Source organism: Pinus tabuliformis, chromosome 9 (genome assembly GCF_031772625.1).
Source record: "Pinus tabuliformis cultivar Carrire ecotype Pingquan chromosome 9, CPIR1, whole genome shotgun sequence".
NCBI classification, from domain to species: domain Eukaryota; kingdom Viridiplantae; phylum Streptophyta; class Pinopsida; order Pinales; family Pinaceae; genus Pinus; species Pinus tabuliformis.
In genome coordinates, this window is record NC_142307.1 from 344,317,941 (window position 1) to 344,390,029 (window position 72,089).

Below are 72,089 nucleotides of genomic sequence, written 5' to 3' on the forward strand. Positions count from 1 at the left end.
GAGCCATCAATGGTTGTAACCTTCTCAGAACCCTGTTACTTCTATCAATAAAGTTTTGCATGTTCTCCTATATACTTGTATTGCATTGATGTATTGTATTTACTTGTATATTTGATTCACTCTAATCCATGCATCAGTTATGAGTACATGTATCTTGTAGTTTCCTCTCTTGTTTTGTGCAGGATCTGTGTGTAGCTGGTCTGGCAAAGAGAGCAAGGAGCTGGGAACAAGAGACAAAGAGAAAGGATAAGGATCGACTAAGCGAAAGACACCAGGTTGGTTAATCTTTTCTTCCTTCTTTCTGTACTTTTGTAAAGGAAAATATCAAAGCTTTACTTTCAATTGTTGCTAAAGACTGTCACCTTTAGAGTAGGGATAGGGTCATCTGAGTCGGATACTTTTCCCCACAACAAGATGTATACGCTAGTTGACTTTGGTAAAAGCGCGTATACATGCAGGTTCGACACATCGAAGTAGCATATACCTTGTAAACTATGATGTTTGAAGTTACAATTGATTCTTGTTGTTGATACAGTGTTTTGGGTTTTCCTTTATGTTCTGGTGACTGCGTTCTGGTAATAGTGTTCAGATTGATGGATTGTGATTTGCTTCAGTGATGATGAGATCTAATAACGGGTCAGGATCATAATGACTTATTGTTATGAGATTTGATGGGCTAGATCTGGTTGCTAGCACATGTATTATCCTTAATATGTGATGATTTGAGTATGTTTGAAGTCGGGAAGTGTAGCAAAGTTATAAGTAAGTATTTACTAATCTATACATTGGTTCGCTTTGATGAAGTTGTGTATACATGCTGGTTCGGCTCTTCCAAGTTGCGTATACACTCCAATGCATGGTTTAGACATTACAGTTGGTTATGAATGATGACGCAGTGTTCTGGGTATAGATCTGTATACTAGTTACAATGATCTCTCTGTTCCGGTTAATTTGTAGAAGTTAATTAAAGTATGAATGAATGGTTGATTCAGTTGTGTTCAGTGACTGATTGAGTTTGGAAAGTATTCATTATGTTTTAGTGATTGGTTGATGCAGATATATTTGATGGTTGTATTAGAGTGGTGACTGATTTTGAGCTTCAATGTTGTTGATGGGTCCAGTATGAAAATTTATGAAACGTGGTCCCTAGAGGAAGAGAGAAGGTTTTAGCTTTCTGTAGGTCAGCGCCTCCATACTAGTAAACATATCAGCTAGTACAAGAGCTAGGGGGTTGTAGCTCCCTTCTAGTAGAAGATGGAGAACGAGAGAATGTAGCAACCTTCTGTAGGTAGAAGCCTGCGTACTGATATGAGTTTGCACTAGTACAATGTTGTAAATAGATTTTCTTATTACTAAAAGAAGATAGAGATGACAACAATAGGTGGTTTTCACCCACATTGGGTTTCCAACTTAAATCTTCATGTTCATGTGTGTTGCTTATGTGTGATGGTTCACTATGTTATTAACTGCATATGGTTATTGTTTAATGTTTAATAAAGTACTGATGCACAAATTAAAGATCAACATATGATGAATTAACTGAATCATTAGGTTGTTGGATATACGCTTGTTTCCTTAAACACAGATGTTTGTACATGCAGGTTGCCCACATGGAAGTAGCGTATATAAATTTGAGTATGAAAAGGAAAAAATTATTGACTTGACTAATACCGATTCACCCCCCTGTCTCAGTATTTCCAACAATTGGTATCAGAGCAGTTCCTTTGGTAGAAGCTTGATCGCTTGAAGGAGATCTGTAGAACAATGGGAAAGAAGCTAAAAAATAAAGCGCCTAAGAAGAAGAAGAAATATGAAAGGAACTATGACAATGGGACAATCAATTGGGGATTATGTGGAAGCAACTCTTATGGACAAAATTAGAGATCAACAAGATCTATTGGACAAAAGGGATTGTGCCTTCAAAGAAGAAGCTACCAAACTAAAAGCTCAACTAGAGGAAGGAAACAAAGTAAGGAAGCAATTCAAGGAAAAGGAAGATCAATGTCAAAATCCATTGGATGAAATGACATCATTAAGAAATGGAGTAAATGAAAGGAGCGCAACGATCAAGAAACTAATAGATAGATCCAGTTACTATGAAAGTCTTGAAACTAATATCCTCTCACTAAAATAAGATCTTGAAAAATCAAATAAGGAGAATGAAGAACTACTCCAAGCTCTTGAAAAACATGAAAACAAAGTTCTTGAATTAAGGCAACGGATGGAAGAAGGAAAAAAAGCTGAAGAAATCATGAAGAACCAGTATCTTGAAAAGGAAGAGCAACATCAGGTTGAGGTAGATATACTAAAAGGTAAATTAGAAGAATAGGATAAGCTCTTACGATTTCAAGATAGTACTAAGATCTTGGATGATATTCTTAGTAGTCAAAGGTCTCCTGCCATCAAAATTGGTCTTGGTTTTCATGAATCTATTGAAGGTGAATCTAGTTCACAAAGTAAGACTATGAACTCTAATGCAAAATCTGAGATGCTCAACATGGAGATGAGAGGTCAACCCCATCGACAACCAAGGAAAGAAATTCTTCAAAGAAAATCTTTGTCTCCTAACCATGGATCTGATAGTCAGTTATTTCCTCAAATGAATAATGTTGAATATTTTATATGTCGTAATCTTGGACATGTTGCAGCAAGATGCGAAAGAAGAATGGTTCAAGACCATCACACAGAAAGATCATCAACTTACAGGTATTTTAAGGGATATTGCATTTTTTGCAATATGTTTGGTCACAAATCCATTGACTGCTATAGAAGAAATATGAACCATGTAAGATGTTATGCATGTAACAAGCTTGGACATGTAGGAAAGGAATGTAGAAGAAAATATCATGAACCATACCAAAAGGAGAAAACGTCATCACGCTCGAAGATATGGAAGAAGAAGGAAGTACAAAAATGTGGCATGGCACAGTGTACAGACATGATAGACTCAGGAGAAGCCAAAAGTATGAAACTTCAATGTTCTAAATCTCATACAAAAGCTTCATGAAGACAGGTCGTGTATATACGCGAGTTCACAGTTGCACAGTCGCATATATGTAATTTGAGAAAAATGTTGTGGGACAGTCTCAGAAAATCTGATGAGATAAGATTAAGAAAATACCAGTTATCTTTTCTGTCATAGAGGACTACAGTCTGTGGATATTATTTAGAAGTGTTTTGATCCTAACAAGTTGTTGATAACTTGATGTATATCTGATTGATGATGATGCCTTGATACTTCTTCAGATCTGACAATGAACAGGTGGAACAGGTTCATGGGGAGAACATGCTATGCTTCTAACAAAGCATTGTTGGCATTATGTTTAGAAGTATTTTCGATGAAGATGATGCTTATGTGGCTAAAGTGTTTAAATTGATACACCTTGCTATGTGACAGTTATAAGTTTCCCATGATGAAATCTCAGATGATACTAATATTGATTGGGGCTACATAGTTGTTATTCAGATCAGATTTATGGATGATTGTGATGTATATATATACTACTTACATGGTGATCTTCATAAGGACAAGAAGAAGTAGAAATCTTGAGTACACAACTTCATTAATTGATGATGAGCTACTCATTTCTTCTATCTTGTAGTTTTCATGCCTTGAAAGATGCATAAAGTTCATATGGTGCAGTTATGATACAGGATTCCTATAGATCTTGGCTCTCACACGATCGAGGATTGTTGTTGTCAATGATATCAAGAAATCTTGACAAATGACCATGAGGTCATGGTTTTCTAGATACATATTGATATCTCTTTGATGGATACATGGATGATTACTTAAGCTGCATATTGTTGGTTGGACAAGAGAATGGTGTTATTGCAGACATAGCTATTTGAAGACATGGAGTTTCGAAGACATGGCTTACTTAACCACATAATGATGATGAGTTATTATCTTATGATGATAGGTTGTTACTCACGTATGTTTATTATCATGGTTGATGCTTATTAGATATGGGATGTTCCTTAGTGATGAGACATGGTTGATATATAGAAGGTCCTTGTGGAAAGATCATGTAGTTCTTGATGATGATGTGAAAGATCATAATGTGATGACTATGGTGTTGTCACATATGATATGATGTGAATGATTTTGTGTTACTACTTGGAGATATGACATATGCTCTTTCTACTAAGGAAACGAAGTAGGTTGATCCTGATGAGATCAAGAGGATGAGTTTATATCTATAGGCAAACATAATTTGTCATAGGTTAATGATATTTACATTGTCATATCGTAATGAACATATACAAGTTGCTAGTTTGGATGCGGATAGATGTTTATGGTGTAGATCATATATGGTGTATGATAGTTGTCGATGACTATCATGGTATTCTTTATACATTTGGTCTCTGTTATATATCATTCGATGTAAAGGGCATATAAAGACCCATGATGTAATAATTTGTCTCTGTCTATTATAGTATTTTTATGAGTCCTTTTTGGTCATATGATGTAATTTTTATCATGTATAAACAATTGGTATATCCCCACTTAGTTGGGAGGATGAGTCAAATTTGGTATATCCCCACTTGGTGGGGAGATGGATGTATGTATGAGTCATTGGTGATAGGAAGGTCAAACTCACATAGTCAAGTGATAGAGTCATGTTATTCTTTTGGAAAATATTTGCAGACTCTACATGTGATCAGGGGGAGCATGGATGATATAGTGCATCTTAGCATGTACAAAGGGGGAGTTTAATCAAAAAATTTAGCATGTTATTAGGGGGAGCATGATCAATGTTTATATTCCGCTTCCCTTTGCCCTTGATACCAAAGGGGGAGAATATCCTAGTCCGCACTTTACCCTTGATGTCAAAGGGGGAGAGTATTTTGGTATTGCTTGTTATCTCTAACAGTTTCTACAGTTTTAAATAATCAAACACCAACATGGTTGCCATCATGTCCAAAGGGAGAGATTATTGGCATTATGATGCATGTGTTGTACTTGATGGCAACCCACTTGTAGCAAAAACAACTCTCTTGTATATGGTAACTAGATGAATCTACAGAAGAGATATCAGATGTGACAGAATGAATGCATAACAATAATCAGATGTGACAAAATGGATGATAGTAGTGTTTAGAGATGTGATGAAACATAGGGCAACTTCAAGGAATCAGTTTAGAAGGAAGCTCACTCAGATGAAAGATCATAGTCCATCATGATAACAATAAAGTATTGCAGTTCAGACTACAAAGAATGAAGAAAGAGAGGTATACGCAAGTTCACCTTGACCAAGCTGCGTATACACACAAGTTAACAGAACGAAAGAAGCATATAACGTACGCACACACCTTCAAAGAAGGAAAGGCACGTATACCTTGGAAAATTAAGTTTTTGGTTCGAAGTATTTTGATCCATGGTATCGCTCCATGGCATTTGGTCTGAGGTATTGACCCTAGGTATTTGATCCAAGGTATTGGTCCTAAGTAGTTTTGGTCCATGGTATTGAGAAAGTTCTAAGACTATATAAGGAGGAGAAGATCATTAGGCCAATGTAGACAAGTATTGAATATATGATAAAGTGTGAGATCCAGTATGTAGGTGTTGGAAATAATACTGAGAGGGGGGGGTGAATCAGTATTATCAGATCAGATAAAACTTTTTAAATTTCATACTCAGATTCATACACGCAGCTTCAGTTAAGTATATCAGCGTATATACGCGACTTCGTTAAGGGCAACTAGCGTACATGCAGTAATCTTATGATTTAGTTAGCTTATCTTTAGTAAATGCATCAGAACATTATTAACCATATTAACAGTAAACAGGTGCAGTATAACAGAACAGATCATCACACATAAGGCACACACATGAACACCATGATATAAGGTGGAAACCCAATGTGGGTGAAAACCACCTGCTGCAATTTGTTTCTATCTTCCTTTAATAAGAAACTTCTTTTACAATGTACTGGTGCAGTCCTTTACTAGCACGCAGGCTACAACCTGCAGAGGGCTACAACCCTCATAGCTCTTGTACTAGCCGATCCATTTACTAGTACGTAGGTGCCAACCCTACAGAAGGCTACAACCTTCACTCGTTTTCCAGCTGCTCCTGGAAGGGAGCTACAACCCCCTGGCTCTTGTACTGGCTGATATGTTTACCAGTACGTAGGTGCCGGCCTACGATCTTCCCGGGACCACGTTTCATACATTTTCATACTGGATCCATAAAACAACCTGCATCATCAATCTCTGAATCACCCAATACTGAATCACTGAAACCCTGTCATCAAGAACACAGAACACAAACCAGAGCCCAGAACTCTGCAACAACCACCAGAATCAACAGCAACCTGAAATATCAAATCTTATTATGCATACGCTACTTGGATGAACCCAAAATGCGTGTATACACTCTTTTACCAAAACCAACCTGCGTACAGATCTGCAAATTCAAGCTTAAAACTCCGCAACTATATCAGACATCAAAACATACCTAGATGATAATAATAATAAACATGCGTCAGTAGATCTAGTCTGTCCATAGTCAAACCATATGAAGATAATTATTCCAAGCCTTGAGATCTCGTTCCATCATCCTCCACATGAGTGAACCTTGGTTTAGATCACCAACCCATAACCAGCATTTGGATCTCACACTTCCTCAGATCTTCATCACTCACACATACTCACTACTTGCACTGGCCTAATGATCTTTCTCCTTATATAGCTTTAGGCCCTTCACAATACCACGGTCCAAAACCATAGTAACCCAATACCATCAACTAAATACTAGGGATCAACACGTTTGTCGAGACTCCATGGTCCAAAACCATAGGCACAAATTCCAAGGACTAACTACCACGGACCAAAAGTAAGCTTTCCGACATGTACGCTCTTTTCCGTTCATGAAACTGCGTGTATACCCTACTTGGTATATAGTGAACCTGCGTACACGCGACTTGGTATATAGTGAACCGGCGTGTATACGCGACTTGGGCTTAATGAACCTGCGTGTATGAACTTTCTTGGCCTGCTGTACTAAGATTTGTCCTCTGATTAAGTTGCCATCACCTGTACCAACCTATGAGTGAGTTTCCATCAAGGACAACACTTGAATCATAATGCCAACAATCTCCCCCTTTGGGCTTGATGGCAACCACCACACCAAGTCACTCTCCCCCTTTGACATCAAGGGCAAAGGGCGGACCAAGATATTCTCCTCTTTGGTATACCTTTTGCTGTACATACTCCCCCTCAGTACCTGCTAAAATCTCCAAATGTGCTCCCCCTTTGTATATGCCAAAGTGTACCAATCTGTCCATGCTCCCCCTGAGTACATGCTGAAGTTTCTGATTTGGCTCCCCTTTGTATTAATCCATCCATGCTCCCCCTGAGCAGATGCAGGTTCTAAGACCAGCAATTCATTCAAGACCATGACTATCATTCATCATATATGATCTGTACCATAAGCATCAGCCTGCAATACCATTCCTTTGATCAAACAACAAGATGTATCATTTAGCTTCATAGACTTTATCAACAACTTGTAATCATAATGCCAACAATGCATTATTTGAAGTATATGATCCCCCTGAGCTTGTGCCATCTATTTTCAGTTAGATCTGATCATGCATACATCAGTAGTAAGCATCAAGATATCATCATCATCAAGTTAGGATTAAAACACTTCTATCATCTTAAGACATTTCTAGACCTCCTCAGCAGACTGTAACTGTTAACCAATAGAGCATATACTGGACTGAAACATATCAGACCCCTTTTCTGAGTCTGTCCCCACTGCTTTTCTTCAGACTGACATATACGCGATTTTGCAGTGTGAAACTCGCGTATATACGCGGCTTCTCTTCATTAAACTTGCGTATGAGAGTTAGAACACTGAAGTTTTACACCTTCAGCTCCCCCTGAGTCTGTTATGTCTGTGCTGTGCTGAGTACCCTGTGATGTGCCACATCTTTCTGACTGAACTTCCTTCTTCTTCCATATCTTCAGGCATGTTGATGATTTCTTCTTATCATGAGCTTTGTTCCTGCAATCCTTTGCTCTATGTCCAAACTTGTTACATGCATAGCATCTTACATGTTTCATATTCCTCCTATAGCAATCAGCAGCTTTGTGGCCAAACATATTGCAAGAAAAGCAATATCCATTAAAGTACCTTGAATGTGATGATCTTCCTGCATGATGGTCTTGAAACCTTCTTCTTCTACATATGGCTGCAACATGTCCAAGATTATGACATACATAACATTCAACATTATTCATGGGAGGAGTAAAAGATTTTCTTTGAGGAGTCTCTTTCCTTGACTGTTGATGGGGTTGTCCTTTCATTTCCTTGTAGAGACTTTCAGATTTTGCATTAGAGATTCTTGTCTTACTTTGTGAACCAGATTCACCTTCAATAGACTCATGAAAACCAAGACCAGTTTTGATAGCAGGGGACCTTTGACTACTAAGAATATCATCTAAGATCTTAGTACTATCTTGAAATCGTAATAGTTTATATTTTTCTTCTAATTTACTTTTCAAGATATTTACCTCAACTTGATGTTGTTCTTATTTTTCCAGACATTGCTTCTTCAAGGTCTCTTCAGCTTTCCTTCCTTCATCCAACTGATGCCTTAGTTCGAGGATCTCGTTTTCTTGTTCTTTATTCAGCGCTAGCAGCATTTGTCGAATTCTGAATGCACATTCCAACTGATCTTTTAATATGATGATTTCTTCTTTGAGGGCATTCTCCCTTTTCCTAGGTAGATCTTGCAGATCTATGATTTGATCTGATGCTTCATTTGCTTGTCCATCTTCAATCTAAGGTGATTCAGGATCTGAATACTTTCTTCCACTCAACGGTAGGTTGACATTGTTCCTTTGAGCTGTCTTCCTCTTCTGACGTGCTTTCTTCCCCATTGTTCTACGAATCTCCTTCAAACGATCAAGCTTCTCTGAAGGACCGGCTCTGATACCAATTGTTGGAAATAATACTGAGGGGGGTGGGGGTGAATCAGTATTATCCGATTAGATAAATTTTTTTAAATTTCATACTCAGATTCATACACGCAGCTTCAGTTAAGTATATCAGCATATATACGCGACTTCGTTAAGGGAAACTAGCGTACATGCAATAATCTTATGATTCAGTTAGCTTATCTTCAGTAAATGCATCAGAACATTATTAACCATATTAACAATAAACAGGTGCAGTATAACAGAACAGATCATCACACATAAGGCACACACATGAACACCATGATATAAGGTGGAAACCCAATGTGGGTGAAAACCACCTGCTGCAATTTGTTTATATCTTCCTTTAATAAGAAACTTCTTTTACAATGTACTGGTGCAGTCCTTTACCAGCACGTAGGCTACAACCTGCAGAGGGCTACAACCCTCATAGCTCTTGTACTAGCCGATTCATTTACTAGTACGTAGGTGCCAACCCTACAGAAGGCTACAACCTTCACTCGTTTTCCAGCTGCTCCTGGAAGGGAGCTACAACCCCCTGGCTCTTGTACTGGCTGATATGTTTACCAGTACGTAGGTGCCGGCCTACGATCTTCCCGGGACCACGTTTCATACATTTTCATACTGGATCCATAAAACAACCTGCATCATCAAACTCTCAATCACCCAATACTGAATCACTGAAACCCTATCATCAAGAACACAGAACACAAACCAGAGCCCAGAACTCTGCAACAACCACCAGAATCAACAGCAACCTGAAATATCAAATCTTATTATGCATACGCTACTTGGATGAACCCAACCTGCGTGTATACGCTCTTTTACCAAAACCAACCTGCGTACAGATCTGCAAATTCAAGCTTAAAACTCCGCAGCTATATCAGACATCAAAACATACCCAGATCATAATACTAACAAACATGCATTAGTAGATCTAGTCTGTCCACAGTCAAACCATATGAAGATAATTATTCCAAGCCTTGAGATCTCGTTCCATCATCCTCCACATGAGTGAACCTTGGTTCAGATCACCAACCCATAACCAGCATTTGGATCTCACACTTCCTCAGATCTTCATCACTCACACACACTCACTGCTTCCACTGGCCTAATGATCTTTCTCCTTATATAGCTTTAGGCCCTTCACAATACCACGGTCCAAAACCATAGTAACCCAATACCATCAACTCAATACTAGGGATCAACACGTCTGTCGAGACTCCATGGTCCAAAACCATAGGCACAAATTCCAAGGACTAACTACCACGGACCAAAAGTAAGCTTTCCGACATGTACGCTCTTTTCCGTTCATGAAACTGCGTGTATACCCTACTTGGTATATAGCGAACCTGCGTGCACATGACTTGGTATATAGTGAACTAGCGTGTATACGTGACTTGGGCTTAATGAACCTGCATGTATGAACTTTCTTGGCCTGCTGTACTAAGATCTGTCCTCTGATTAAGTTGCCATCACCTGTACCAACCTCTGAGTGAGTTGCCATCAAGGACAACACTTGAATCATAATGCCAACAGTAGGTTATGGGTTTATGATGCTCTGGTTGATCTGAACTGAGGAGGAACCTCAACTGTTGATGGAGGACAAGATCTAATGATGGATCGGGATCTTAAAGCTTGGAATGATTTATCTTTATATGATTTTATCGTGTTTATTCTATATCTATATACTAATGCATGTGTTGTTCTATAAATATTATGATCTGGGTATAATTGAAGTCTGGAATAGCTGAAAAGTTATGAATGAATATTTACAGATGTATACACTTGTTGACTTTGGTAAAAGCGCGTATACACATAGGTTCGATACATAGAAGTAGCATATGCCTTGTAAACTATGATGTTTGAAGTTATAATTGATTCTTGTTTTCGATACAGTGTTCTGGGTTTTGCTTTATGTTCTGGTGATTGCATTCAGGTAACAGTGTTTAGATTGATGGATTGTGATTTGCTTCAGTGATGATGAGATCTAATAATGGATCAGGATCATAATGACTTATCATTATGAGATTTGATGGGCTAGATCTGGTTGCTAACACATGTATTATCCTTAATATGTGATGATCTGAGTATGTCTGAAGTCGGGAAGTGTAGCGAAGTTATAAGTAAGTATTTATAGACCTATACGCTAGTTCACTTTGATGAAGTTGCATATACACACTGGTTCGGCTCTTCCAAGTTGCGTATACACTCTGACGCATGGTTTACAGGTTACAGTTGGTTCTGAATGATGAGGTAGTGTTCTTGGTATAGATCTGTGTACTAGTTACAATGATCTATCTATTCCAGTTAATTTGTAGAAGTTAATTAAAGTATGAATGAATTGTTGATTCAGTTGTGTCAGATGTTCAGAGGTTGTCAGTGATTGATTGATATTGGAAAGTATTGATTGAGGTTTAGTGATTGGTTGATGAAGATGTGTTTGATGGTTGTATTACAGTGGTGATTGATTTCGAGCTTCATTGTTGTTGATGGGTCTAGTATGAAAATTGGATGAAATGTGGCCTTCTGTTTATGATGTTTTGTTCCAGGAGTATCCAGTATGAAAATTTATGAAAAGTGGTCCCTGGACGAAGAGAGAAAGTTATAGCCTTCTGTAGGTCGATGCCTACATACTAGTAAACATATCAGCTAGTACAAGAGCTAGGGGGTTGTAGCTCCCTTCTAGTAGAAGCTAGAGAATGAGAAAAGGTAGTAACCTTCTGTGGGTAGAAGCCTGTGTACTAGTATGAGTCTGCACTAGTACAATGTTGTAAACAAATTTTCTTATTATTAAAATAAGATAGAGATGATAGCAGCAGATGGTTTTCACCCACATTGGGTTTCCACCTTAAATCTTGGTGTTCATGTGTGTTTCTTATGTGTGATGGTTCACTCTGTTATTAATTGCATATGGTTATTGTTTAATGTTTAATATAGTACTGATGCACAGATTAAAGATCAACATATGATGAATTAACTGAACCATTAGGTTGTTGTATATATGCTTGTTTCCTTAAACACAATTGTGTGTACATTCGAGTCGCCCACATGGAAGTAGCGCATATAAATTTGAGTATTAAAAGGAAAAGATTATTGAGTTAACTAATACTGATTCACCCCCCCCTCTCAGTATTTCCAACAAAGGATGGCCTGTTTTACTACAGGAAATAAGGCGAAACCTCAAGAGATGGTAGGAAAGATAAAATGAAGTGTGGGAAAGGTATCTAATGGTGGAATAAGGCATAGGGAAGGTGAACATCACCCATGGACAAGCCCATCACTCCCAGAAGGACAGATTTGACTAGGATAGCTTGCTCATGGTAACTGGAAGATAGAGGTTTAGAATCACCAAGATATGAAGACCTGTGTAGAATAAACAAAAGAAATTATCACCTCCATAGGACCATGGATCTATCATCAACTCAGCAGCAACATGCATGTCTTTCCAAAAACCGTCAGGTAGGTACAGGTATGTAATGTTCTTGACCTCTTCTCTTGAGCATATTGTAGTTAGAAATTTGTTTTCAATCCATGAGAGATGAGGTTTTATAAGCTAAAGATGGGTCAGTAGTCTCAACCACCTTCAACTAGTTAATTTCATCTCACTCCTTCACAAATGCAATGTGGAAAAGTCAAATTAGGAAGGGTGATGATTTCAAGGAATGGGGATAGTAGTTAAAAGAGGAAATTTGTGCAAAGGCAAAGTCACTAAAGCACTCCAATCCCTCCATCCACTTCATATCCACTATCTATCCATCATTCATCAATCTCATTTCATAAATAAAAAAATTAATATTTTTGAAGAACAAACCCTGCACTCTGTCTCACCTTGAAAATTTCTTGAGAAAAAACAAATAGAGAATCCTCTCCATTTTCGCAAACCTATAGTACTCCCTCTGAGCCCTAGTATTATCCTCCAAATCCTCTACATCATTTCTCATCGCTCCGATATAGTTACAATACCCTAAAAGAGGAGTAATGACTACTACAAGAAGGCAAAATGTTGCTACAAGATGGAACAAAGGAACAAATTGTTCTAAAACACAAAATGGAAGTTCCTAAGAGAGACCTAATCAAAATAGAGAACTCCAAGGCCATTAGTAAATCATCTAGACGAAAAAAGAGAAGAATAAGGCAACAAAATGCAAGAAGTCATTCACCATCAAAATAGAACTCAAACTGCAGTGATAAAACTAGGTTTTCCAAGAGGTTTCTAATCTCTTTCTATCTTTCTTCCAAGGCCTAAAAGATGTTATAGAAATGGGATAAAGGCATGGAAGTCAAGTTGAGGGCCTACCCTAGGAAGACTATCATTTCTACTCAAAATAGGTTTAAACAGGGTTTCATGTAGTACTACAGGAACTGTTACAGGGTTTCCTCTAGTACTACAGGAACCGCTACAAGGTTTCTTGTAGTTTTTACAAGAATTACTACAGAATGTCCTAGTTCTCATATAAAGGCATTTTGAAGGCTTAAGAGGTGTTCAAATGGTGGAAAAATGTATCAGAAGGTTGGAAAAGGATGTGGAAGACCTTGCCAAACTGAAAAATATTCAAGAAACCACTTGAATAAGGAGAAGAAGGCAAGCTAATGGCCTCAAGAAAAAATGTGATTTTTTCTATGCACAAAATGTTTTGGAAAAATGAGTGAAAATGGAATGAATGTTTCAAGGGAGAAATGATATGAATGAAATGGATCTAGAAGCCAACATAGTTCACTTGCAAAGAGGAAAGTTATGTTTTTTTGCTTGAAAGATTGTTAAACAAAAATGAAAATAATAACTACATTTTTTTGTTTGTCCTTGTAGAACTTACAACCAGGATTCTTAAGAGAAAGGACTGAGGAATGCACAAGAGAGAGTCCACCAGGGCCATGAATGAGGCATAATGATGTCACTAAGTTTCTCAGAGGATGAGCAATACTTTCAACTGGGGGTTCATGGGCCTCTAAATTAGACATAAATTAAGGCCCATGCCTCTAAATTCAACATCGAGTAAGGCCCATATGACCATCCTTCACCACATTAAACCACTCTTTTTAAATTAGATAATGTATTTTAACTTTAATATGTTCATTAGGAAGGATTATGGATAATTTCATACTTGTGCCTAATATTAATTATTTTTGTGGAATATTATGAGAATATTGGGCAGATTATGGAGATTTAGAGGAGGAGATAATTTACGGACCTACTGCCTACTACGAAAGGATCAATATTAAATAATAAATCAACACGATATTATAGAATTATGGCACATATTGTGGAGCTCCAATGATTGAGAAAATCTATGAATGTGTTCCATGCCATTTAATGCAGATTCCTAATATTGGGAACCATATCGACTAATCAACGGATTTTGGTGGGGAATTATTCCTACTTTCATGGGGAATGATTCCTAATAATTTTTTATAAGTACCAACTCTAATTTTCCTCTAGGGGTATTTTTATTAGTCTTTGTGTGGAGAGAACTCGTATTTTTGCAGCTCCATTGTCATTTCTTGCAGGGATGTAATTGTATCAATGGAAATAATGAATGTTGGTGACATGTGTGGAGCACTTGGAAGGTATGCTTTTTGACAAGCAATCTAGTGGTTTTTCAATAATATTTCTAACCTTTTCTGCATTATGAGTCTAAAGAATATAAGGGTTTTGATAAATTGTGTGAAAATGGACAAACGAAGCTCAATCACTAATAATTGATGTTTTCTATGCAGAAGGACGCGGAAACAGGGAATCATCGAGTAAAAACAAGAAGCGAAGGGAAAGTAACTGTTGTCCCGTCGACAAGGAACCGGATGCGGACATGATCAAGTAAAATTAGAACCGAATAGTCCAGGAAAAGAACGCAGGATACCGAGATGGAGAACGCAAGAAAGGAAAGAGAAGAACTGAACGATTAGCGAATCCCTCAGGATCTTCGATCCTGAGGGATCGTTGCTTTAAGCTTATCTTTTGTATCTAGATATCTCCGTCATTTCTGTTATATAAAGGTACCATGCCATCGAGCGTGGGGGACGACTGTTGTTGTAATTACAAGCTTCAGAACAACTTTGATCATTAAGTTTTGTTAAGACCTGATTTTGTATACTTTTGTTAATGCAATCAATATAAAGGACTTGGTGTTCACTTCGTTTCTGCATCTGAAGTAACTTTAAGCAGTGTACCATTGGTAGCCAAGGGCCCAGCTCCGACGGTCACTTGCTATTGTATCATACAGTGATTTGTGTGGTTTGCTTATTTCTCTTGTTTCAGTAATCCGATATATCTTTTATATGATAGACTATGCTTCCTAATTAATATCTGAATCTGAATAAGTTCTTTAACCCACGTCTCTGTATTACACAGAGTGAATCTATTCAAATTGCATCCATTTCTATAGCAAGATATTGGTATGAATGTTATCATCATTGGATTCATATAAAATAAGTATTTGCGAGGTTTGAAGATAATATCACTTTGTTCAGAAACATAGTCACATCATACATTACTCTCGGATTGCTACAGTAGTCTAGAACGTGTACATACATCGGAGTTTGCTGTTCCATTTGAGTTTGTTGTTCCATTTGAGTTTGTTGTTCCAATTTATATGATTGACGTTTCCTGTTTATGATAGTTTGTTGTTGCATTTAATTACTTTTGTTCCATTTGATTACTGCTGTTCCATTTTAGAATTGCTGTTCCATTTTACTTTCGCTAATCTGCCTTTATTGCTTTTGCGTGATAGCAGGCCTAAGGTTGTCGTGAGCCCAGCAAGACGCTGCCTAGCTCCCAGACCTATAAGTCCATGCTTTGGTTTTCTTTCTTTATCAGTTTCTAAAGGGAAGGGTTATTGTTTCCGTACCCTTGACTGATCAACTACTTTGTGTGATTTTATCTTTTGAGTTGGTTTAGTTATAGCTTAGTGTTTGTTTCCTTTCAAATCATTAGAATGCTATACTACCGAGCATTACTTGGACAAAACAGCCTCGGATTGAGTTACTCCTTGAAAGAACAAAACGATCCCGGATTGACTTAATAATGTGGAATAATTGGTGGTGTGAGAGACCCTAGTTATCGCTCTACATTTTGGCGCCGTTGCCAGGGAAGGGGTAATAGCCATTTGTCCTTTATAGAGTAGTGCGCAAATCTGCTAGGAGGGAGTTGGATTTTAAAAACGGAAGGTAAGAACCTGCGTACGAAGCATGTAAAAGCCCTGCTCCACCATCCGCTCTCTTAGTAGAATTGCTGGTTGATAGGATTTAGTAGTTTTCCTAGAGTGCATGACTAAGCAGAAAAAGATAGAAAAAAATATCAAACTTCCAGTTAAAGCCAAAGGACCGGTGACCCTTGGTAGGACAACCTTTATAGACGAAATCTACAAGAAAACTGGATCTCAGCCGTCGGTAGGCTTTAGAAAAACTAATTCTAAGCAGCCTACCAGTTCCCTTCCGGCTACAGCATCACCATCTGGAGCCTTTGCTGAGGTCCACAGCTAGACTAATGGACAGGACTATCAAGAAATTGAAAATTCTGTGACAGAACGGCTGCAGGAAGGGAACTTAAGTAACCTTTGTGAAGGAGAAGGGGAAATAGGGGAAATAGAAGAACCAAGGTCTCCTTCTAGGATAATCCAACTGTTAAACAACCCAGATAAGGGGAGCGCAGCTAGAATTAATATTGAAGGCACCCCATTCCTTCAGATAGAGATTCCAGCTGTAGAAATTCCAGATAAGGGAAGCGTCATTAAACCAACCCCTGCCAAGTCCGTCCCTTCCCAACCTAGGAACACCCTCCTAGAAATCCCGGAAGGATATTGGCACATATTTGATCCCATGGCGCAGAATCAGCCAAATACCCAAACCTCTACCTTACAATATCCTATAGTAGATTTTGCTGTGAATGCACCGATGAAGGCAATTCCGCTTCAACACATCCCAACGTTTCATGGACTCACATCAGAAGACCCTGATGCATTCTTATTCGAATATGATGTGTTATGCAGGGGGTACGATTACACCACTAACCCCCAAAAACTAAAGTTGTTCCCCTCTACTTTGAAGGGAGCAGCTCTGAGATGGTTTATGGGTTTAGGTGGTGGAGTCATAAACAATTGGGAAGAGATGAAAGAAGCCTTTCTCAAGAAATATCAGGATTACTGTAGGTCAAGGGAACTGAAAGATGAGATTTTCCAAATGACGGCCAAACCAAATGAAACTTTAGAAGAATATGTGGAACGCTTCCAATATAATTTACAAAGATCCCCCTATGCATCATTACCTTTGCCTGACAATGTGTTGAAAACTGCATTAATCAGAGGTATGAAAGAACAGTGGATTGAAACATTGAATATCATGGGAAAAGGGGACATTTACCAAGAAAACTTTGTTGATATTATTAAGTTATGCATCAGGAGTTCAAGGGGTAGCACAAGAATAAAACCAACAGAATACGATCGGTTTGTTAGAGATAATAAAATTTCAACAGAGGGGGTAACATGTGTAGAGCTTGGGAATTTATTAGAAAATTTCAAAACTGATATTTTAGGGACATTAACTACACAGCTTGATATTGTGCAGGCTAGACAAAAGCAAATGGAGGCAGAACAAAATCTGGCAATTTTTTGCCCCCGATGCAGAAAAAAACACAGCCACAAGGAATGTCCACTAGATTCAGTCCAAGCATGTGCTATTTGTACAAAGGATCATCCTACTGAAAGCTGCCCCTCACTCCATGGACTGAAGGCAGTATACAAAGAAGCAGAAGAGGAACCAGAGCCTGCATACTTTGTTAACCAGCGTCGCCAATGGCAGCCTAAGCAACTAGGTATGTTTTCGGATCCAACCTCTTCCTTTCAGCCTCCACAGTATAATACTCAGCAATATGGTATATGGCAAAATCAATCTGCACCCCCATTTTCAAACTGGCCATCACAACCATTTCCCTCTTCAAACCCATGGATGAATCAAACAAACCAATTCGGTTGGCCAAATTTTCCGTATGCCCCACCATACTGGCAAAATAACTCATATCCCCCGCAGTGGATTCCCCCTACTTCACAAGGTTCACCCTGGCAGACCAATTGGCCAAGATCGACATATCAATCAACAGGAACTATCCCACTCCCTCAACCAACTCTGCCAGCTTTACAACAAAATCCCCAGTCTAATCTGAGACCGCAACTCCCAGCCCAACCCAATCCCAATCCTAATAATAGGCCAGTCCAATCCATCCAAATCATAGACACATCAGAGATTGGATCTGACCTAAGGGAGTGCAATGATCTTCAGTTAAGATCTGGACGAATAATAGAAATAGAGGGAGACAAAACAATTCGCATTGAAGATCAGTTACCAATAGAACAACCCCCACAACAGAAGGATGAAAACAAAGAGCAAAACAATAAACAAGCAAGTACATCCTCTCCTCCTTTCCCAGAATGATTAGTCATATCTCGACCTATACAATCTCCAGACTTCGACATTTTGGGAGAATTACAAAATTTGTATATAAAGATTCCATTCCTCCAAGCCATACAAGATATTCCTATATATGCAAAAACCATAAAAGAATTGTGCATCAAAAAATCAAGGAAGAATACAAATACTAACCCCAGAGTCCAAGTAGTTGGTACTTTATCCGACCTATTATCAGGAAAAGAGGCACCTATCAAATATGAAGATCCCGGGAACCCAATTGTAACTGTCAAAATCTATGGCCAAACCCTGACTAACGCTCTAGTTGACCTGGGAGCTGCAATCAACATTTTGACAACCTCCACCTGCCAAAAGCTTGGCATCACGTCAGTAGAACCTACCTCTACTCTGTTAGAATTGGCAGATCGATCTGTAGTTCGACCAGAAGGTACTCTGAATGATGTCATGGTTTCCGTAGATTCCTCGGAGTATCCCACAGATTTCCTGGTAATTAATCCTAAAACCCGACTAGATGGACATCCGTTAATCCTAGGCAGACCCTGGCTTGCTATTGCCGATGCCTACATTGGATGCCGGCAGGGAAACATGACTATAACTAAAGGACTAGATGTTAAAAATTTAATTTTATATCCTCCAGCACAGCCAAGCCTGCCAATGATTAAAACTAACTCTTATCCTGTGTCATATCTTGCTAACAATATCAGATCTCCATTAACTATACAGAAGGTTTTAGACTTTAAAGATCAAACAGAAGACGACGCCATTAACAATTTTATTAGTCAAACTGAAGCTAGAACACATATGCAGTGTTTTATGATAGAAGCAGCATTTGACAGTGAGCTAGAAGAAGATCCTTTAAAAGATCCACATGACCAAACAATACCAGTAACTGTTGTTGCCAATAGCAAAGTAGTGGAAATTGAACCTGGTAAAACTCTGAATATTAACGCCAACCTTACATCAGATCAAGAAACAAAGCTTGTTAATCTGTTACAAAAATACAAGGATTCATTTGCGTGGGATTATCCTGACATGAAGGGGATTGATCCTCAATTATGCACCCATCACATCTATATAGAGAAAGATGCAAGACCTGTCCGTCAGCCACGAAGAAGACTCAACCCTCACCTAAAAGAGATAGTAAAAGACGAACTTCAGAAGCTCTTAGATGTTAACTTTATTTACCCTATCTCTGACAGTAAATGGGTCTCTCCCTTTGTGGTGGTACCCAAGAAAAATGGAAAATGGCGGATTTGCGTGGATTACAGGGAGTTAAACAAGGCTACATAGAAGGATCACTTTCCCCACCCATTTATAGACCAAGTATTGGACACGTTAGCAGGGAAGAAATTTTTCTCCTTTCTAGATGGCTTCAGTGGATATAACCAAATCCAAATTGCCCCTGAAGACCAGGATAAAACTACCTTTACGTGCCCCTGGGGAACGTTTGCCTATCGAGTATTACCCTTCGGCCTATGTAACGCCCCTACTACATTTCAAAGGGCTATTCTCAGTATTTTTGCAGATCTAATAAACGATGGACTTGAGGTGTATATGGACGACTTCACACCGTATGGGGATGAATTTGATCCAGCTCTGGATACCCTGGAAAAAGTTCTACAACGTTGCATTACTACCAGACTCTGCCTGAGCCACGAAAAGTGCTACATGATGATGACGAAAGGGCTCATTCTAGGGCACTACATTTCAGCAGCTGGCATCCAGGTAGACCCTGCTAAAATTCAGATTCTTTTGCTCATCCCTACCCCCACTACTCAAACAGAGGTACGTAGTTTCCTTGGATTTTCTGGATATTACAGACGATTTACAGAACATTATTCACGAATTGCAGCACCTCTATATGCCTTAACTGGTAATGTTGATTTCTTGTGGACAGAGAAATGTGACCAGGCTTTTAAAGAATTGAAAAAGTTGCTGTCAATAGCTCCAGTCCTTCGAGGACCAAACTGGAATTTGCCATTCCAGATCTCATCTGATGCCTTGGATACAGCAATCGGTGCAGTCCTAGGACAAGAAGAGGATAAGAAGCCATACGCTATTTACTATATTAGCAAAAATTTATCCTCTGCCGAACTCAATTATACTGTTACTGAAAAGGAATTCCTGGCTGTAATTCATGCTGTTAATAAATTTAGGCATTATATTACAGGTTATCATGTTGTGTTATATACAGATCATTCTGCTATCAAATATCTAGCAAACAAACCTGTCACGAATGCTAGAGTAACTCGATGGTTGATCCTGTTGCAGGAGTTCGACATGACAATTAAGGATAGACCTGGCAAGGAGAACCCTGTAGCCGACTTCCTCTCAAGAATACCCAAATCAATCGAAACAACAGCAGTAGAAGATCAATTCCCTGATGAACATCTGTTTGCCATTGCCATTCGAACACCCTCGTATGCTGATGTCGCCAATTACCTTGCAGTGGGTAAGTTACCAAAACACCTAACCCCTCAGGAACGAAAGCAAATTGTTCAAAAAAGCACTCGATTTTCGTGGATTGGAGACCATTTATTCCATACAGGGGCGGACATGCAAATCAGGAGGTGTATTCGAGAGGATGAGATCCTAGACATCTTAAAAGCTTGTCATAATGGACCATGCGGGGGGCACTTTGCCGACAAAAGAATAGCACATAAAGTACTACAGGCAGGATACTATTGGCCTACAATTTTTAAGGACACGAAAAAAGTTTGTACAAGCCTGTGACAGCTGCCAGCGAGCAGGAAAACCTGGTCAAGCTGATGAAATGCCTCTGAGACCACAAGTGGTTATTGAGCCATTTGAACGATGGGCTCTTGATTTCGTCGGGCCCATTAATCCACCATCAAACCAGAGGACATACATCCTGGTAGCAACAGACTATGTTACTAAATGGGTTGAGGCTGAATCATTCGCTAGGGCTACAGAAGATTCGGTAATACAATTTTTGTTCCATTTGTTTGTATGTTATGGACTTCCGAGAGAAGTAATTACAGATGGTGGACCACAATTTGTTGGAAATAAACTAGCTGCAACACTTAACAACTATCATATCCAACATAAGATCACTACTCCCTACCATCCGCAGGCAAATGGACAAGTAGAAAACAGTAACAAGATAATTGAATCAATCTTAACAAAGACTATCGCATCACACAGGCGTGATTGGGCTGCTCAGCTACCTGAAGCATTGTGGGCTTATAGAACCACATGGAGAAGTACGACAGGCTATTCACCTTATCAATTGGTGTTTGGGAAACAACCAATCTTTCCTATCGAATTTGAGATCCAAACACTACGAACTGCACAAGAGGTCGGCTTAGATCTGAATGAGGCACAGATCAATCGACTACGACAAATCAACGAATTGGATGAGATTAGGCTCTCTGCATTACAAAACATAGCATTAATCCAACAACAGCGAGCTAAGTGGCATGATGCACTTATAAAGAATAAAGTCTTCCATGAAGGAGACTGGGCTCTGTTATACGATTCTCGATTCCAGGATTTCCTAGGGAAACTCCAGACTCGCTGGCTAGGACCATATGAGATCCAGAAGGTGCACGACAATGGGACCCTCACTCTTATCACAATTGACGGTTCTGGACATACGTTCAAAGTAAATGGCCACCGAGTTCGTCTCTATCGAAGACCTCTTACTCAGGAATCCTTTTGTCAACAGCTACAGCAAGATACTGATTTGGAGATCTTAGGAGAGGAAGCGAAATCTTCCTCACCTATAACTTAAGCAACTCGTTTTTCATAATTTGTACATAACATCCTGTACATATGTTCTTTTCATCTTTGTTTGTAGTATTTTTGTTACTTTATTTTGCACAACACTCTTTGATTTTGCTGTTCCTTTTCAAAAGGAACAACACTGGTTTGATTTTGCTTTTCCTTTTCAAAAGGAACAGCACTCGTGTGATTCTGCTGTTCCTTTTCAAAAGGAACAACACTTTTGGTGTTTTGTTGTTCCTTTGCGAAAAGGAACAACACTTGTTGCTTTGTTGTTCCTTTGCGAAAAGGAACAACACTTTTTGCTTTGCTGTTCCTTTGCGAAAAGGAACAACACTTTTTGCTCTGCTGTTCCTTTGCGAAAAGGAACAGCACTTTTTGCTTTGTTGTTCCTTTGCGAAAAGGAACATCACTTTTTTCTTTGCTGTTCCTTTGCGAAAAGAAACAACACTTTTTTGCTTTGTTGTTCCTTTGCGAAAAGGAACAACACTTTTTTGTTTTGCTGTTCCTTTGCGAAAAGGAACAGCACGTGTGGATTTTTGTTGTTCCTTTGCGAAAAGGAACAACACTCTTTGTGCTTTGCTGTTCCTTTGCGAAAAGGAACAGCACTCGCATATTTCTTTTTCCAAGATACAGAATTTGGCTAATTCTGCTATTTCTTTTCCACAAGATAACTCATTTACATGCTTCTCTCAGAGAGGACACCATCAGAACCTTTCTGCTCCTATTGGGACGTTTTGCGATTATGCTCTCCTAAATCCTTTAGATATAGCAATGACATTATGCAATGAACATAAAGCATGATATACCGAAACCAGCATATCATAAATCACTACTATTTTAACAGTCAGTATATATAAGAAGACAAGAGGAGGGACATTAACTTTCGTCTTCACTGTCATTATCTTATTCCCGAACTGTGGTTTGGTAATTTTTATCATGTCGATCTCCCTAAAAAATTTCTTTATCATTACTGAGGAATATGAGCAAACGATTTATATCTGTCTGTTGGGATTGTAAGACTTCTTCCACCATTCCCCGCTCTTAAGGAGTGCGGAACCACCCTTATGTGTAATTGAACAAAGAAAAAGAGAAGTGTGCTACAAAAGAAGAATAAAAGAAAAAAATAAAAACAAGATATGAAATCGTCAAATGCAGGATAGGGGGTCTCATTCAGAGCCAGCCTACCATGATCATAAGGATGGAAGCGAAGTGGCATTCCCATTACGGCCACCACACCAGGGATATGGTCCAAAGGTAAAATAACAAGCAAACCTTGGAACAGGAGGTCTCATCACGAGCCGGCCTGACCACGTTTCGTGCCTACCTTGTGAATGGCATTATGGTTATCTGGTCACCAAGCCAGCATAATGGCCTGCATTTTGACAAAGCACTCTTCAGTAGATACACAAAGGATAATGGTTCCGGAGGGTGAGATAAACAACTTTGCCAAGGTTATGAACACATGTTGGCAGCAGAGCTCTGTTAATGGCATTGGAGTCATAATATTTACACCAACAGGTATGATATTAAGTCTGTTTGTCTTTTATATCCTTTGCATGTATCATATGTCACACCCTGATATAATTATTGCATGAACATTATCACCAATCATGGCAACGGAATTGACAATGACTACTGGAGACTTGGTACAGTTGACAGACGTCAACCCCTCGGTTCCTCATTATATCACACTGGCTTATCTAAAAAGCGATCCACTTTTCTGCCTCGGTTTCGGTACTCCATTGTCCTTTTACAAGATGGCATAATTCTACCTGCTGTACTTTATGATTTGACTCCCGACTGGCTGCTGCTCCTCTCTTTGACGGCTAGGGGCAGCCTATCAGATCGCAGGGGGGAGGTAACCTCATTACTCCAATGGTTACGTGGCTGCACACCATTCGGGCAAAATAATGACACGATTTAACGATATGATGATCTCATTCTACGGATTGCCATCCACGATCTTTCTCTTTGCTCCATGCTCTGCGAAGATCCTTCCTAAAATTAGCATCGAGTATCCTTTCTGCTTGGTAAATACTGCAAACAGTTGTTGTTTCATTCCTGAGTCTATTTCTGGAGTAAGCTATGGGCGGGAGGACAATCCGAAGTGAACCGCACAAGCTGACCGCGTCCGCTGCTGCCCGCGAAATTCTGGAAAATGCAGGATGGTTGAATTACTTCAACCGCCTGCAAGAATTGAATGAGGCTGTAGCGTCGGAATTCCTGCAAAATTTGCAGGAAAACCACTCTATAGTCGGAGGAAAGCGGATAGGAGTTACGGAGGACATTATCGCAGAAACCTTAGGATTACCAGCTGTTGGACCCAGATGGGAGCTGAAGAAGGAAAGACTGCAGAAAGTAATGGAAATTTTTCAAAGCGAAGGCCAAAGTCTGATAGTCAAAGGGAAAGGAGTTCTGCCGACAACACTGGGGGAACCCTGGACCGAGCTGGCGAAGATAGTGCAGAGCTATATCACCTGCGAAGGGAGAAAAGATGTGGTAAGGGCTCGTCACTTAAAACTTCTAGCTATTTTAAAGGGAAAATGTTCTGTAAATCTCCCTGCCCTTTTAAATTCATTATTACATGATGCGGCCCGAAGCCTGAAGAAGGCTCAGCACATAGATACGGTTGTTAGCCACCACGGACTGATTCAGCTAATAATAAGCCACAGTCTTACCCAACGGCAAGGCACCTGGGAGGAATTGGTCGAAACAGTTAAAGAGGGACTGGCTGTACCACCCCCAAAATCTGAACGAACCTCCAGCACACCGAAACATTCAGAAAAACATAAGAAGCCAGTAGCAGAAAAGCATGCTGTTTCAAAACAAAAGCAGTCCTCCAGCACGCCGGAACAATCAGAGAAACGTAAGAAGTCGGCGGCAGAAAAGCATGCTGTTTCGAAACGGAAGCAACCCTCCGATACGCCGGAACGACCAGAGGAACCTAGAGAACCTGTTGGCACTCCCAACCTACCTGAAAGACGTAGGAAGTCAGCTCGATTGGTTCGAATACAGGGAAGGTTGGAAAAGATTCAGAAAACTGTGGCCCAACCAATTGAAATCGAGGACGAACCTCCGGAAGTGGAAGGTGAATTAACCAAAGGAAATGCTGAGCAATCAGAGGCTGGAACTAACTAGCCAGAAGGAGGAATTGAAGAAGGACACGACCAATCTGAAGGAGAAGAGACCACCAAGCGAGACAATCAAGAAGAAGAAAACGCACAATCTATGGGTAGCCCATTGCAAGACCCTCCAAGAGAAGAGGAATTGGCAGCAGTTCTGGCCAATATGAGAGGATACGGCCAAACCTCCAGTACAGGAGGCGTCCTTGATGGCCCCGCAGAAGAAGAGTTACCCGAGGAAAGGCATGCAGAAGAGGCAGGGGAAGAAAACCTGCCTGGCTATGGTAATGAAGCAGAAGACATCAATCCGGGACAATCTATCCCCAGGACGCCGGAAGATGTTCCAGGAGAGGAAGAAGAAGTAAGATTGAAGGCCAAACCCTATGCCGAGGCAAGGGAAATTGAAAAATTGAGGAAGAAGCACCAGAGGATGCTGGGCATGATAGCCAGACTTCGGCAACAAATTAGAATGTTGAAAACCAGTCTGAGAATACAAAAAACTGCAAGGAAAAGGAAGAGGACCACGGCAGCAAGAACCTCGAGGGTTAGAGTTCGTTTTGATGGACGAAACCCCATCAGGAGACCTACTGTCGAGGAACAGTCTGTTGTTCCAAATGATAATGAGGAACAAGGTGCTGTTCCAATAGAAACTGTTGTTCCATCTGGCCCGGAGGAACGAATGGACATTCCAATGGAACAGCAAGAGGCTCCGGTGGTAGGAAGACCACAGCAACCCTTTATTCACATTAATAAGGAAACGGATAGCAAAGAGGTTCAAACAGAAGCACCCCCCTCAGGTGTAATTCGGGTCCGAAATTCCAAACACCGTAATAAGAAGGTCCAGGTTAAACTTCCAGCTTCTACGGCTGTGTGGAAGAAAGACCCAAAAACCAGAACCTTGCATAAAATGATGAAGGAAGCCCAGCAGGAGGCCGAGCAGTTGCGAGAACAGACGGTCCCCAAGGAAAGATATGAAGAGCTCCAACAACAACTTCGAAACATCAGTCAGTCTGAGAGCCAGGCCTTTGAAGGATGACAGAAGGAGCAGGAAAAGGTTGCTAAGGTAACTCGTCGACTAGATAGTGTTGTTAAGCAGATGGACACCCTGTGTTCCTTGTATACTAATGTTTTGACTTGTAGAGCCCCTGCTAAAAATTATGCTTTGTTTTTGCTTGAAAGATATTTGAGATTAAAAATAAAAGCTGTTAGGGTAGGAGCACCTATCCATATCAACACTGTTAATGATTTTATAGACTGCTGCAAGCACTATGGAGTTAAAGTTCAAAGGTTGTTATGTGAATTTTACTTCCACAATCTTGTCTTAGACCAGGAAACTGATTTGAATCCTAGCCCTTTCGTTGGCGATATACAATTCCAAGCCTTTATCTCATTTGGGGTGAATCAGTTAAAATGGCTTAAAGCTTACAACATCTTCTAGAGGCAAGAAAATAGTTTAGACCTATGGGTACGAGCTGAACCTAGGGACCCAGCGGCATTATGGAGAGAGCATAGGAGTGTGATGAGGATCCCAAGTGTCATGAAGATATTAGGTCCCATGCATGGAGACTTGATCCGAAATGGTCTGGAGTATTTCCTGACTATTAAAGACCATGCCCTCCATGCTGCAAAGTTTTGCTACCGAACCTCTAATCCAAACATCCAGCTCAGGGAACCCTTTAACTTTGAGAATTTTGAATTGGCTGCCAGTCGATTGAGTCTCTATGGGGAACGGATTCTGCGAGCAAGACCATTCTGGTTGGGGTATCGGTTTCGCAGCCCAATTATTTGGCATCCTGCACCTGGATATCAGGCCCTATATGAGATGCCTGCAGATCAGTTAGATCAGTTCTTTGACCATCTAGTTGCTAATCATGGTTGTCGACCTCTTTGTGAGATCCCTTCTCCGGCCTACTCTCTCACAGCCTTGCATGTCAATTATAACGTTTTCATGAGGACATGAAACAGGGTAAGCAGGGGGGTGCGTGGAGCACTTGGAAGGTATGCTTTTTGACAAGCAATCTAGTGGTTTTTCAATAATATTCTAACCTTTTCTGCATTATGAGTCTAAAGAATATAAGGGTTTTGATAAATTGTGTGAAAATGGACAAACGAAGCTCAATCACTAATAATTGATGTTTTCTATGCAGAAGGACGCGGAAACAGGGAATCATCGAGTAAAAAAAAGAAGCGAAGGGAAATTAACTGCTGTTTTGTCGACAGGGAACCGGATGCGGACAAGATCAAGTAAAATTAGAGCCGAATAGTCCAGGAAAAGAACGCAGGATACCGAGACGGAGAACGCAAGAAAGGAAAGAGAAGAACTGAACGATTAGCGAATCCCTCAGGATCTTCGATCCTGAGGGATCGCTGCTTTAAGCTTATCTTTTGTATCTAGATATCTCCGTCATTTCTGTTATATAAAGGTACCACGCCATCGAGCGTGGGGGACGACTGTTGTTGTAATTACAAGCTTCAGAACAACTTTGATCATTAAGTTTTGTTAAGACCTGATTTTGTATACTTTTGTTAATGCAATCAATATAAAGGACTTGGTGTTCACTTCGTTTCTGCATCTGAAGTAACTTTAAGCAGTGTACCATTGGTAGCCAAGGGCCCAGCTCCGACGGTCACTTGCTGTTGTATCATACGGTGATTTGTGTGGGTTGCTTATTTCTCTTATTTCAGTAATCCGATATATCTTTTATATGATAGACTATGCTTCCTAATTAATATCTGAATCTGAATAAGTTCTTTAACCCACGTCTCTGTATTACACAAAGTGAATCTATTCGAATTGCATCCATTTCTATAGCAAGATATTGGTATGAATGTTATCATCATTGGATTCATATAAAATAAGTATTTGCGAGGCTTGAAGATAATATCACTTTGTTCAGAAACATAGTCACATCATACATTACTCTCGGATTGCTACAGTAGTCTAGAACGTGTACATACATCGGAGTTTGCTGTTCCATTTGAGTTTGTTGTTCCATTTGAGTTTGCTGTTCCATTTGAGTTTGTTGTTCCATTTGAGTTTGCTGTTCCAATTTATATGATTGACGTTTCCTGTTTATGATAGTTTGCTGTTCCATTTAATTACTGTTGTTCCATTTGATTACTGCTGTTCCATTTTAGAATTGTTGTTCCATTTTACTTTCGCTAATCTGCCTTTATTGCTTTTGCGTGATAGCAGGCCTAAGGCTGTCGTGAGCCCAGCAAGACGCTGCCTAGCTCCCAGACCTATAAGTCCATGCTTTGGTTTTCTTTCTTTATCAGTTTCTAAAGGGAAGGGTTATTGTTTCCGTACCCTTGACTGATCAACTGCTTTGTGTGATTTTATCTTTTGAGTTGGTTTAGTTACAGCTTAGTGTTTGTTTCCTTTCAAATCATTAGAACGCTATACTACCGAGCATTACTTGGACAAAATAGCCTCGGATTGAGTTACTCCTTGAAAGAACAAAACGATCCCGGATTGACTTAATAATGTGGAATAATTGGTGGTGTGAGAGACCCTAGTTATCGCTCTACAACATGTTCATCTTCTGAATCTTGGTGTCCTTCATAGGACTCTTAGTTTCCTTGGTATTGGCCATCCAAGAAGCCTCAAATCCATTTTGAATCATTTACTTTTCTTCTTTTCACTTCTTATTCACATGCATCTCTTGTTCTTGGTTTTTTCTATTTCTGCATCTAATGTTAATGATTTCTTGTTGTAGGATTATGTTAAATGGTTGAAGTAAGTTATTTTTCATGATCAAAAGAATCATTTAATCCTGGGAAAAAAATTTAATCTCATATTAATCATTGATTCTACTTGGATTAGTTCGTTATTCCCAAATCTAGGTTTTGGGAAGTCTTTTGTGACAAATAACAATAAATTTCTTCTATTTTTTAGAGCATGATAATGAGCTTGAATAGAGTTGATTCCACTTGAATTAGATCAGAAAATAATTCTAGTTAATAAAAAAAATTACCCCATTTCATTTTCACTTTATTAGGTTAATCATTTGATAGATTTACTAGCTCACTAGTTCTTGAATTTCTAGATTTTAGACTAGTAATTTTCTGCCATTTTTTACCATGGCTTAACATAGATATTTTTGAGTGATTCCACTTGGAATGGAGACCTAAGACATCCTATTCAATAAATAAAATAAATTCCCATCCAATTTGTATTTGATTTGGTTGGTTATTCAGTGAATTATAACTCCCTATAGAAAATTTGTTGTTTCTTGTAGTAGTAGCACAGGAAACACTGTAGTACTCTTCCAACATGCATATACTTGCCCAAGTTTGATAAAGAAGCTTGGTTATTGTGCCTTAGTGTTGAATCAATACCCCTAGGCTCTAAATAAATTATTAAGGAAGACTAGTGACCACTTAGGATTTGCCTCTTTACCCATGCAAAACATTTCAGCGATTTGGGTTAATGGACAAATTTATGAATTGAATAATACAACGATGATTTTCCTGATTCCCACATGCAATGAACTCTATTAATGCATCTAAAATATTTGAAATGTAATGGTTTAAATTTAGTTCATTATATATAATTTATGCAATTATATTATGTTTCATTCCTTGTACTTTTTTCTTGCAATAGGTTAAGGTTTCCATTTCGAGCACTTCATTTTCTCCAATTAGTTTAGGATTTGATTTCAGTACATGTACTCCATTACATCATGACAACAGAAGAAGGATGCATTGTATGATGCACATATAGTGTTTATACCTCTTAAATTTATACAAACCCTGTGTTGATAATTAAATTTGGTAGCCTTGGGAGTTGCAGCATTCTTGTTGCAATACTGAGGCTCATCAGAGTGTCTCTAGGAGTCACAACAAATGCTAAGTTGAAGGGATCTACAAAATTACATTCAAAACTAGAAGGGTAGACAAAAGAATTGAATGGGACTTTGGTGCGTTTTTTGAGATATTACAATCATAAGCATCATAATACCTAGGATGAAAATCTAATTTATATAAATTGCTCTTATAATATATTAGTCCACACTTCTATTAGTAAGTCACCTTTCAAAACATGCTTTGGATATTTTCCATTTGCACCCTCGTATGTTTTATATGGAAAACACGAATGAGCGAGGGAGGACCTCATATGAGATGCATTAAGAGTAGAAGATCTTGTTGAGAAGATTAAGTATATCCATTTGGAAGTACAAAAGATGTTGAAGAAGTCATAGGAAAAGTACAAGGCTTGACCTCACTAGCATTGAACAAAGAAAGCATTTAGAGTAGGAGATAGAGTATGGGTATAGTTGAATAGGTAAAGACTATAGGGTCGTGGTAAGTTAGGTTAACCAACCAAAATAGTTCAAACCATATAGATCCGTCTTAACTCTAGATCTACCGAAAGATGAGAGGGATCTAATATTTCAAGATGAAAAACTATTATTAAATGAAAAGCATGAGGAAATATTTTCACCTCAAGAGATTTGATATCTCTCAACACTTAATAAATATGTATTTAAGATGGAACTATACTATTTCTTTATAATATTATTTATATTACATATAAGTTTAAGATCTCAATATATAAAAATATTGTTTCTTTTAATGCTATTATAACCCTCATATTACACCTAGCTACATACGTATACACATACCATTTTGTTTGATACGTTTTATAATTTATATAATGTACTTTTTTAATGTGATATGCATAGAATAGATTATATATATATATATATATATATATATATATATATATATATATATATATATATATATATATATATATATATATATATATATATATATATATATATATATATATATATATCTATATATATATATATTATTGTAAGTGGTAAGCCCTAGAATTGAACCTAGAGTATTGCAACTACTAGACCCTCAACTCCATTTATCAACCTGGGGTTCATATAAACTTCGAGGTGATAATGCTATATACATAGTAGATGGAATTCTACTCATGCCACCCTCAACTGGGGTGTTTGATCAATAGGGCTCCAAGACAATTTCTCTACTGAATAAGGGGGAAATTAACTACTAAAAGTGCATATTCAGAAGATAGCTCTAATGTCAAAAAAAGTAAATCATTTTCAAATCCTAACTTGTATATGCTACCAACTTGTAAATTATACTAAATCAATTCATGAAACAACACAAGAGATATAATAATTATAGAAATGGAACTACACTATTTTCAATGAACCATCTAGCTATCGAATTTTCTTGTAAACTGGAAATTATCCTACCAAATAGTAACTGAATATTTCATTCATCATCTATATAATTCAAACTTTCATATCAATTAATGTTATACTTGTGGTAAATCTATGATAAAGAATCTAATTCTATTCTATGTTGCAGTGAAGGAAAAAGGATGGTTGGAATGGCCTAGGTGTTATCGTTGATCATGGATTCCAAGATGGGGGTCAAGCTACTCCTAAACTAAGTCAAAATTGTACCAGATGTCAAAGCAAGGGAAAAATATGCTGCTAAAGGCATGCTACAGGAAGCTACTATAGGATCACTATATTGCTACAGGAAGGCCTGTAATGCTACATGAAGGTTTTCGAGAGGGTTTAGAAGGTAAGAATGATGGAGGTTGTGGTAGATGTATGAAACATGGACAACACCCCTAGCCAAGCGCAACACTTCAAGAAGGTTTGTTTTGGACTAAGAGGGCTGCTCACAGTGACCTAAGAGACAAAGCTCAAAACAACATTTGAGATTCATCAAAAAGAGGGTGAAGAAGTTGTGAATGGAGATGGTGAAAAAGACCCTTTCCTACAAATACAATAGTCTTACAACATCACATGCACATGCTCTCTTATCATTCACAAAATAAGATAACCAATGGTGGAAAAGATGAGTTGAATTTAAAAACTATCTAACTTTTGCCAAAAAACTCTGATCTAGGGAATGAATCAACTTCTAAGATACAACAAACATATGCAAAACAAGATAACTAATATAGAAATTTTTCCAAGAAATCATAAACATAGAATATTTGGGCTATTCTTGTAGATTCCTTTATTCATTCTCCCATGAGAGAGATGAGATAGAAGTAGCAAACATATCTAATAAAATGCAACAAACTAGCAAACATTCTAAGCTAAAAAGGAATACCAATAAATAATAGCGACCTTTTGAAGCCTCAAAGTTCTCTGCAACAACATTGGGGATAACCACCCAGTCCAAACCTTAAAAGAAACTTATTTCCCATTTGATATAATGGCTCTGACTGGGGATAGTGGGACCATTTTCCCAAAGAGGACTGATTTGATAATCTTGTTGGGGATGATATAAGATATAACAGAGAATGATTCAACTTAGTATAATCTAATCTAAATGATAAACACATGCCTATATCCTAGTCTAACATTATCTTACTATAAATATACCCAAGAATAAACTAAGATATGTGATCTATAGATATGTCTCAAAGAAATTGGTAATAAATATCATTCAACTGCCAAAAGAAATGAAATCGTTTAATGATAATTGTATTGGATAAATAGTTAGACAAAACAATTGAGAAAACTATATTACATATAGTAATTGTTCATGTATTAAAGATAGAATCAGAGCTAAAACATCATACAAAATTGAAATAATGCAAAACTATAACTCAGATTTTCATACATAAGACAATCAAAAGAAAGGGTTTTGCCAATGCATAAATAAAACACAATCATATGATAAAAGTACCATATATGAAATTCCTGCTCATGGGATCAGCAATATTAATCCAATTTCATCCAATAAAATACACTCTAAGAGTACAAAAGTGTAATTTCAGTAGAGCATGCTCGATATTCAAAGAAAAATAGATCGTGTTCCAATAATTTCATCAAAACCTTCCCAAAAATACAGAAGTGTAATGTCTTTAAAAGTGTTTTTGTAACATTCTAGACCTCTCTCTGAATGCATGAGAGGGCTTTAAATACAAAAATACATGCCTCAAAAATAGATTATTACAAAAAACGTTGAGGAAGTTTTAATCAACCTTCCTCAGAGCAAGAAAAAATAAAACTAAAAATAGAATTAAACTAATGACAAGCTCCTTTCAAATTGAACTATCTTAGTCGGCTAACTTGATCTCTGAGATTACAAATGTCGATCATTGGTTTGAGCTAAGGTGGTTGGGAAATTGTGGGTTTTAACTATCCAACAAATATGGCATCTGACAAACCTGGCACCATATTTTGTGCAAAGGTAGTTAAACACCACAGAGTCATCCACTAGCTATGTGGTTTTACTAGATACTACCATTATATCTCCCAATCTAGTTTGTTTAGTTGCTTAATTGCTTCTTCCTTGGCCTGAGATGTTTGTTTCCACTGTTTTTCTAGTTGTTTGATATTTGGGAGAGACTGTGGCATGCACTCTTTGATAAGTTTGGCACTATGGAGGTTTTCATTAATGACTTCAATTATACTGCTTGTTGCACCTGCTTTTGTCGTTGTCACCCTTTTTGCCTATTTTAACCATGTATCCCAATCTGTAAATAGAATTTATTTGTGGGATTCTTCTATTTTTGGTAGGTCAGCCTTTCTTCCCTCATGAGACTCCTGCCAGCTAATAAATTCAGAAACCCTTTTATGGATTTATTCATATTCAAACTTCATATCAATCACTTCGATTATCAATTTATCACTTGCCTCATAGTAAGGATTAATATATGATATTTTATAGTAGAACATTTCTTCTTGTTGTATTAATAGGGAATTTAGCTTGATTGCTTGTCTGATGAACTCTTCTGTTTAAGGATTATCTTTAAATCTATCCACCATGGCTTGCATTTGGCAAATTTGCAAGTCCTTTTTTGATAAGCTTGCATGGTCTTGTAACCTCATTTGCTCGAATTCCATCTGGAATTGAGCTACGTGTTGTTATGCTTGTTGATTGGTTCATTCTTGTTCTAATTGTTGTTCAAGAAGAAGAATTCTTTGTTCTTTTTATTTTAACAACAATTATACATTCGTTGCTTTATCATTGGTCATTATGGCGTAAGCTCCTACAAAAAATGACAATTTTGTAAGGTTTTCTAATGGGTCAACATGAGTATCATTCCACACAACATCCATGGATTCGTTCTCTATAGTTGCAACAGTTGTGGTGTCTAATTTCCTTTTCTTTCTTTGTCCTTTAACTACAACCTTATGAGTAGGACTATAGAATATATATAATGGAGGTATCTCTTTAATTTTCAAGACAATTTCAGAAGTGGGAAAATCTAGAATAACTTCAATATCTTGAGTGTTTGTAACACCTTGCTCTATTGTCTCTGGATTTTCCTTGTGATACGTCTATTTGGGCGTCTACAATTCAGATGTTTCCTCAATATTTGTGCTTTTTTGGAGCTTCTTATTGAATTTCTCCCATTCCTTATCTATGTCAATGACTAGAATCTTTCCTATTTGAGTTGAAGTGTAACCGACCTCTGTCTTCTTCTTGGCCAAGGCCTATTTGGTTGTTTCCTCAATATTGCCTTCTATATATTTCTTAGAATATTTATTAGGATTTCCTTCTCCATTCTAAGATTGTTGTTTTGACTGTTCTGACCCGTGAGTTGATTTATCTTGCATTTCCTCATCAAAATTTTCCTTTGAACTACCCTCCAGGCTCACACTAGGAGTCAGTTCTCTTATTGGTTCAATTTGTAATAGGTCCAATGGGACCTTTACCAATATTTTATTCCTATATACATGAAAATCATTAATATCATCTCGGCTTAACTGTAATGATGCCAAATGTAAGACCTGTGCAAATGTTTCGGCTCCTTGAAAGAGGTCATCAAAGGGATCCTCTTCATGAGTAAATTGTTTGACTTTAACCATAGTGGTAAAGTCTTTAGCAACTTGATTCAAGTCATACTGTCTCCCTGAAAATGTGGCCAATTTTAGAGACGTAATAATATCTACTTCTTTTACTTCTTTCCCATAGTGACTTAGTGCGAAAGCACGACATTGCAATGGGAAGGATGGCCAAATGGATTTCTTTTGTTCCCTTGGGGATTTGGTTAAACCACCCTCCCCAGTTGTTTGGTAAGCTATCTCTCTGGTCAATAAATTGTCTCGAAAATAATATGGGAGGATATGTGGAGCAACAATGCTCCTAAAAACTCTAATATAAGTTAATGTTTCTTCATCAAACCATCTTGCAACTAGGAAGATGTCTATCTTGGTTTCTTCAGAAAGCCCGGGGGGCATCTTATCAAAAATGGTTTTATAAAAAGGTAACACAGTACACTGGAATATTTTGTAAAAAAGGGGATTGAATTGGGATTCCCACAAGATGTTATGATATACATGGATGGGAAGAGGGTTTTGTACAATCCACTTCTAACCCATGTTTTGAAATTGAGAACAAAAACAAATGGATTCCATTACATAAGTGCTCATATAAGAAGGAGGAAAAAATCTTGAGGAAACACTCCTCTTTTGCCTATGTTCCCTAATAGCCATAGCTAAATTGTCTAGTAAAATCTGATTCCAATTCATAATTGTTGCATTAACCATTGCATCAATTAATGGAAGCCATTCTATAGAAAATTTTTTGCTATCATCTTTACCAAATAATATATACATCATTGTGGCTACAAAATTATATGGGGTAGAGAGGGATGTAGTCAAATACATACCGGATTTCTCCCATTTGAATTTTCCTGAGCTTGACCTCCAGGTTTATATAATGTCCAATGGGTCCTTGTCCTCTTTGGAAAAATGCTCAAGGAAATATTTTTCATAGAGCTTTTGAGGCTCTGGTAGATGGTACATCTGGCGCAGATTTTTGGTGTGAAAGACCCCATGACTTCATGTCTTGCATTCCTGAAAGTTCTGTTTGAGATATTTACATTATCAATCACTCATTTTACCATATTGGTGTATGGTAATATATTATTTCTTTCTGCAATTATGTGTAAAAATGAACATGTTGCCTCAAAATAGGAAGCATCAGATGATTCTTCGACATCAATTGTTGCCTTCATTTCTAGTGGCCAGGGTTTCTCTTCTTCCAGTAGGTTATACATAGCTTCCCATGATATGGTTCCTCCATTTCTGCTGCAGGTGGTATCAAAGAAAAGTTGTATCATGTATGATTTCTCAGATGCAGTAGCTTTTCCCTTATTTGTCATCTTCTCAAACGTTGTTTCATTTGAAGGTTCCTTGAAATTGAGAAATGGATATTATCGAATAAACATAGAGTGAAAATGACAATGAAAGTTCAATGATATATTTAATTCCGAAATGTGACAAGGAAGAATCTTTTATTTGAAAATGCAGATGAAAGATATCAAATCACATTGAGTCATTTTAAACATAAATGCCATTAAAACTTTTTAAATATGCACTAAGATATTTTATTATGGCTTTTATTACTCATTTAAGTCATTGCATCGCAAACATGTAAGGAAAAATTTTAAGTTGATGAGTTTTAAAGTGTGAAATGTCGATTATGTGATTGCAATAAAGATTATCACAATATTGCAACATCACACTTTAGGTTATGCATTATATCGAAGTTATTTAGAATTTTGCGAGATGTGATGTGAGTGGCATACCTTTTATCGTTTTAAGTGAATTTTTCTTAAATGAATACTTATTGCATAAAGTGGCCTTTTACTATGTGTCGTACTTAACCAAAGTTATAAAAAATATCATGTACTTCCATCGGGTCTGGGTCATATCATATTTCACAAACTTTTTTAGTTCAAAAGATTGTCCTTTGTGTAAGTGCCACAATGTGATGAGTGTTCAGCTTGTTATGTCGCAATATCGCAATTCACATATTCCAAAGGTTTTGTTTGTTATGCTTTTTGTGAATGCCGATATGCGATTGCGATAGGTACTTTATTTTGCAAGAAATACTTTAAGTCATAGTTTTAAATGAAAATTTTAATCATACCATAAGTTTATTACGGTGATCCCTCTTATCGCAATTCGCAAATCCCTATTTGTTAATTAACCATTGACACACATTATCTGAAGATACGCGGTAAAATGAGAATAGATAGTCACAAATGGATTTGGCTTGATACCTTATATTATTTAGAAATTTAATTCTAATAATTCAAAGAGGAAGTGCTTAAATGCTAAGTTTTTTTGGAGGATTTTATAAAGGGCCCCCATTTATCAATAGAATATTAACTATTAAATCAATAAATGGGGGGTTTGTTGAACAATACAATAGGACCTAAGCTTTTGGGGTTGGGCCCAAACCTAAGAACCTGATCCCTATGAAACTAACTCAGTGATGGATCAGTAAGAAACTTCTTATTATCATTGGATCAATGTCAAATACATCACATAACAAGTCAAAAACAACAGTAACAAGTGCTTGAGCTCAATAGCTTCTTAAATATAAATAATTTTTCAATGCTAATAAGCTCTTTGGCATGTTTATTTATACAAAAGGGTAGCTACCAGCAATTCCCTATAAAATAGATATATTTGTCTCACAAAACTTGAGAAAGGTGGATATAGATCTCCTTGAACTCCACTTCCTTAGCTGCCAATGACCTCGTCCTGCTTTGTTTCCAATGACCACGAGATGATAAGAGATAAAGTGGTGATCTTGGATGCTTGAGGGAGTTAAGGAGGTGGACAACCTCCTAGAATATCTCCCCGATGTCTACTCTAAGTTCCTGCATTGGAATTATCTCAAAATTTCTCCATTTCTTGCATTTAAACCATATTATGCCACATAACATAGAAAAGAATATTTCACACCTCACTAAGAATAATATAACAAAGATTGTAAATAAATGTGGAAAAGAGATAGTTCTAAAGCCACAGGATGGAATTATGACCCTTATGATATACCTATTGATGAGCCTCATCATCACCCCCATACAGAAACTATTGCTCATCCTCTTAGAAACTTAGTAATTTATGTCCATGTCTTTCATGGCCCTATTGGTCTCTCTGACATCCCAAGGCTCCTCAAATGGTGTTCCCTCTTGAGAATAGAAGATTGCATTATTTTCTATTTATGTCCACTCCTTCCTCTCTTCTTCTTCATTTATTCCTTCTTGTAGGTGTAGTAACAAGGGTGGAATGGGCTTGAGTTCAATCCAGATAACTTTTAATCTTTGCATGAGTCTTTTGTATAAGGGTGTCCTTTCCAATGCATTCCTAAACCTTTAAGGAGAGTGATACTCTCTGATCTGGAGACTGTGGGGTAAGGCATTCCGTCTTCTTTGGCAGTATTGGTTGCTTCCTATCCCTAACAGTCTAAGTATGTCTTCAAAATATGAGATGTATTGCTCCTAGGTGGTAAGGTATTTGGGTGCTAGATCAACATCATTAGAGACAATGTTATGATTTCTAGTGACAACCATTGAGTTTATCTACTTTTCCCTGATATATAGTGGTTCATTTTCTTCCTTTTCCATGGCTTTCTTTACCTCTTGAACTCTTGCCTCCTCATGAGTCATCAAAGATTCTAGGGCCATCTCTTGCATATCCCCCAACTTTGCATTAGGATCCCAAATATTCTTATCAATAAAGGTCAGGGTATGCATGTAAAACGTAGCCAATTTTTCTTTGTCTTCTATGCTACTTTGGTCACATAATTCAATGAATTTTGTGTAATCTTGAAATGACATAGATCCATGTTGTGGTAGGGTATTGATTTGGAATTGCATCCAGTTCTCTTTGACAAAGAGTGCATAAGACTTGGATGGTTTTCTTCATTGTAGTGCCTCCATGGAGAGGCTTTCCATTGTGGCTAGTTGGGTTTCCTTCTCCTGAAGCTTCTCCCTCTACCATCTATTTTCTTCATATAGTCGTTCCCTCATTGTGGACTCTTTCTCTCATAGCTCACTTAATTATTTTCCGATTTCAAGGAACTTTTCTCCCATGAGGCCCACATCTTTCACCTTTTTAGACTTAGAAATTTACATCCATGTGTTCTTCATCTTTCTGCTTCTAGTTCAAAGAAAAGTGGGATTTCAATTTTTAGGGGATAATTCTCCGTCCTTCACCCTCCTTCAATGAATTTATAATAGGAGCTCAAACTAGGATGTAGACTAGGCTCTTGGAGCTCTTGGAAGTCCCTCTCAAATGTTTTTGGGGAAGCTTACCCCTCTTGTAGTTGTTTTGTCACCTTCTACCCCTCCTGTTGACCATTCTTCTCCTCCTGTAGCACCCTTTATTCTTGATATAACACACTCTATTTTTCCTGTAGCATGCTCTTCCCTTCCTGTATCTTCCAATTTTCTTTTTGTTGTAGGGTGGTAGGTGTCTTGGGTTGTTTTAAGGAGGTTCATTTGGTAGTGGGCCTCATTACATATGCTATAGGAGTCTTGATATGGATTTTGGAGAGGTGACCTCTTCAATTCTTCTAACATCGGGCCTGTTATAGGAAAAGTGTCTATGTAGAACTACTAATCCCACTAAGGCGAGTAGCTACCTTAGAAACAAACAAAGTAAAACTACTTTCGTTTTCCTTTATGAAAGATAGATGAGAGAAGAATAAAGGAGACCAACCTCTGTCTTGCGCTTGGTTCCTTGCTCAACTCCTCTCTCTTCTGATAGTCCTTTGCTACTTGCTTTCGTGTATACCCAGCTTCATAGAGTACCTGTAGAATCAAAGCAGCATAATACTATGCAAGAACATGGATCTATTATCATAAACAATCTAGGATCAGATGTAAATTGACTATACAAATGCATGAAACATAAATGACACAAGGGTATGGAGGAAAACTTGAATAGCTTTATTGATAATCAAGAAAGAGAAAAGAGAGTTACAACCAGTTGTTCTAACCCAACATCATCCTCTCAGCAAGTAAGCCCTTCTTCACCTCATGCAAAGCTTAGATCACCCAACACTATGATGTTGCCTCAAGAAACTAACAGCAATTCCTTACAAGATGCAAAATTCCAGCCTCTGGATCTCTGGGATGAGGGATCCATATATAGATGTCTGTAAGGGAGATGAGTCAGCTTGTGATTTGATTAGTGTCTTCCCTCTGATAGTTCTTGCTTCCACTTGGAGATTGATGATCTCTTACTCATCCCTAGTCGAATTCAGAAAGGCAAGTGTCACAGGAGAAATTTCTGGAAGATTCCATGCTTCTCCACCTCACTGATTAACACTGCCATTTGTCTCTTCTCGCCCATCGCACCCCATAGAATGGATTTTTGAAATGCGAAGCACCCACTATGTGTACTTAGGTGAGATGCAGCACACTTTGCCTATGGAGCAGGTGAAATGATCCAGTTTTGACCAATTCTGAGTAGTTTTTCATGGAGAACTTCTGGGAGAAGCTGTAATCAGTTGACCTTGTTCCTTTAGGGGTTGGGAAAACACTTTTAGGGACTTAGGAGCCCTTGGTTTATGGACATTTTATGCTTGGGTTTGCAGTCCCAAAAAAGGTCTATAACAGTTTCCCCCTAAAGCATGAAGTCGTTAATATTTTTTGATGTCGGGTGAAATGCTTTATCATGAGGATTTGAAGTTCTTTCAAGCTGGAAGGAGACCTATAATAAGATACAATACAATACATTATCTTCATAATATTTTCATGATCTAGCAGAGGTGGGCATTCCCATGCTCAACTTTATAAGTTCATTTTCATGTACATAGGACAGACAATCGTCTGAGTGTAGACTGATGATTCTGGTAGAGCCATCATCCCTTTGATTGGATGATTATTTGTTCAGCAATGATGTACATTTGATGCCTTTATTTTCCTGAATATATATCGCAGCCCGGATGGATGAAACTAGATCCGGGGTCTTCAATCTCGTTCGATCTTCACTCAAAGTACAAGGCGATCCATGTGAGAGATGTTCTGGAGTCGAACATGGAAAGAAATCGCCTGATTACCAGCCAATGATGTAAGCTGTTAACAGGCACGAGAGGAATCACCGATAATGATAATGATCCTCAAGGTACTGCAGTACAATTCACGTGGTGTGAATAAAGGACTTGGCGTCGAACACCATGCAAAATCTTTCTGTCGAAGGCCATTGATGTAAACCTGTTCCCAGAAGTGAGCAACTTGCCATTGAGGCATGCAAGCTTCAAAGTACTGAAATGGGTGTTCCTAGATCGACTTCTTAGATAATGAGCTAATGTAGACAAGAAGTGACCCGTCATAGGAGGGCCTTAATGAATCCCACATCAATGACACAGAACGGAGCAAATGATTTTAATGGAGGTGAAAATGGTCTGGTGATATAAGGTTCAGGGTGGTGGTCAATGGTCATGAAAGAATGGAGTGTAAATGTATTACAGCGGGTGAGACACAAGTGAATTTTCTGAGTGACTTCTCTTGAACATATCGGTGACACTGACATGGTGGATTGGTAGCATTAACCCCAAACGTGGATGGTGTGATTTGACCATGGTGATGTGACCGGTGAATGAAACAACCCAACCCGACTTGGATGTGGAGTGAAAGTGTCATGTTCAAGAGCGACTTGCTACCAACAAAGTTTCTTCAAGTTTTCTTCCCAATTTTTCCCCAGTCATTGCTGACCAGTACCTCTTTATTTTTGTCAAGCTTGAGGAGGATAACATATGCTTGTTCTATAATTTTCCATTCGGGCAAACCCATCGCTATGTTTTAACGAGCCTAGCGATAGTGAAACTCGTTCTTGTCTGCTATGGACAAGTTTGTCGCTATTAGGTTTTAACGAGTTTAACGACAAAGATAACTTGGTCCTTTTCGATGTTAGAGAGTATGAAAAGGGATGTAAAGGAAACTCCAAAAATCCTTTTTCGTCATCTAATCCCTTAAGTCTGAAAAAGTATAAAACAATACAGAAGGGATGAATTTTCGATACTTTTAATGAGCCGAACAAAACAAGCGCTCGATATTTTTGTGTAATAATCCCTCAGGTCCAAAAAGATTAAAATCTAAAGGAGGGATAGCACTTCCGGTCCCTTTAACGAGCTGGAGAGGCCAATGGCTCGGCAATCTTTTCATATTTTACGAGTCAGTTGAAAAGAGCTTAAAGGAGACTCGTCTTTGAGGAACGAGTGATAAATTTGGGTAGCAGCTAATTCCAGGTAAGGTTTGGAATTTTCTAATCATGGTAGTGTTACAAGGATGGCTAAGAGGATCACTCTTCGCAGTTGTTCCTCAAAAGGGGTAAACAATCAAATGGAGGTGAATGATCGGCCAATACAGAGTGGAGGTGATGATGAGAACACGACCAAGGCTTTAAAGGCTGAGGTACTACATTCACGTCAGTTATTTATCGAAAATTGGTTCATTTTTTATTGAGCTTAAATGCTGGGGGAAACATTTTCTCATTGCTTATGTTTATTTTTTAATGAGCATGAAGTCCGCGTTAAAATTTCTCGATATAACGGTCATTTCTTGACTTTACCATTAATAGCTTCGTTCTTTCAAAGACTATACTGCATGCTAAATTGCTTCATCAAACTAGTTAGAAATGAACAATATATGTTTGAAAAATGAGTTAGGAGACTAATATTTTACTCGAATTATGTAAAAAGTAATTTAAAAGTTCTTTTACCTCTCATTTTACCATTTCATTTGAACTCTGGCTTGTTGGAGCTTTGGAGGTGCTTTTCCCCCTTGATTTTCACCAGCTGATTTCGGGAGATTCTGTGGATGATTTTTGGCGCCGTTTGGACCAGGTAGGAGCTAAACTTGAGCTTTTTCATTTCATCCTTTCCATTTTGCATTCTGAGCCTGATTTCTAGTTTTTCTGATCCTCTGGGGTTTGAAAAACTTGCCCTGGCTCCATCGCACCCTTTATGCATCGAAAGGTGTGTTGGATGTTATCCTGTCCACTGGCCAATTGACATGCAATGCACCCAGAACACTACTGTAGGTGTGATGAGCGTAAGGAAGGAAATTTATGCATAGTTTTCAATGAAAATTCTTGCATGTTTCTCACAAAATCAGGATCTAACTCTTCTCTTGTTTGTTTTCAGAGATTTATTGGAGCAAAATGACCATTACATGGCGAGAACGTGAGCATGAAGAAGATGACATGCTTGCTTTACATGATCCGGTTACAGTAAATGCATTACGGAACTGTGGCCTGTTGAAGTTTTTCCGCATTTCTAGCATGAGACAACAAATCAACTTGCTGCAGTATTTGCTCGATGCTTGGGATCCTACCAGCCAGGTGTTCCAGATTAGGGGCAAATCCACCCCCTTGACTGTAGTGGACATCTATTTTTTGACCGGCTTATCGAGGCAGCATGCTCCCATCTCTTTATCAGATTTGGCCCGTGGAGGTGAATCTGTGAGAGATTATGTTTGCAGGTATTGCAGAGAGGGATCTCAACCGAGTAAAGACGGCAAGATCATCATCTAAGATGTCACTGGCAGGTCTTTGAGGACCATTTTGTTCACTTTTGGTAGGATGGCTGGTGATGCAAATCTTCATGTGGCCAACCGATCTTATATGCAGTACACCTTGGAATGTCTCGAACCAAAGGTGTTCAACTGGTGTGACGCAGTACTCCTTGTGATGAAAGAACAGTTGACCAAGGTGAAAAACGGGAGACTGAATAACTTTGGATATGGTTCTATTTTGACCTCCTTCGCCTTGGAAAAGATACCACTAATGCAGCCGCAGTATATTGCACTCGGTTTACCTCCACCGACTGAACCACGTATGCAGAGATGGGTTGACAATATGTTTAGGCATGCTAGTTAGTCTCGATTTCCTTTCCTGATACCTTCTTCGGGTGGTTTGATTGTCAGGAGATGGTTTATTTCGAGTATCCACATGCTGGTTGTTTAGTCAATTTAGTGTTCCTAAATTAATGTCATTAATTGTCAACCCGGGGCTCGTAAGCTGATGAAGTGAAGGTGTACTATATGTACTTAAGCAACCTCTTAGAGCTTTTTGTCGTTTGGGGTGTTGTTTGTGGTTAATTTATCTTCCTAAGATGGAGTGATGTTTTTATAAACAGATGAGTGATGGTGTGTGTAAGGTGAATTCTAGATGAGTGAAGGTGTGTGATTAGTGGTTTCTAACTACTTGCTGAAAAGGAAAAGCTTGAAAGAAATAAATAACTTGAAATGACTTGAAAGCAAAGAACCACTTTCTAATGGCACTAGACACCATTCATGCTGCTGCAAATAAAAGGTAAGAAAATCACTTTAAAAACCAATGATAATGTTTATCTCTTCCTAACTCCCTGCTTCTAACACATAGTACTGTGTAAAACACGATTAGGAAGTAGCTAAAGATGAGTTAGAAAAGTGATCAAAAATGAGAAAAATCTACTTTAAAGACTAGTTATAATGTTTTTCTCTTTCTAACTCTCTGCTTCTATCATATGGTACTATGTAAAGCACGATTAGAAAGTAGTTAAAGATTAGTCTAAAAAGTACTCAAAGCCAGCTGTAAGTTATTAGTATTCTGATCTCTAAAAGATAAACAATTTGTGATAAAGAGACCATTCATATGTTAGCAGACAACTTTGAGAAATTAAACTAAAAATCAGCTATAAAAATAAAGTAAAGGCAGCAACTTTGAATCTGTCAACTGAAACTACCAATAGATATAAAGCAAATACATAAACAAAAAAACAATCCCGGGTTAAAAACCTGCAAAAGAACAATACTGATCAATCAAAATGAATGCTGCAAATGAAATAACAATGAAAGTGAATTAAGCTGTACATGTTTCAAGAAAAGAAATGCTGAATGGAAAATAAAGAAATAGCAAGAATATAAACATGAAATACTATACAAGGGCAGTCATGAACAGGGGCCCTCCATTCATAATACCCAAAGAAGACTCAAGGAATTGAAAAATTCATAACAGCACTGCTTCTATTACTCCATGTGCAGAAAATTACAGTCAAGAGTGCTAGAATAGCACTATTAAAACAGAGTCTTGGAATGCACTAAAATGATAACAAGTTCATAAAACACAGCAACTAAAAAGTAAACATAAGCGTACGCAAACGCAAGTTTTTATAGGCATCTGAAAGATGGCCTAATGCGTACAGCTAAAACTGAAAAATAAACTAACTGTCATGCGTAATTAAGGTTCAATAACACGTCATAAGCCTCGTGGATGAGCTGGAGGTTCTGGTCATTATGGGCATTGAATCCAGAGTTGGATTATGTCCCCCACAGCCTGCGTAAGACGGACAAATCACCGTTTGAACTGACGTGACCCAACAGCTTACGCATCACCGTTAAGCTGACTTTGTTGACCGTAACTTGACCCTCATTGACCGGAGGTACAGATGACGTGGCTGGTTGAACCAATAGCACAGGAACCTCGAGCACCTTGATTCCTAAGTGCTCATGTGGCTCGTTTGGAAAAATGAAACGTGGAACCTTGAAATTAACAAAAAGGCTGCGGAATCATCAGATGGCTGCGGAATCATCAGATGGCTGCGGAATCATCATATGGCTGCGGAATTCCTGTAAATATGTCAAAATCTAAACAAAACAGTCACACATTAGCAAATATCCTTAATCATGCTTAAAGTCATCTAATGTAATGATCTGGGCTGGTTTGCAAGGAAAGTGAGGCAAAAGAGAGAGATGAATGAGGGAAAACTGTAGGTAATGATGGATAATCAAGTGTAAAGTAGAGGCTCTACATACCCCCACTACGAGGGCATTGCATGTCCTCATGCAATCAAAAACATTGTTCAGTCCACCTGCTGGGATGCCTCTGCTAAGACATCCAACCTTCTCTTCTTTCTCTGTGTGGCCACATTGATTCTTGGTCTTTTCATCAAACACCTGAATTTTAGATTGATCAAGGCTCTGTTTAATTTCCTGCATCTCTTCTTGAGCTTTTTGTTTTCCTTTTTCCATAGGCCCATATGAAGCATGGTGTTATCTTGGACCATCTTGTCCACATTGCTCTGTACCTTCAGTTTTTCATTTTCTTGTTTGATGTGGCGATTTAGTACCTCCAGCTCAAATATTTCCTGCTTCAGTGATTGGACTTGCTGCTCCAAAGGTTGAGCAGTGCTTGGACTAGCAGCTGCTTGTTCTAGCGTCTCCAGGTAATTATAAACTTTCTGCTGATCAGGGTCAACCTCTGGTGACCTCTTTGGGCTAGGCTCAAATTCAGGTTCATGTTCAAATTCAGGCTCATGCTCAAATTCAGGCTCATGCTCAAAAGGACTTTCCTCACGTGGAGGACTGGTCTCAACATACTCAGCGTGTGGAGGGCTTTTCTCAAAGTCAGGACTTGTAGCAACCTTTTCAGGTGTGCTCAAGTCAATGATGAGTGACTTTTTATCCTTTGTGGCCCCTACTTTTCTTTGTAACCTGCTGCTTCTTCTCACGGTGGTGATGTTCTGTTTTTCTTTTTGTGCCTTTTGCTTTTGTTTTTCCACCTTCTTGGAAAGGGCAGTTTCATGGAGTTTGGCCATTCTTTGTGCTAAGGGCTGAGTATCTTCTTCACTAGTGTTCTCAGGAGTAGCGTAAGTTTCTTGGGCTACAGCCTTGCCTTTATCTTTCTTTTGTTTCTTCCTACTCTCTTTTCTCTTTTGAGCAACTTCTTGGGCAAGTTCTGAAAGGGTTTCTGTGATGACTCTTTGAGCTGTTTGATCAGTGTCCACAGCAGGCTCAGGATCAATTTCATGTCCAGAATGATGTACATCAGTTTCTTCTTCAGTCTGTTCTTGGACAGTTTCCTCTTGGACAACAGTTTCAGGGGTAGCCTCTTTCCTTTTTCTTCTACTCTTTCTAGGCACAGAGGTTTCTCCTGCTTCTTCAAAATGGTTTCTCACAAGAAATCTCTCCCAGGTATCTCTTTTTGCTTTCAACTGTTCCTCAACTAGCATTTTAACAAGACCATGATGATACAGATGTGATTCAATGTTTCTTGGGTTCCTTTGGACAATTGAACACATTTTTCTAAGACTTGAGAGTAGAAAATATGGAAGGTTAATATCATCTCCTAAGAAATGCATCATGACTTTGGCATGGTAAACATATAAAACTCCAAACCTTCCCTCACAAGTAAAGAATTTTTGCACTAATAAAAGTAAAGTTGTCCATTCTTCCTTGACATAAGTAACAAGAATCCCTTTTGTAAAAATGCTAGTATCCATACCTAGATTCTTTAAGATTTGCTTCCACTGTTGGTCTTGTACTGATCGGTTTTCAAACCATCTTTCTCCAGTTTGTGGGAGTGAAGTGGCCTGTGCTATACTGCTCTCAGTGACTATAAACTTTAGGTCCCCTATCTCCACTTGATTGTCTTTGTCTCTAAAGGAACGTGCAAAGGCCTTCGTAACCTCTTTGTGGTAACCTCTGAATTTCTGGATGCATTGGAGCCAGTTTGCTTTCTGTAAAGCCTCCTTAACTTGAGGATATCCCTCCAGAAATTTTGAACCCTCTGGTTCTACTCTTAAGAGTTTACCCATTGGCTCTACGGCTCTGTTCTAAGACTTTTGGAAAAAAGGTTACACGGCTTCAACAGTGGCCCTAACACAGTAAATTTACGGCTCTAATGTAACAGCCGTAACATACGTTCACTGATAATCAGAATTAGCAGAGAGGAAAAAGTAAAACAGAGTATGGCTAAGGTAGCAGCGTAGTGAGCACAGCGGAATAAGGGAACTGTGGAAATGAAACAGCGTGAATGGAATGATACGAGCGTAGGAGGGTTATGAAATGATGGGTAGAAACGGTTAGGTCCTTAGGCTTCGGTCATGGGTTTACACTTGGCTGTGGGAATTATGACGTAGAGAGACATAGTACAGTAGTCTACGTCACTTAGGTACGAAAACCTTAATGGAAGAGCAACCGCTATTGAGTTTCAAAATCGTGAGGATCATGACCGATAAGTGTGTGGGATATGTGGATTTTTGGTCGTATGATGGGAAAAACTGGTAATCATTACATTAAATGGCAAAAAACATAACCCCGGAAACTTTGCAAAATGAGATAACCGTCAGTTTAGGATTTAGATCATACCTCAGATCCGCGCTTGGATTGCCTTTGATTATTTTCCACTAACCCTTCATTGTTTTATTGTTGTTGCATGACTCTTTTCCACTTATTGTTGATGACTTCTGAATTGTAAATTTCTTTTCAAACAGACTGTGTTTTTTTTATGCAGGTGCAGAGAGCTGCAGAATCGTTAGATGGCTGCAGAATTGCCAAACAGCTGCGGAAACTGCAGTGATACCCTCCGGCTGCACAAAACAACTTCAGTTATCTAAAAAATTACTTTATTGATGGAATGAAATGTAATGAATGGATGGATGGATGCAAAGAAATGAGGTGAAGTGAGAGTGATTAAATGAATGAGATGGTGAATGAGGTGGATGAAATGGCGAAATGAGATGGAAGAGAGAGAGATTTTTTTTTTTGGAAAACATGAGGTGTCAGGTGACCCTGATTTTCACCTCAGGTTTTTTGCATGAGACTGCCAATCAGAGATTGGTTTTCAGGCTCATACATTTATTTTTTCTTTTTATTTTTTTCTTTTTATTTTTTTCTTTTTGTTTTTTTTCTTTTCTCTTTTTTTTTTTTTTTTTTTTTTTCTTTTTTTTTTTTCAAAAACCAAAGATTAGGCTGATGGAGGAGAAGAATCCTTCTCCACCAACCTGATTGCAGAATCTTCTTTAAACAATTTGAACTTTTCTTTTGAGAATGGCTTTTGGTAGATTTTCAAGCGATGGCCATTCACAATAAGAGGGGTATGAAATTCATCAATAGTTTTCACTCGAACTGCTCCATTGCTAAAGACTTCATCAATCTCATATGGCCCAAGCCAATGAGTTTGAAACTTTCCTTTGAAGTCTTTGAACTTTGAATCAAACAATAGAGCCCAATCTCCTTTCTGAAACTTTCTTTCTTTGATATGACGATCATGCCATTTAGATCTTTGGTGCTGAACTAGATCGGTCCTTAGAATTGCATCTTGTCTTATTTCATCTAGCTCATTTAGTTGGTCCATTCTGTGTCTTTAAGCTTCTGAGAGGCTCATTCCCAATTGGACTGCCATCTTGAAGGTCTTGATTTGGAACTCAATGGGGAGCAGGACTTCCTTCCCATAAACAAGTTCATAGGGAGAATGTCCTGTTGTGTTCTTCCATGTAGTCCTATAGGCCCATAAGGCTTCAAGGAGCCTTTCCGCCCAATCTCTTCTATGAAGATGAACAGTCTTGGTGATAATGCCTTCAAGAACTGTATTGGTAGATTCCACTTGGCCATTGGATTGTGGATGGTAGGGAGTGGATGTTCTGTGCTTGATCTTATATTCCTCCATCAGCTTCTCCATCAATTTAGATGTAAACTGGCTGCCCTGATCTGTCACAATTTCCCTTGGGACACCAAAACGAGTGAAAATATCCTCAAAAAGAAATTGAACAACTGAATTTTCAGTGGCAGAAGGCAATGCTTTTGCTTCTACCCACTTAGTAACATAATCAGTACAAACCAGTATATACTTCTTTTGCTTTGATGGTGGATTAATTGGTCCAACGAAATCTAGAGCCCATTTCTCAAAGGGTTCGATGCATACCTGAGGCTGTAGAGGCATTTGATTTGAAGGAGTTGGTTTCCCAACTCTTTGGCAGTTGTCACACCTTCTAACATACTGCTTTGCATCTTTAAAGAGAGAAGGCCAATAATATCCTAAAGAAAGGATTTTATAGGCTGTCCTCTTGTCAGCAAAGTGCCCACCGCATGGTTCATCATGACATGCCTTAAGGATGTCAGGCATTTCATCTTCCCGGACACACCTTCTGATTATACAATCTGGCCCTGTTTTGAACAATTCATTAGAAATCCAAGAATAATGTGCACTCTCCTGAATGATTTTCCTTTTCTCATTAGAAAATAAGTGTAGAGGAAGCTTCCCTGTAACAAGATAATTAGCCATATCTGCATACCAAGGAGTCTTGGTAGTCACTGCAAACAAGTATTCATCTGGAAACTTATCTTCTACTGGAGAATCTTCATTAGTGTTTTGGATTCTAGACAAGAAATCAGCTACTGTGTTTTGTTTTCCAGGTCTATCTAACACAGTAATGTTGAATTCTTGTAAACGTAAAAGCCATCTTGTAACTCTACCATTAGTGACAGGTTTGTTCATTAAATATCTTATGGCAGAGTGATCAGTATGGACAAAGGTTTCATAGCCGGTTATGTAGTGTCTAAACTTGTTGATTGCATGTACCACAGCTAAGAACTCTTTTTCTGTAACAGTATAATTTAACTCAGTGGGAGTCAAATTCTTACTTGTGTAATAAATGGCATAAGGGATCAAATCCTTTTGTCCCAAAACAGCTCCTAGAGCTGTATCTGAAGCATAAGTAGAAATGTGGAAAGGGAGTTTCCAGTTTGGCCCCCTTAAGATGGGTGCTTCAGATATTCTAGTCTTTAAAGCTTCAAAGGCAGATTGACACTCAGGATCCCATTTGAACTCACAGTCCTTGGTAAGCAATTTGAAAAGAGGGGATGATATCTTAGTGAAGTTTTCAATAAATCTTCTGTAATACCCAGTAAACCCAAGAAAACTCCTAACATCCTTCTGGCAATTTGGAATAGGTAACTTAGAGATGACTTCAACTTTGGATCTATCAACCTTAATCCCATCTCCTGAAATATGATGTCCTAAAACAATCCCTTCAGTAAACATCCTAAAACACTTTTCATGACTTAAAGAAAGATTTGTTTCCTTACATCTTACCAGTACTTTTTCCAAATTTTCTAAAGCTTCTTCAAATGTATTACCATAAACTGTGAAATCGTCCATGTATACCTCTACACAATCATGAATCAGATCTGAAAAGATTCCTAGTACAGCCCTTTGAAATGTAGCGGGTGCATTGCACAATCCAAAAGGGAGTACTCGGTAGGCAAAAGTTCCCCAAGGACAAGTAAATGTGGTTTTGTCTTGATCTTCAGGTGCTACCTGAATTTGATTATACCCACTAAAACCATCCAAGAATGAGAAATACTTTTTACCTGCTAAAGTGTCTAGTACCTGATCAATAAAAGGTAGAGGGAAATGATCCTTTAAGGTTGCCTTGTTCAATTCTCGATAATCAATGCAAACTCTCCATTTACCATTCTTTTTGGGTACTATAACCAAGGGAGAAACCCATTGGCTATCTGAAATGGGGTAAATGAAGTTTACCTTGAGCAATTTCTGGAGTTCTTCTTTCACGATTTCCCTAAGGTTTGGATTCATCCTTCTTTGTGGTTGCCTAATAGGTCTGTTGTTTTCTTCGATGTAGATGTGATGAATACAAGTCTTAGGATCGATTCCTTTCATGTCAGTGTATTCCCATGCAAAGGCAGTGGAATGTTTTTGCAACAGTTTAGTTAATTCTTCTTGTTGTGGTCTTCCCAAGTTTTTGTTAATGTTCAATGTTTTTCCTGGAAGGATTTCAACTGTAGAACTACCAAACTCTTCCATTGAGAAGAGAGACATCTGTCTAGAGGAGAGATATTCAATGTCGTCTGCATCTAACTGAAACTGTGTAGAGTCATATTCTAAAGGTATTTCAAAATTTTCTAATGTATTTAGAATCTGACTATCCTCACTGATTTCAGAGATGGTTAGAACAGGTTGATTAGTATCTTCATCCTCTACCCATTCATCTTCTCCTATTTCTGTTATAGCTTTTGCTGGGGGATACAAGTTGAATTTCTTGGTTGAATTACCATCTGATATATACATGTCCCCAGACCTACAACTTATGAAAGCATCAGTTGTGGCCAGCCAAGGTCTTCCTAAAATAAGAGGATGTCCTCCTAGATTGTTCTTGGGAGTTAAAATCATAAAATCAACTGGATATTCCCAAGAATCTAGAGAGACTGGAATATCTTCCAATACACCATCAGGTTTAATGATTGATCTATCTGCAAGCTGCAGCAAAGTAGGTGTAAAGAGAAGGTTAGGAAGCTTTAACTGATCCATGGTCTGTCTACTCATGATGTTGATAGCGGCTCCTAAGTCAATTAAAGTATTTGGGATTTCAACCCCATTAATATGAGTTTTGACAATAGGGCTACCGGGATCCACATATTTTTGCATGGTAATCTTACCCATCATTATGTCTGCAATTTTTCCAATTAGATGTATCATTTTTGTATCTCTGGTTCTCTTTCCTGTTTTCTTCAAACTCAACTCCTTTATTGTCTTCGCTAGAATGGGAATTTCTTTAATGTCTTGTAACAAGGGGATCTTGATACAGCCATTCTTCAATTCATCTAGGAAACTATAGTCAGGCATCCATATTTGCTTTTCCACTCCTTTGTCAATTTGCAATCTTTCAGGAAAAGGAGGTGTAGCTAAAGGTGTAGGTTGCTCAACTATGGGAGTTGTAGAGGTTGATTCTTTTTCTTTTTCTTTTTGGATATTTTGGTTTTGAAGTGATACTTCAAAACCTTTATTGACTTTGAGAGATTCTTCCTCAGAAATGCTTGGTTGTTGAACACTTGTAGAAGGTTGATCTAAGATTCTACCTGATCTGAGTTGTACTTTATTGAGAGGAACAACCATATAGGTAGGGAATGGTTGACCTTCCATCATGTAAGCATTTTGAGGGTTCCTATTATTTGGATTTGGTAATGGCTGAGAGGGAAGTTGATTTGATTTTTGCTGGGATTGAAGTGAGAGTTGAGAATTTTGATTTTGTGGAGGAGGTTGTTGTTGTTGAGGGTATGGCAATGATAGTTGTTGACCTTGGTTTGGAAGTTGTGGAGCTTGCTGATTCTGAAATGATGGAGGGTATTGATAGAATTGAGCAAATCTCCCATAAGGATTTTGCATGCTTTGCATCCATGCTTGAAAAGCATTTTGAGGTTGAGGCCAAGGTTGTTGCCAAGGATTCCAATTTGGTTGGAATTGAGAATTCATAGAGTTGTTAAACCCTTGATTCTGTTGTCCTTGCCAAGGTCTCCTTGCAATAAAACAGAGAGATTCAAGTGTATCTGGATCCTCTTGAAAGACTGCTTTGAGGCCAGGAATTGAAGGACAATCCTTGGTCTCATGAGTTTCTGAGCAAATTACACATGTTTCTACAATGTATTCATCTAAGGGACATTCCCTTAAAGCATGTTTCTTTCTGCATTTCGGGCAAAAGATAGCCAAAGCCTCAGCTTCTGCTTTTTGTTTATTGTGAATCTTAAGGGTATCAAGTTGTTCACTAAGACTCCCTAAGATGTCAGTTTTAAATTCATCAAGCATACTGCCGATTTCAGCCCTACTCACTGATCCTGTTGCAGATTTATTTGCCCTAAGGAGAGAAGGATCTCTAGGCCCTTTTTGAGTTTTTAATTTGCCCCTTGAGAGATGGATACAAAGTTCTGCTATATCATTGAGTGAAAGTTGAGAAATATCCCCTTTCCCCATCATGTTTAAGATGTCTATCCATTCATCCCTAATGGATTTTAATAAGAGGGCTTTTAAGGTCTCTTCATCCAAGGTACTCATTTTTGCTCTTTTCAAGTTATATTGAAATCTTTTAAGTAAATCTTCTAATCTCTCATCTTCTTTTTGTATCATTTTAAAAACCTCGTCCTTGTGATTAGTAGGCATACAATAGTCCAAATACCTATCCAAAAATGTCTGTTTCATTTCATCCCAAGTCCTAATGGATTGAGTGAGTAACCCCATGAACCATTTCAAGGCTTGATCCTTCAGTGTTTAAGGGAACAATTTGAGTTTCTGGGAGTCATCCAGGTAGTCATAAGTTCGACACACCACTTCAAACTCAAATAAGAATGTTTCAGGGTCCTCAGTCCTTAACCCATGGAAGTTAGAGAGGACAGATGGTGATATGTTTTTCATGGTGGCTCGGGAATCCTCATTAACAATGGGAAACCCAAATGAATTATCCCCATCTCTATTTCCTCCTCCAAGGGGACCTCTTCCTCCATTATTGTTATTGTTGTTTTCTCCTCCTCCTCAACCTCTACCTCTACCCCTACCACCTCCTTCTCCCTCTGCCATGATGATTCTCCTAGGGATTTCAAAGTCTTCTGGTTCCTCTACAAAAGGTGAATGAGAAGAGATTTCTCCTTCTTCTTCAGATGATTCCAATTCCTCAATTACAATTGGTCCTTCTGTAGGAGAAAGAGAAGAGTCTCTCCCTGGTTCAAACTCAATAGAAGGTGTAGGAGAGTCAACTCTTGGCTCTTGAATTCCAGGAATTCTAGGACTAGGAGTTTCGGTTGGAGATAAGGGGGGTGTCTCTTGTCTATCCCTTGAAGCAGATGGACTTGTAAAAATTGAACTTCGAGCTCTAGCTAAAAACCTTCCTCTAGAATCTCTAGCTCTATGCATGTCATTCTTTATTATTTTCTTCAAGTCAAGTTAATAGTTCTTTTTCTGATCTTCCAGTTCACTCTAGGTGCAAGAAGAGAGCATACTCAAGAAACTACCAAATCAATAACTTTCTCTTTTCTGATCCTCCAGATCACCTTGCAGTGCAAGAGGAGAGCATACTTTGATAGGTTATCAACTTCTTTCCTTGAAATTTTTATGTTTTTTTTTTCTAAGAATATGGCTACTTAATTTCACTTCCTCGGCAACGGCGCCAAAATGTTTAGTCAATTTAGTGTTCCTAAATTGATGTCATTAATTTTCAACCCGGGGCTCGTAAGCTGATGAAGTGAAGGTGTACTATATGTACTTAAGCAACCTCTTAGAGCTTTTTGTCGTTTGGGGTGTTGTTTGTGGTTAATTTATCTTCCTAGGATGGAGTGATGTGTTTATAAACAGATGAGTGATGGTGTGTGTAAGGTGAATTCTAGATTAGTGAAGGTGTGTGATTAGTGGTTTCTAACTACTTACTGAAAAGGAAAAGCTTGAAAGAAATAAATAACTTGAAATGACTTGAAAGCAAAGAACCACTTTCTAATGGCATTAGACACCATTCATGCTGCTGCAAATAAAAGGTAAGAAAATCACTTTGAAAACCAATGATAATGTTTATCTCTTCCTAACTCCCTGCTTCTAACACATAGTACTGTGTAAAACACGATTAGGAAGTAGCTAAAGATGAGTTAGAAAAGTGATCAAAAATGAGAAAAATCTACTTTAAAGACTAGTTATAATGTTTTGCTCTTTCTAACTCTCTGCTTCTATCATATGGTACTATGTAAAGCACGATTAGAAAGTAGTTAAAGATTAGTCTAAAAAGTACTCAAAGCCAGCTGTAAGTTATTAGTATTCTGATCTCTAAAAGATAAACAATTTGTGATAAAGAGACCATTCATATGTTAGCAGACAACTTTGAGAAATTAAACTAAAAATCAGCTATAAAAATAAAGTAAAGGCAGCAACTTTGAATCTGTCAACTGAAACTACCAATAGATATAAAGCAAATACATAAACACAAAAACAATCCTGAGTTAAAAACCTGCAAAAGAACAATACTGATCAGTCAAAATGAATGCTGCAAATGAAATAACAATGAAAGTGAATTAAGCTGTACATGTTTCAAGAAAAGAAATTCTGAATGGAAAATAAAGAAATAGCAAGAATATAAACATGAAATACTATACAAGGGCAGTCATGAACAGGGGCCCTCCATTCATAATACCCAAAGAAGACTCAAGGAATTGAAAACTTCAGAACAACACTGCTTCTATTACTCCATGTGCAGAAAATTACAGTCAAGAGTGCTAGAACAACACTATTAAAACAGAGTCTTGGAATGCACTAAAATGATAACAAGTTCATAAAACACATCAACTAAAAAGTAAACATAAGCGTATGCAGACGCAAGTTTTTATAGGCATCTGAAAGATGGCCTAATGCGTACAGCTAAAACTGAAAAATAAACTAATTGTCATGTGTAATTAAGGTTCAATAACACGTCATAAGCCTCGTGGATAAGCTGGAGGTTCTGGTCGTTATGGGCATTGAATCCAGAGTTGGATTATGTCCCCCACAGCCTGCGTAAGACGGACAAATCACCGTTTGAACTGACGTGACCCAACAGCTTACGCATCATCGTTAAGCTGCCTTTGTTGACCGTAACTTGACCCTCGTTGACCGGAGGTACAGATGACGTGGCTGGCTGAACCAATAGCACAGGAACCTCGAGCACCTTGATTCCTAAGTGCCCATGTGGCTCGTTTGGCAAAATGACACGTGGAACCTTGAGATTAACAAAAAGGCTGCGGAATCATCAGATGGCTGCGGAATTCCTGTAAATATGTCAAAATCTAAACAAAACAGTCACACATTAGCAAAGATCCTTAATCATGCTTAAAGTCATCTAATGTAATGATCTGGGCTGGTTTGCAAGGAAAATGAGGCAAAAGAGAGAGATGAATGAGGGAAAACTGTAGGTAATGATGGATAATCAAGTGTAAAGTAGAGGCTCTACACTGGTATGGACTTCCCGGGTGACCCAGATTTGGTACTGCCGGCTGGCGAATAGTGGGGTGCCATTGGTAAATTCTTGACCATATTTCTGTTTATCGTTTTTCTTTTATAATTTCCTCGTGATTTACTCTATCAAGACTAATTAGAACTCATGTGCTCATGCAGATGTTGGTCCCGTTCGGCTAGTAGTACGCCTAAGAGTGCCAGTTGTCGCTCTTGCAGGAGAGGCTGTGGGAAGGGCTATCCTTTGCGACCTTGATGTGGCCGAGACTCTTTCAGCATTATAGGATCAGGTCGAGGGCCTCACTCTCGGTATTCCAGATGTGAGGACTGACGAGCTGCCTTTGAGGTTGCAGCGACATACTACTAGTGTGCCAAGTCGATGGACTAGGCTTTTACGCATGATTGCACAAGCGGTGACTTGTTATCACCAGCATCACTAGGCTAGGGTGCCCCCTAGCATTTTGCGTTTTGGGTCATTAGACCAATTTTGTCTTGGTTACAGAACATTATGTGTAAACCATAAATAGTTATATATATATATATATATTTGATTTTCGGAGTTTTATTTTGGTTAAGTTACATGATCTTGGTGCAAATATTGATGAGATGCTTCTTTTTATAGATGATGCAAATGTCTATCTAACACATAATTTTCCAATGAGTCATTTAATGTGTTTAAGCTTCTGGAAATATGCTGATATTGAATAAAATCAAATTTCCTTTCCAAAATCTTGACCCTTAGGAACATGCGATAGATAGCTGGATTTTGGACGGAGTAGATACCAGTGAGCTGTAGTATGACGATCTGTGAGTCTAGCCTGACGACTAGTCGGCATATGCCATGTGTGATGGCATCAGAGAGAAGTTCTATCAATGCGCTATATTCAACGATGTTATTCGTTGATCGACCAATACATACCCCTCTGAAACTTACTAACCCGCCGCTTGGATTGAAAATGGCCCAGGCCGCAGAAGATAGGTTCCGCGAACTACGACTTGCTCCGTCGGCATATCCAACAAAAGATTCCAATAGGTTCGACATCTGTGACAAATTTAAAAAGAAGATTTACTTGACCAAAGCAAATACTTTAGCGAAAAAAAAAAATGTAACAAAAGCATATAGGTTACCACACTGAGTCATGCATAGTAACGCTTAAGGTACAACCCATTACGAGGTTGTGCCAGTGAAATCTCGTCATAATCCATTAACTCGTAGGCTCCTTTTGCTAACACTCATTTAACAATATAGGGTCCCATCCATAAAGACTTGAATTTACCTGCTCCCAATTTATCGGATTCTTGGTCATAAATCAAGACCAAGTCACCTTCTGAGAAGACACGGGGTTTGACATTCTTGTCGAACTGCACCTTGACTCATTTCTTATGGGCTTCACTAGCCAAAGCAGCATCACGACAGGTTTCATCCAATTTGATTAGTTCCAAGAAACGAGCCTCCTCTTCTGAATTTCCAGGGAGAAGGTCGATTGCGAGTTTGAGGGACGATATTTCACACTGAACTGGTAAGATTGCTTCTAGGCCATACACCAGTTGGAAAGGTGTAAACCTGGTTGCATTCCTTACCGATGTTCGGTAAGCCCACAAGGCTGAGTACAGGATCAGGTGCCAACTCCTTTCGTGAACTCCAATCATCCTTTGCAGCATATGCTTCAGGACCTTGTTGATTGCTTCAACTTTTCCGTTGGCTTGCGGGTAATATGGAGTAGAGCTTTCATGCGACAACTCTAATTTGGCAGCTAATTCGACCATCATGTGATTGCGAAAATGCGATCCATGATCTGTGACTATAGCCTGTGGGATGCCGAATCTGGCGAGTACATGATTGAAAAAGAAGAGGGCAGCTGTTTCACCAGTTTTATCTAATGTAGGCATTGCCTCGGCCCATTTGGTAAAATAGTCAACTGCGACTATGATATACCCATTCCCCCCGGTCGAGGTGGGGTTACATGTCATGAAATCGATGCCCCATTTGGTTAATGGCCCAACAGAAACTATTGGCTGCAGAGGTACAGGTGGTCTTCTGGTTTTGCTATCGAAAATTTGACAGGCATGGCAACTTCTGATTGCGGTTATGCAATATTTGAACATTGTTGGCCAGAAGTATCCTGCTCGTAAAAAAAATTTCACTGTAGCGTAATCGGATTGATGCCCCCCACACGCGCCTGAATAGCAATCATTCAGGACTTTTTTGGCCTCCTCATGGGTGAGGCACCTCCTCAGAACTGTATCGACACCACGACGGTAAAGTGTATCACCGATGATCATGTAGTCTTTTGATTGGTACCAAATACGTTTTTGTTCGGAACGGGAGGTATTAGGCCTATATTTTTGGGTTTGGAGATAAATGATTATATCTCCATACCACGGATTGCTTGAAGATATCAGAAACAAAGATTCATCCACGATTGTTTCTTCGGATGTTTCATTGTTGGATGACGATGGGAGATCGCATAATAATTCTGTGAAAACCAGGGCTTTCTTTGACTTGGATTTTACAAATTCCAGATCAAACTCTTGTAGAATTGCTATCCATTTTGAATATTTTCCCCCTAGCAACTGTCGCGACAATATATAAGTCATGGGGTTGCAATCTGACAGAATGGTAGTTTTTCGAAAGAGGACATAGTGTCGAAATCTCTATACCACTTGAACAGCTGCTAGCGCTAGCTTTTCAACATAACAATATTTACTTTCTGTATCATTTAAGTTCTTACTCAAATAATATATAGGATGTTCAATTCTGTTGTCTTCTTGAACTAAAACCATTGCGATGGTTGTATCCGCTACAGCCAGATACAGGTTAAAGTCTTTTTGATAATCAGGAGCGTACATTAATGATGCTTTCATTAGGGATTCTTTTAAAGCATCAAAGGAATCTTGCACAACCTGATCCCAGACGAAGGGCACTTCCTTTTTCAATAGACGTGTATAACCTTTATCAAGTTCGGCGTAATTTGGAATGAACCTCCTCAAAAAGTTTGCTTTCCCTTGGAGTTTCTGAATTCGAAGCAAATTCGAAGGTGGAGGCAAATTGATGATTTCCTGAACCTTACATGGGTTGAGACGAATCCCGTCCTTTGAGACTACAAAGCCAAGTAAATGACCAGAACTGACACAGAATACACATTTGTGTGGATTGAGTCGTATCTTGTAGTGTCGGCAATGTAGAAATATTTCTCTTAAATGCTGCGGATGATCAGTCTGCTTTCGCGAATGGGCTGGAAGGTCGTCGAGATATGGTTGAACGATGTTTTTGATGTCATGGAAGGCATAATTCATTGCCCTCTGAAATGTTGCCCCTACATTCTTTAAACCAAAGGGTAATTTTCGATATGCGAATGTGCCCCATGGACAACTAAATGCAGTCTTTGACTGGTCCAGTGGGCGGATATTTATTTGATTATACCCAGAGAATCCACCCATAAATGAAAAGATTTCGCATCTGGCACATTCATCAATTATCTAGTCAATGAAGGGTGTAGGGTAGTTGTCTTTTGGACAAGCTTGATTTACATCCCTATAATCGATGCACACTCTAATCGTTCCTTGTTTTTCATAACAGGAACAATGTTTGATACCCAATCGGTTAGAGGAACTGGGTAAATGAAACCAGCATGGAGGAGCTTTTCAACTTCCGCCTTGATGGCAACGGATTTCTTGGGGTGCACCTGCTGTAGCCATTGTCGTACTGGTTTGACATCTGGATACATCTTGATTTCATGTTCAACGATACTCGAGTCAATGCCTGGCATTTCATTATATTACCAAGCAAAGACATCTCTGAATTCACGAAAAAGAGCGTTATATATTTCCAGTTCTGAAGGAGAACAACATTTGCCAACATAAATATTCTCTACAATATCTATTTTGGTTGAGATATTTATGGCGATAGTCTCTTCAATGTTGGACAATTTTCGCTCAGAATCCACCATGTTTACAATATTTGATAGGAAATCAAAAAATGAGGGATGATGAAGGTCATAAGGAGTATCTTCTTCACAATCCGGAAGAAGGGAACGATGGTTGTAATCTTCCCTGGTTGTAATCTTCCCATGGTGCCCCTTCAATTACCATTGATTGAACAATTCCTTCGTCGATGTAATGCACTCTCGACCAAGGATCTAAAGGGGTGCCATATTCCTTAGACCTATCCATCCAAACACTTGATGAGTGTTGATTTGGGTTTGCCTCCCATGCTAGGAACATTGATTGCTACAATATTTCCATTGGGCTTGGAGGCAATACCTGCATATGATCCATGTTTATATCGTTTTCTGAGATCTTTTCAATCGAAGATATCATATTGCAGGTTTCTACCAATGATACTTCCGCTAGATTTATTGTAGGTGGAAGGGCAAAAGTCCCCATTAATATAGGGTCTTTTAGTAGGCCTACTCCAATATTTTGAAGCGAATGGGGGCTTCCATGGATCATTGGAATGCTTCCCGTAACTTGAGAACCACTGGGGAGGAAAGTTTGTTGATCGACGATTGTAATCCCTCCTTGAAAGGGAAATGCAATCTTCCTAAAATAGGTCAACACAACAGCTACCATAGCATATATCCATGGTCTTCCCAGTAGGATGTTGTAATCGAGGTTTCCGTCGATTACTTCAACATTTATTTCTACTGTTTCCCCCCCTAGTTCAACTTGCAAGTTACTTAGAATACCATATGGGGTATATGTTCGTCTGTCGAATGCTTTTAATGTTGTCGAAGATCGCGAAAATGTTGGAGATCCTAAAGTTTTCCAGCAAATCATCGACATAATACATGTAGATGCCCCCTCATCAATAATTGTTCGGTGAATGGTTTTGTTGAGGGCTTTCACTTGAACGAGGAAAGCTAGTTGAGCTAGTAACTGAGGATCGTATCCTTTATGATTAAAGGACACAAGATTGGAATACTTTGGGTCTATCCCACCGATAGCTGATAATAAAGCCTGCTTTTGGGATGGGAAATTTTGCAGTACCTCAAGTGTCGACATAGCAGATGGCGATTGGGCTAGATCTTCCACTTGTAGGAATTTACAGGGTAAGTTCCTCAGAAAGAACACCAAAAGGACATCGCTCACAACCAGATCACAGATCAATACACCAGTATTTTTGACGTGGTTAAAACCCTCAAAGAGGGAAACAGTCCATGGCCTGCGCCAACGTGGCTACTATAGGCAATTTATTAATCAAAGAATTAAAATTTACATAAGCTTCTCTCATGCATGGATTAACCGAACAATGACCCTCCATGCGCTTTAAATAGAACTCATGGACCAATCGGGTGTCAAGCCACGGATCAAGTGTCGGTAATACTGAGGAGAGAGTGAACCGTCAGATCACTACATATCGTGACCGTCGGATTGTAAGTTACAAAATGTACAACGGTAAAGAAACACACTTTACCTAACTCTATACCTAACTCTATACTAGAACAAGTTGAACTTAACTATATCCTATGTGTCGGAATATCCTAACATCCCCCTTTAAGAACAACTTGGGATAGGATTGAAGGATTTACAAATATGACACAATAGGAGAAGGAAGGAGGCACTAGACCCTATCCCCCCTTAGTGACAACTTCCTGAACTCCAAGCATATATCGAAGTTTAGCGAACTTCGCCTCTGTGAGAACCTTTGTGAAGATGTCTGCAACCTGATCATCTATTGAACAATATTGCACTTCAAGGACATGGTCATGAATGAGCTTTCTGATGAAGTGCATGTGTAGTTCAATGTGTTTGTTGCGCTGATGCTGGACTGGATCTTTGCATAACTGAATGGCACTTTGATTATCACACCAAAGTGTGGTTGGATGCTGCTGCTCAAAGCCAAACTCTGATAGGATCTGACGAAGCCACAAGGCTTCCTTACTAGCTTCCACGGCACCACGATACTCTGCTTCTGCTGACGAAAGAGAAATGGCAGCCTGTTTCTTACAAGCCCATGTAATAGGTCCTGAACCAAGAGTGAAGACATAACCGGTAGTAGACTTTCGATCATCAGGGTCACCAGCCCAATCAGAATCAGTGAAACCAACTAATAGAAGAGCTGCTTTGGCACTGTAATGAATCCCAAACTGTACTGTACCTCGAACATAACGAAGTATTCTTTTAGCTGCTTTCCAATGACTTTCACAGGGGTTTTGCATAAAACGAGCAACAAGGCCAACAGCAAAGGAAAGGTCAAGACGAGTGTGGGTTAAATACAAGAGTTTTCCTACAAGTTGACCGTATAAGGTAGCATCAACTTCAGGAGAAGTACAAGAGACTAAAAGTTTGACACCAGACTGAAAGGGAGAAGGGGCTGGCTTACAGTCTTCCATGTGAAAATGATGAAGAATATCACAAGCATACTTGGACTGGGAAAGGGAAATACCCTCCTTGGATTGCAAGACTTGAAGACCGAGAAAATAGTGTAAGTGTCCTAAGTCTATCATTTCAAATTTCTTTTTAAGGCTGGACTTCACATGGTTTATAAGGTTGGGATCACTACCAGTAAGAATAAGATCATCAACATAAAGAACAAGGATGATAAGAGAGTTTCCCACTTTCTTGGTGTAGACAGTATTGTCAGAATAACACCTAGAAAAGCCATATTCTAAAAGAAAGCTATCCATTTTGGGATACCAAGCCCGAGGAGCTTGCTTGAGACCATAAAGGGATTTCTTAAGTCGACATACAAGGCTGGAGTTTGTTTGGATGAAGCCAATGGGTTGTTCCATATAGATTTCTTCATGCAAATCCCCATGCAAGAAGGCAGATTTAACATCCATCTAATGGACTTCCCATTGTAAAGAGGCAGCAAGGGAAAGAACAAGGCGGATAGAGTTCATTTTGGCAACATGGGAGAAGGTTTCAGTGTAGTCAATGCCTTCAACCTGTGAAAAGCCCTTAGCAACAAGACGAGCTTTATGTTTATCAACTTTCCCATCCGGTCCATACTTGGTTCTGTAAACCCATTTACATCTAACAAGTTTGTGTCCCTTTGGTAGAGGAACAAGATCCCATGTATCATTTGTCAACAATGAATGATATTCTTCATTCATAGCTACTTCCCAATGTGGATGGCCTGAAGCTTCTGCAAAAGTGTCAGGATCATGATTTACTGGAGCTTGAGCCAGTAAAGAAGAGGCTCTTTCAAACTGAGAACGTGTACGTCGCTGATCTATAGGATCACCGGCAAGATCACCTGCTGCATCCCGAGTAGCACGGACCCATCTTGGAAGTTGAGGATCCTGAGAAGGTGGGGGAGGATTGTCATCCTCACTTTCATCATCTGAAGAAGAAATGTTTTCAAAAGTAGAAGAGATAGGAAGAGGTGGCACATCTGCCGAACTAGGCTTGCAGGCCGATTTATTTTCATCAAATTTTACATCTCTTCTAATGATAACATTTTTGGACTTAAATGGAATAAGTCTATAACCTTTTACATCTTCAGAATATCCAACAAAAGTACATTTCTCACTCTTAGGTTCTAAAGCTTTATGCTTTTCATCTGGAATATGGGGCCATGCTTGACTTCCAAAAACACGAAAGTGACTTACATCTGGTTTAATGGAACTCCAAGCTTCTTCTGGAGTGATATTCTTTAGAACCTTAGTAGGAGTGCGATTTATTATATAATTTGCACAATTAATTGCTTCGGCCCAAAAACTAAGACTGAGTCCTTTATATTGCAGCATACAATTAGCCATTTCCTTTAAGGTGCGATTTTTCCTTTCAGCTACACCATTTTGTTGTGGAGTGTATGGAACAGTATGTTGCATTTGAATTCCATTTTCGGTGCAAAAGTTGATGAATGTGTTTTTAACATATTCTCTACCATTATCAGTTCTTAGCTTAAGAATTTGATGTCCAAATTGTTTTTCAACAAAGGCTTTGAAGGCCAAAAATGTGTTAAATACTTCGCTCTTGAGTTTTAAGAAGTATACCCAAGTGCGCCTGGAGAAATCATCAATGAAAGTTAAGAAATACTTGCAACCAGAGAATGAAGCAACAGGAAGTGGACCACATAAATCACTGTGCACAAGCTGTAAAGGGGCTGAGGCGTGCCAAGAGGCACGTTTTTGAAAACTGTCCCGATGATGTTTTCCGAGTACACATCCGGAACAAACACCATCTCTGCAAGATACCATAGGAAGACCTGTCACCATATTTTCTTTACATAGATGCTCAAGGGAGCGATAGTTTAAGTGACCAAATCGCTCATGCCAAAGTTTGCTCACGTCATCATTATGAGCAACAAATACTGAGGGAAGATTTGATGACCCAAAGTTGTGAAACTTATACAACCTTGTGGAATCATCAGCAATACCAGTAGCCAGAATCTGTTTAGGATCTCTCAGATCCTTGATTACAACATCATGAGGTGAAAATTCAACAATTTTACCTTCACCTGAATGAGTTATCTGATATATAGATAGAAGGTTGTAGGATAAGGTTGGAACACATAATACATCATTAAACTGACCATTGTCTAGATGAACAGTTCCAGTCCCTACAACATTAAGAGATCTATCATCACCAACATATATATTTTTGGTGTTACAATCATTTAAAGAAGAAAACATGGCTTGGTTTTTGGCCATGTGATAAGAGGCTCCAGAATCAATGAGCCACTCATGAGAATGAGAAGAAGAAGTTACATTTAATGCATAACCAGACTGAGATGATTGACAGCGACATGCAGAAAGTGCCATTCCTGAAGATGAAGTTGAAGTTGAAGTTGAAGTTGAAGAATGCTCCACATGGATGTTATGTTTCTTCATTGCGGCTTATGTTATCACTGAAAATTCTAATGCCAAAATTTCTCATACTAGCTTGAGGACAAAGTTCATGCACTCCACATATCACGTCCAACCACTTATCTCCATTATCACAACCACTAGATGAGGTAGCAATTCAAGCAAGTACAGGAGGTACCACCAAGGGCAGAAGAAACAGGTTGAAGACTTAAAGATATAATTGAACCAGCAAAAAGGATCTCCATAAAGAAATCTCACTTCAAGAAAGGATATGCCTCAAAGTTTTGGTATGTTTGCTTGGAATAATATTTTCAAACATTCCCATTCAGTTTTGGAAGGTCTTGAAACAATTGAAAGAATGTTTTAATAGAAAAGAAAGCTCAAGAAAGCTAAATTTTGGCATTAAACTGTGTTTTTGGAATTACACAGCAGTTTCGTAGCGTGCTACGAAACTGCTGTAGCTGCATATTATGACTTTGTGGGCAAGTATTGAGAAGAAAAAGGATATATTTTTGAGGATGGGAAGCTGAAAGGGACTAATTACAAGGTATAAACATCAAGCAAGGGAAAAACAAGGACAGGAAGGACATCCATGAACTCTAAAGTCTATGTTATGAAACTGGTCATTATTTCATAGCTAGTATTGATTCATAATGTTCCGGGCACCATTAAAGAAGTTTTGTCTTAGCACAAGTATTTGAGAAGAGTATATGGTTGATTGAATTCATTTCATGTGATTAAAGAGACAGCATGGTCAGCAGAAGGATTCGAAGATGAGCATAAGAATGAAACTCTAAAAAGGAGGAGTTTTGTTTCCCTGTTTTTACTAGTCAACGTCTAGAAGCGTTTCTGAGCAGTTGAAAACTCATCTCTGAAAATTGAAAGAGGTTTTTATTCCTAAGATACTAAAGTAAAAAAAATCTCTTCCACTTTCTTCAAATCCATTATGATCTTGGAGAAATGAAGGACCAAACTTGCGCTACGAAACTGTTGTAGGTGGTGATTTTCTACAAGCTTATTTCTCTGTTTTACACCTGTTTTTAAAAGACACTTTCTTGGTGGTAGGGAAATTTTTTCAAAAACCCAAGAGAGGTTTTTGTTAAGGACGGAATGTTTCACAAAAACCTCCTTCAGTTTTTCCAAATAAATTTTGTACGAGAAGTTATGACCTCTGTCCCAAGACCTATTTTTCAGCCAGAACAGAGCAAGGGACAGTTTCCTGTTTGACACGTGTTTTTCAAGGACAGATTCTGAACAGCTGGAGGAATGTTTTAAAAAACCAGGAGAGGTTTGTGTTCTAGAAGACATGGGCTACAAAAACCTCCTTCAGTTTCGTAAAATGTGTCATTGATGAGGAGATAAAAGCTCTTTCCCACCTGCCAATTTTCAAGTATCTAAACCTAAAAACAGGAAAACATGTTCCCTAATTTCTAGGGTTTGTCATCAGCAGTTGGGTGACCACGTGGGAGGCTTCATCAAATTCGACTTCATGGAGTTTTATGTGTCAAAGAATGTTTTAAATGTTTAGATAAGGTTGTTGTAATCATAATAAGGAGATACACTACTAGTTGTATTAGGCCTCTAGGACTACTAGTTAGTTGTCAAATGCATTTAAAGTCTTGTTTTATGGTTAGAATAGGTGTGACTGATGGTAAATTCGAATTACCCTCATGATGGAGGAAGGAATCCAAGCACGTAAAGAGCTCTATATATAGAAGAACATCTGATGTACAAACGGTTGGAAATTTTTATGGAAAACTTGTATTTGGCATATGTATGACTCATTTTCAATAATACATGCTTGACTTTGCTTCTCAGGATTCATGAAGGGTTTTTCATGTTCAGAATATGTGATGTTGTCATTTTTCTTAATTCTTACAGTGGTATGGATGTATAATCACTCAGAATTCACTGAATGTGCTCTGACTTCCTGTATACATGCATAAAATGTGTGTCCCATATAAGTTTATGTTCTGAATATTTAAACGTTGAATGCCCTGACTTCCATGTAAGGTTGAGTTCATTGTTATATTGAGGTGTTGTTGACTCCATAAGCCCAATGGATAGTTTTGTTTAATGTGTTTCCACAATTCATATTTTTCGTACGTGTTTCATAGAGTTAGCCATCTATCCATATCTTTAATCAATATCATTAACCCTTTGAGAGAGCCCTCTCAGGCTAAGGAGGCTAAGCCTTAGCTAAAAGATTGGTTTGAAATAGTTACTTGAAGTCTTCCTGGTGTGGAGCGATAAAAAGGTGTCTTGTGAACTCCTAATTACCTCACATTAATTATCAACCCAGGGACGACTTTTTATTTCAAGAGTGTACTCTGTCTGAGGCGGCTATTTACTTAAGAGTAATGTTTTGCAGTATAGTGCTTAAAACCCACAAGTAAATGAATGCTTGAAACAAAATCTAATTGGGACATCAAGAAACTAAGATGTTCTAAACTAAAATCATTCATTCAAACAATCATCAATCGAGGATATAGTAGCAATAACTCTTTCCTCTAGAAATTGATGGAATAGAGTATGGACCATGGATTTGGGAGCATGGTAGCGTCTGCTGAGGCTCACGACAGCCTTGGACCTTCTCTCACACCAAAGCAATAAATGCAAGGAAATGGAATGGCAGCAAGTAAAAATGAAATAACAAAAGGAAATAGAACAGCAGTAAATGAAACATCAATCAAAAGAACTACATCTCGCGAGTCAAAACCAACTTACTCACATTCTGCAATAAAATAACAATCTTAAAAAGCAATTCCAATGATCTTTACTTTACAAGAAGATATTTACAAATGAATTATGGAACAACATTTATCATATTTACACAACACACTTATTATAGCAATCTGATGTTTCCAAAGAACATGACTTCCGTTTCCAAATGAAATAATATTACTTTCGGGTTCCCACGAATAAGAGTTCAAAATGAATCCAATAGCAATATTTAATATGAAAGCTCTGTAACAGAAACAATCGGTTTAAATAGTGAACATGTAATCAACTCCGAAAAGATTCATTATGCAACATAGAGTCACTTACATAAACTTCTTGAATGAAACCATTAATGAATTAGTCGTAACATAGCGTTGAACAGCATATAACAAATACATCAGATTACTAAACTATATAAACAATCCACACATGAAAAGATATCATACAGCAGCAATTGTAAAGATATGATACACAATAGCAGCAGTGTACTCCACCGGAGGCTGGGCCCTTAGCCGCCAGCGGATGCTGCGGGATTACTTCAGAATGAGAAAAATGAACAGCAACTCCCAATTCATTTATTAATCAGCCAATTGTGGAATCATTACAACAGCAAAAGCTACAGCATGCAACAATCCCTATCCTATCATGAATAATCCACCATCATTGTCCATCATTTCTCTATCATTCTTCCATCATTCGAATCCCCCCCTCTCTGATCTTTGTTCTCATTTAAATAGAGAAAGATCAGAGAGCATAGATAATTACAACATGATTTGTTTTACAAATTTGGGTTGATTCTAACCAGATGATCAACAAGAAAATATATTCCCTCTCATCTCTTCAACAAAAGCAAGACGAATTTGGGTTTACAGCTGAGATTTGGAGGGCGGCCGCAACTGCAAATCTGAGAAAATCGTGCTCAAAGAACCCTACGTTTCTTCCTGTACAAGCTGAATTTGGGCAAACTGTTCTGTGTGAAGATAATTGGGCCCGTTCTAGACAAAACCCATGTTCCGGATTTTCCAAATTCGTCTTCATTTGCTCAAAATATCAACCGCAAAACTGTCACTTCTTAAACTAGCGAATTTCTGAGTTGGCAGATTTAAAAATCAAATCTTCAATCTGGAAGTTACCTTGGAGGCTAAAAATGGTGAATAATGTTATAACCAACTTATTAGAACTATCATTGGTAAAATAATGCATAATCATCAATTTATTAGAAATAAAGGAGAATAAATAATATTTATTCATGAGAGCATAAATAATTAATAAAATGGATTTAAATGATAAATTATAATAAATGGCATGATGAAGAATGGTAGAAATGGGTGGAATAAACATTCACAAGTGACAATAATAATGACATATTAACGACTCAACATACCCCCACACTCAATATGTTGCATGTCCTCATGCAACGAAAACTGAATATATTGCATGTCCTCATGCAACCCAAAGACAAAAGCCATATGTTAACCAAACAATAAAAATTTGAGAATAAATGAATGCTTCCTTAATTAATGAATATTCAATTTTAGCAATCTCGATGAAGGCATAACAATTTTTACATTGACATTCAACTATATGTATGAAGTTGCAGCAAAATATGACATAGATAACAACAAACTTCATTAACCATTTTCCCAAAAACTACAAACCAGATTTTGTTGAAATGTTGCAAGTAGATTTGTAATATATGAAGGCTCTATGATCCAAAAATCAGATCGTTTTGATTCATGGATCATGAGATATAAACAAAATGGCTGTAGGTGAGAGTGCATGATTTCCGAAATTTTATGAACCAATATTTCTTGAAATTGTGTGGATTTGTATTAATGATACGTATGTGTTTTCCAAAAATTACAAGGATTGAGTTCATAGTTTAAAAAAATATGTGGAAATCAATTTCTGCACTGTGTAAAAATGAAATTGTATGTCTTAAATAAGGAAGAAAGTAGAAAACATTCATCATGCATAGCAATTCCTCCCTCTCTCTGAAAAATTAGCATGTCCTCATGCGATGCTAGAAAACAAATAGAGGTGGTTGCTACCAGCTGTTGAATTCTACGCTTGGTGTAAAACAACATGAAATAAGGGAGGCGTTGAGAATGAATAAGAAGAGCAATGGATGATAAAGAATATGAATGACATGGTCATAAGAAAGAAATGAAGGAACACTCCCCCATACTCGGAAATGATATGCTGCTGAAAAAGGGAAAGTGGTAACGATGTGGAATGAAGGATGACAAATAATGCTCAAAATGGATTTTCAGTAGATTCTCCTAAATTTATAATAAATTAGAAAACTATGCAATTTTACCTCAAGTTTTACCTCCAAAAAATGTGGAATGACATATATGGACTGGCAGTTGTTGAGGCTGATGTAGGCAAAGTTGGTGCTGAAAGTGATACAAAAGGTGGAATCCAGGGAAGCACAGCGTGTCTGAAGAATTGTTCACGTTCGCGAGCCTCTACTGTGAAGTGCAATAGTGTGGTCATGCTATGAATAGAATTCTACCCATACTTGTTGTTCTCCTGAAAACAAAGCACTATTTTTCATACAATGTTCTTGAATCCATAGTGTTAGCTTTGAATAGCAACAGATAAAATGCATGCAAAATTTCAATGAGAAAAACTTATGTATACATGCAATACTAATATGTTGGCAAATCAACAAGGTATGGCAAAGTGCAGTAATCATATCGCATGCAATCCCATAATGCATACATTCCCCCCTCCAATTGGAAAATGGGTTCCATAACCATAAAGCATATGAAAGGGGTGGTGCTGACGGCAAGGCAATGGAATGAACAATATATCAGTAAGGGAGGCAGAGTACACTTATCAATGATAGGACGGTGAAAGTTATGGTTATTTTGAGAGCAAAGTGTGTAAAGATAGTTATGAATAAGAGATAGGACGCTTTGGAGTGATGATAGTTTATGCAAAACGAAAAAGGACAACAATATGCTAAAAAGACGTTTTGCTGATGGTATTCTAGCTGAAAATGATGTGATTGATCATAAAACAATTTCTCATGCATAAAGGTTCAAACAGGGAAAAAGTTAAGGAAATAACTTCTCTGATAAAAAAAAATAAGAAAAGGGTATTATAATAATAATTGACGAAAAGATATAACTTCAATACCATAAGCAGAGCCGCTACTGCCAGCAGGCGTCCATAGCCTCGACAGGGTTGCTTTTTAACCCATATGAGCCAGGATCCTCAATTTATAAATGGAGAGTTTTAGTGTTGTTCTACAGAAGAGATCAGTGTGCTGGCGTGGTAACCAGATAACCACACTGCCATTCACTAGGAGGTAGCAAAAGTGATCAGGCCGGCTCGTGATGAGACCTCCTGTTCCAAGGATAATTTGGCTATCCAATGGATCATAACCCTGGTGTGGTGGCCATAATGGGAATGTCATTTTGTTACAGCCTTATGAACATGGTAGGCTGGCTCGTAATGAGACCCCCTATCCTCCATCTGCGAACAAAATTTTGTTATTATTACACATCTTTATGATAAAAAGAGGGAGGCTCAGTACTCCTTAAGAGAAGGGATGGCGGAAGAAGTTGAAGATGTCAATAGAGAAAAAAAAAATATACCCATAATCTCATTTATTACAGACAAAGAAGATTATAACCAGGGATGATGGAACCAGCATGGTATTAAGATGATCAATCAATATCATGTTCAATAGAAAACAATGCAGTAAAGTAGTATATAAATAATTGTGTCTCTTTTGAAAAAAAATCTGTCATCAAGGAGCTGTCATGTTAAAGATCATAACGTAAATGATAATACTTGCTTCAAAAGAATCCATAATTCTTGTCCTCATAAATATAGTGTACTTCATGCCATGAAAGAGAATCAGGAGAATGTGGTTGAGCTGACTATGAATAATCCTACAAGAGAAAGGAAAGGGTTGCCCTCAAAAATATTCCCAAAGTGTTGCTCTTTTGAATGAATAGCAAAAACACTCACAAAGCGGTGTTTCGTGTAAGGAACATCAAAGAAAATGCACACCAAAAAAACAAAAATACATACAAAAAACGTGAAAATGCAAATGTCGTTCGAAAAATCACGAA